Raw genomic sequence first — 72,089 nt, 5'->3', positions numbered from 1 at the left:
TGATAAGTGTAAGTCGGCTGGGTGGTGTGGTGGTCAGGTTATGTCTTGGTACCGTGTTCTCACTCCCCCTCCCCGCCCCGGTGGCCAGTTGGTACGTTTTCCAGATGCAGAAAATCATCAGGGCCCTTGTGGTATGATTATGCGGCAGTAAAAGATCCCTTGAGTTGTTCAGCTTTGAACACTTTCGGCAAAATTGGAAAAAAATCCTATTGTGGTTTATAATCATTGAGGTGCCGCTATCTCGTGGAAACTGGGTATCAAAACCATCTGTGCATTGACATCCGCGTCTTAATGGTGGCACCAGCCGCCTTTGGTACCTGATATAATTTCTGTTTCTCATGTGAGCTATGCTGGCCTAAAACTTAAAATAGCAGTTCCTCATTTTGACCTCACTTCAGATGCAGATATGACTTGAGTTTAGCACGGCAGCATAAGGATTTTAATCTAAAATGTATGTTAAGTTTTGCAAGTTAAGTGAAAAACACTAAATAATGGTTAAGGATTCACAAGTTTGGATTACAATTTTAGGAAAAATATAACGTTGAATCAGTGCCGGATCTACATTTTTCTCAGAGCTAGTGCAAAAACTTGAAACTATTGCTTTTACTTAAAAAGTAAAAAATAGGATGCATTTGCCGCTCAGGGCAAGGGACCAGGCTTGATTCTCCTTAATCTGGCACTGCATTGAATGAAAACTTTTAGAAAATGGGAATAGACGATAAGTTTAAATAATCGAATAACATTACTTTTTCGCATTCCCCCCCAAAAAAAAATTTGGGCACCCTAGGTTCACATGTATGAATTGCTATTGGCAACCTGATCTAGTTTAGTATCTTAATGTGGGGCTTTAACCCCCCCCCCCTTCTTGCAGTTGCTTTAGTTATTCTTGATCTTGGGCTTTAACAATTCCTCAATCAAAAAACTAAATTTTAAGTTCTATTTACTTGTTTGTTTTGAAGTGTAAAGTTGAAATAGCTAAAAAAAATGCATCGAAAAAAAGCGCTTGTAATAAACTATTTAGAAAAGTTTCTACATAAAATTTTAGAGGGAAAAAACATATATAACTCATCAAACAAGAAAATAGAAGCAATTCTAAGCTGCAAAGCATTGGTTAGGTAAACTGAAAAGCTACTACAGAGGATTTTATTTTAAATATGACACCAAACCTCCCTGTTGTAACCACCCAGTCATGCAGAAGAACCAAATTCTTCGATTTTTTTTGGCTTGAAATTATGAATATGATTTTGTATTTGAATGCTCCGAAAATTTTCCTAGCAAGGAAATACGTGTAACGAAAAAAACCCAGCAAATATCCGAAACGATTATTCGAATCTATCAAATATGCAATTTAATGTAACATGTATTCGATGACAGCAAAATATGTCGTACTTACTGTGAGATATGTGGTACGATAAGATTTCGTTTATAACACATTTATTCAATAAAAATGCTGCAAGAAGTGCATGTTTCTGTAAAAAAAATAATCTTTAGTGAATGGCTGGCATCGAACACAATATTAATCAAGTATTTGAACTCATAACAACAAATAATTCGTTCCTGGCATAGCTTGTCATTTCGTGTTGACAAGCTCTGTTCAAAAAACTTTTTTTTCAACGGAAATCCATGGAAAACAACCTTGTTTGACTTTTATATCTCTTAAATACACTCATGAGAACAAGTAACCATGAAACAGAATGGTTTTTTTCCCCCAAAATTAACGTAAACAAAAATCTTCTGCTTAATCACAACACGAATTCAGTCTTTCGGCGCGAACCGGAAGTCATGTGACACCGAGATCACGTGATCGAGCAGACGACGCTGAAACAAGTCCATTAAGGGCTGCAGCTTCTATTTTTCCTCATTTTTCAACAAAAAAATAATTTTTTTTTAGATTCCATTTTTATAACATCTGCAGGAAATTAGGTAAGTTTTTTAAAAATGAAAAACAAAAACAAATTCTATTCAAATGATCAAATTGGAGAACATAACAATGGAATGAGATTTCAAAAATGCTATGGGTTTAAAAATTTAAAAAGTGATTTTCTCCATGATTCATACTTAAAGTAATGAAAGTAATTTTATGATTGAAAAATTTGCCAGAACAATAATTTAGGTAACTTTCTAAAACATGAAATAACCCTCTGACTTTTGATAAGACTCACTACTGATGTGATTAAAATAATCAGTACAATAAAAATAGAGTGAAAAACACGAAACTCTAAGGGACAGAAACATATATATAAGGTCATTCTCCAGAAAACATAAATTTTGAAAGCAAATATTTTTCAATTTCAAAACCTTTTGTTTTCTTTTTTTTCATTCTTACATGAAAGTGTTACCTACTAGAAGTAACCATAAACAATGGCCCAGCTAAGTTCAAATTATTTTACTCATAAATAAAAAAAAATTTAAAAATGCCTTGTTCACGGTAATGAAAAAAAAAATTTAATATTTAAAAATTGAGTCCAATTTAATATTAAAGTAGTAATTTTGTTAATTGTACAAACAATCAGCTATTTTAATGATTAGTGGGAAGATAATATTAAGCTCTCTTAATTAAAGTACAGCTTAATTAGTAGTTTCAAAATGTATGTTAAAAAATTGTATTTAGTAAATTTGAGGATATACTGGCAATTTATAATTTTGATAGAATGCCCATTATTAATTTATTTCCCCTCCATCATTTATTTTCACCTCAGAAATAATGACATAGATAAGGTCTTTCACAGAGGTGAGGAATTTTCCATTAATATAGGCCTAATAGATACATTTTTCATGGAAAATTCCTTTTTTTTTTTTTTGCTACAATCTGCACATGTTAAGCACATGAAAACATGTTCAATTGTTTTGTTTTTTTTACATTAATTTACATCCCTAAAATTCAAGTTCACGGAGGTGAGAAGTCAGAATGACCACACTAAGTTTTTACAGCAAAACCTTTCCAACAAAAATCTCACCACTTCAACTATGGCTGAAAATAAACAAGGGCTCCCTTGTATCATGGAAAATAAAATTTGAAAATAGATGGAAAATAAAATTGTCATTACTGCCACGCGTTAATGAGGAATGGCATTTTGTTTTTAGGTAACGGAGGTGAGAATTTATTGTGTGACACGACTCTTTGTCCTTCTAAAACAAACTAAAACACAAAATTAAAAAATTAAATATACTTAAACAATTAGTATTTGAGACACTTCTGAGAGGAATAATAAAAAAATAAGTTTATACTTTTAATTAAACAAGTTATTAAGCAACATAAACAGTCACACAAGGTGTGTGACATGCCACGGAGTTGAGAATTCACATGTTGTGAGCTAAAAATATACTAAAATAAAAAAATTTATTTAAAAAATGTTGGCAGGTTTAAATAAATACATTTTTGATGAAATTAGAAATCATTGTTAAATGAATTGTTCCTTAAAGGTTTTACTGTAAAAGGCGTGTGACAGAAAAGTTACACTTCTGTAGAATGACCCATATATGTTTTTGTGTTAAAAGATATTAACTCCATGTTATAAGGCCTAAACTGTTATGTCTTTTTGCGTCAACCAATTTTTCACTTTAACTACTTTGATAAAAAGCATATTTCACTGCACATTACAAATAACAAAATCTAACATCAAAACTTATACCATACAAGGAAATTATAGACTTACATAAACAGAACTCTTATCTGTAACTTCCTTAATTCTAAATACATCTTCTCCATCTTCATTTGAAATAGGCAAATATGTAAAGCCATCTGGTAAATTCAAGGAATCCATTATGTTGAACAATTATGAAAATAAAATTATAAAAATAGTAGATTCAAACTATAACAAATAACTTATAGCTCCTTTTAGTTTAATTTTCTGAAGGCCAGAATGTGATCCTTTCATCAACTACTTCATTGCAATAATTTTGCTACTTAAGATTTTACTGTACATCTATATTTTCCACTTAAAAAGATTTCCATTTTAAGAGATGTCATGTGATTCGTTGCTTGATGGAGATTCGTTGAAGCTGTAAAAAAAATAATAGTAATAAGTACACATAAGCAAACTAAGATAAGCATAAATGTGTCCAATAAAATTACGCTCAAATTTTTATCTATGCGGTAAAAAATTATATTTTGAAAACTATTTGTAAGTTACATATAATTAGTTTTATGTTTGTGGGTATAAATTTAAATGCGAGTAAAACAAACAATTCAGGGTGGCTTTCAAGTCAAATATTTTCAGATACTGCTTCTAGAAAATCAAGCAGGCAGGAGCTGAAGAAGCTCCATTAATTTATCCATTGTAGAAGCTTGCCCCTGGAAGATTCATTAAAATGAATAAATAATGAGGGCAATAAAAGCTTTAATAAAATTTTAGACTACAATTGAACCTTATTAATGCAAAATTCGCAGGACCATCATAATGATTTCATGTTAATCAGGTTTGTTTTGTTTTGTCTGATAAATTATTAAGTGATTTATACGAATGTAATGACCAGCAAAAGGCTCTGGGTCCAGCTAGGCTGGTGTTAGTCAGTTTATTAGTCCTCAATGAAGATCAATGCCACTCTTAAAGCTATCCACCCCCTTACTCATTGCCATCTCTTCCGGTAAGCTGTTCCAAGTGCCCACAAACCTACTAAGTAGTATTTTTTTTCCTAATTTCCAGGTTCGCCTGAGATTTGAATAGCTTAAAACAATGACCTCTTGCCCTGCTTTCCATGCAAAAATTTAACTCATTAACATCAGGACCTGATTAACACACAGAACTAGGGCTGTGTCTGAAGGCCCATCTTCCTAAGGGGGCCTGAATTTTTCGAAAACTCTTGCAAAGCATTAAAAACTCATGCATTTTGGTAAAAATAATTAAAAAATGCAATTTTAAATAAATGTTAAGCATTATTTAACATTGGGCCTCACTTTCAGCTAGTCAAGCCTTGATTAACATCTTTCATTTTAATAAATTTACACAATTGAATCATGTCCTCTCTAACTCTCCTTGGCTCCAGGATATACATATTAAGCCTTTTAAGACTAGCATCAAAATATATATCTGAAAGTCCCTTCACTACTCTAATACATAGGCGGATTTACAGGGGTGCCAGGGGGTACGCCGCACCCCCAAAATTTTTGGTTGGGTTTTGAAAAAAATTAGTTTAGTATATTTCACTCAGAAACACAGTTGGGGGGGGGGGGGAGTTCATCGCTGCTATACTAGTAAATTTACTTGAATCCAGTGTATCACTACACGTAGTGCAAGAAAAACATAACTGTGCTCATATTAAGAATTAAAGTAGTTTTATCCATTTGGAAAAAAAAACCTAATAAATAATTTCATGCAAATAAAGAAACTTCTCAAACAATTTATTGTTCAGTGCTGTGTTATTGTATAGAATAATTTTATGTTCTGTAATTGGGTATTTATTCGTATATTAATACCAATTCTTCTATTTTGAAACAACAATGGCTAATCAAGTCAAAAAAAAAAAAAAAAAAACATGGCCGAGCACCGAAAACCAACTTTTTTAAGGTAAGTTTTCAAAACTTTTTGAAGGAGGACTCCCGGACATTTTGCTGCAGTGGTGCATCCAGGGGGGAGGGGGCACGAGACTGGTGACACTCCCCATAAAATGCTGAGTAGATGTTTTTAAAAAAATATTCTTTATTATTGAAAAGAAGAAAAGATCTCATTTTGGGAAAACGCAGTTATTTTACGAAAAAAAAAAAAGAATGTTGGGGAAAAAAATCTTAGTTTCTTTCAAAAAGAAATATTGACATTTAAATTTTTTTAACAGCTTCAGATTATTGGCGGCGAATTGTGTGCCTCCTCCCCTCCTCGCACAATCCTCTTTCTTTCATATCTCCCCCCCCCCCCTCTTTTTTTTTTCATTTTTTCTCTTTCGTTTTCATTTTTTCTATTAGTCCTGAAAATTTTTCTTCTCCAAAGCTCTTTCTCCAGCCAAAGTTATTACAGAGTAACTCAAATTTCGTTTCTTGGGCTTCACTTTCACAACATTTCCAAGGAAGATCTTCTATCACCTAAATACATCGAAAATCGTGCAAAATTGCGTTTTTGCAGCTTCAGTTTCGAAAAACTGCAGTGTCCCTAACGTTACCAAATATGGTCTTACACTCATGTGTTTAAGACTTTAATTTTGGAAAATATTCGAACAAGGGCCTCCGACCTACTTTCTCTAATATCACCAAAGAGTGTTAATATTTTGGTTTTGAAAACTACTATATTTCGAAATATTTAAGTAAGAGAATCCTTTTTTTTAATACCATGGAGTATTGCAAAAGATCTTCATTTTTAGGACTTCAATTTCGAAAATTTTCCAGGGGAGAGGTCCAGAACACCCCGTCCGGTAAGAGCATCAAAAATTGTCCTCCGTAGCATTTTTGGAACTTCTATTATGAAAAGTTAAAGAGGTTGCGTGGGGGAGTGGAGGGGGTGCGTATTTCTATCTGCTTTTCAAAAAATCGATTGGAGACAGTCTATGAGTCTTATTCCTAATTCAAACTATAAATATGGACTATAATCACATTTATAAGACTAAAATTTCTAAATATAGCCTTGGAGTCACACGTACCTTTCTTGCCCCTAAAATATCACCAAGAACTGTAAAACTGCCGTTTTCAAAACTACGATTTCAAACTTTTTCTGGGGCGTGAATCCCATTCCAAACCAGTAGCTGGATTCACCCATTGCTTCTAATATCGACTTTCGTTTAAGACTTTTTCTGCAGTTTGAAATGTTAAGAATTGCTCATCCCCTAATCTTACTAAATATGGTTTACATCGCGTTTTTTAGACTTAAAAGTGTGTCCCTCCCTAAAATTATTTTCTGATTTCGCCACTGCCTTGTTATTCCGGGAATATCCCCCCTCCCCAGATCCCTGTTATTGTTGCACCCCCAAATATTTCGGCCTAAATCCGCCTATGCTCTAATAGCCCTTCTTTGAACCCTTTCGAAAAAAAAAATATCTTTGCTGAGATAAGGAGACCAAAACTGAACAGCAGTGGCAGTGATTCAAGGAAGGGAGCAAGGGGGAGGGGGGCAATGCCCCCCTTCATACTTTTCATGGTTAATTAATTAATTTTACTTTCCAGTTTAAAAACCAAAACTAGAAATTATAAGAAAAGCAGAAATGTCAAAAATTTCAGAACCTAGTTGTTTGTTTTACTTTGTATATCTGTTTACGAAACACAATTTAGCACAAGCAGTAACTTTTAGCTTATGTATTTATTGTTTAGATATTAGTAATTGCTTTACTTAAGCAAGCCACACTTGTTCAGTGAAATTATTACCAAGTGCTTGTGAAACCTCAAAATACTTTGGGACAAATAAGTCTAATTCATGTCTAAGTGTATTTTCGGGAAAAGTTATTGTGTACATAATTCACCAAACTCTTATTTCTCTCTCTCTTTTTTTATTTTTGTAATGCTGCAAAAAATCCTATGTTTTTTTTGCTCTCCCCCCCTCCCCACTTATAAGCCCCAATCGCCACCTCTGCTGAACAGCTTACTTCAAACCTCTATATAAAGGCAGAAGAACCATTATAGATTTGTTTAAATTCCCTTAGCACAAAAAACCGTCTCTTACTGTATACTACCATCATCAGACCAGCCCTTGTCTACAGTATACCCGCATGGGGGTATGCTGCCAAATCTAACATTGCAAAAATCCAAACAATACAAAATAAGATTCTTAGGAAAATATTTAAAGCCCCGTGGTACGTTTCCAACGCTACCCTACACAATGACTCTGGAGTCAATCACATTACTGACTTCATCATTGACACCTCTACTCACTTCTTCACAAATCTTGAAAATCACACCAACCCCCTTATTTATGAACAGGTATTATATACCTTTAACTCTGGCGGGAAAAATCTCCCGTCGGACTCTATGTTTATTCATTACACTCTCCACTAGTCTCCTATACCAGGGCTAGCAACCCTAGTATAGCTAGTGACATTGTTCACTTGCTCCCCCTCGTGGGAGTTTGCTGCAAACTGCCAGGTTGGTCTGGCAGGTTGCTTTTCTCCATCTCATGACTTCGTTCATGTAAATTTTTGTATTATACTTCATACTTATTCTCAACTTCATGTTATTATTTATCCTAGTATTTCCTATTTATCCAGATTTTCATTATTCTTCTATTACACTGTCTTATCTCATGTTGTAAATATGTAAATATGTATATAGTGTGGCTCTGAAACGATTCCTTTTTTCTTGTTTTTCCTCCTCCCTCCCTCCCCTCATGACCTAACTAATGTCAACTCCATCACATCTTATCTTTCATACAGAGTAAAAGAGCTTCGCTCTGACTCAAAATGTTTATGATCTGTATCTGTATCTGTATAGATTTGTTTAAAATAGATTTATAGATAGACCCAAGCATTCTGTTGGCTTTGTTACTTGCAATGCTGTACTGTTGACTAAACTTGAAGTTTCTTCTCTAAGGCTTATGACATTTTCTCACTTAGATTTAGAAATTTTTTAACTATAAGTGATTTTGGAAGAACAATCAAATGGCCTACCTCTTATGTTTTCGTAGTCATAAGGATATTGATGTATCTGAAAAGGAGGTGTTGGAAACCGATCAAAAAATCTCTTACTCGGGATCGATATTCCTGAAACTCAATCAAGAACTCATGTGCAATTTAAACGCAGTACTTTAATACACATTAATAAAACATTTGCAGGTAAAAACCATCTATATTTACGACATACATAATGAACTCACTAAAACTGAACTAAAATCTTTGTTCCATCAATTTTTATAAGGAAAAAAACGTCTGTTTCCAAATGCAGAGATAAAAGGTTAAACACGGCCAAGGCCTTACACGATTACTAATATAATATCACTAGTACATAAATTATTTGCAGTCCATTTTCTACATCCTCCCACCTTGAGTTAGGAGACTTCTCAACTCAACACACATGTTACAAATCAAGTCTTTCTGGTTTTTTGATGTCTCTTCCGTACCGAGTTTTCACAGTGCGTGGAATGGACTCAACAGGGCTCACCGTTCGTCCTTGGGATACTTCAGGACAAAATACTGGCCTTTTTTGCACTTTAGCTTGAATATCCTCAGCTATTCCATTCGTGATCTCAAGTGGATATAACCGTTGAATCGGCCTCAATATTTCTCCACGGGCTGTTTTAAGTTTCACGAGTCTCGTAATTCCTTCTTTTCCAGGAATAATTCCTATCACCCTTCCCAGGGGCCAGTTGATGTGTTTTTGATTGTCACTGCCAATGAGAACGACATCTCCAACAGATATTGCTGACCGTTTCTGTTGTTTAGGTCTTTGAATTAAAGATCCTAAATATTCAGATCTGAATCTTTTCCTAAGACCTTTCTGAAGTGCAAGTCGATATTTTATTCTTTTATTAAGGCGTTTGTGATCTGCAGCATCACAATCTGGCATTCCAGTTTCCTTTATATCTTGAAGGAATAGTGATGGAGACAGAGGAACAAACTCTGACTCCTGTTCCGAAACGTATGTCAGTGGTCTTAAATTGATAGTGGACTCAGTCGCAAAGAACCGTGCTCATTTCTTCATACGTCAAGCAAGCACGACCTATCACTCTCTTCAATACATTTTTCATAACTCGAACTAAACGCTCCGACCAACCTCCCCACCAGGAGGCGGTTGGAGGATTGAATTTCCACTGAATTCGATTAACAGATCCGTCCTCGATGATTCTATTCCAGTTCAGGGTTTTGAACAAATTATATGCACCGACAAAATTGGTGCCGTTGTCACAATAGATTACTGTGCATCTCCCTCTTCTAGCCACAAATCGACGCAGAGCCAACAAAAAGGTATCAGTCGAAATATCGGACACAAGTTCAAAATGCACGGCTCTATATACCGCACAGGTAAAAAGACAAACCCAAACCTTTTTTTCATCTTTCAAATATAATGGACCGGCCAGGTCTATCCCAACTACTTCAAACACGGCAGCATCTCGTATACGGTCTTTGGTTATGGGGGCTACGTCTGCATCTAAACTTTTCTCAGAATGCCTCTTGCACGTAGCACATTTTGAAACGATTGATCTCAGTCTTTCTTCCATTTAATATCCAGAAATGTTCTCTCAGAAGATTAAGTAACATTTGCGTTCCCACATGTCCATACCTTTTATGAAAAGAAAATATTAAAAGTTTCACCACCTGATGCTGTGAAGGGAGAATCACAGGTCTTGTAAAGGTATGACTGTCTTCTCGATAGATGATTTTTGTGTTTAATCTAATGATATCATCTTCATCTTTATACACCTTTAGTGTTTTCAGCTTTTCATCCTTCTCGTCTAAGAATGTTTCTCTTTGAATAATCTTTATTACTCTCTTCTCAGCTTCAGAAAATTCCTCTGCATCAAGACTTCCTTGTTTTCTTAGTTCTTTTGTTTTTCTGCAATTTCCCACAAATCTCAATATCCAGCCTATCATACGTATAATTTTTTCGTACTTTGACAAGTACTGATAGTACCAGCCAGCATTTACATTGCTGTTCTGAGCTGTCAAACAGGTAATTGTGGATGACACAACAGTTTTCTTCTTTTCCTTGAGGATTTCATCCTCATTCGCAACAAACTCTGCGGAAGGCCATTTCTCAGCACATAAATACAGCCAATCAGGTCCCTCCCACCATCTTGATTGTATCATTTTCTTAGCAGAGCAGCCTCTGCTCGGAAGATCAGCCGGGTTTAAAGCTCCGGGTACATGTCGCCAATTCTCATTGGAAGTCAGAGTTCTAATTTCGGAGACACGATTCTGAACAAAGGTTCCCCACGCCTCTTCTCTTTTGATCCAAGAAAGTACAGTAGTAGAGTCCGTCCAAAAGTAAACTTCTTCATGGGGAATCTCACACATAATTGTAGAAGCAAGGCGAGAAGCAATTGTGGCTGCTAACAATTCTAGTCTAGCGATAGTGGTTTTTTTCTTTCCAGATGGGGATACTCTTGATTTAGCGCTTAACAACTGTACCTTGACACATTCACTCGTTTCGACGCGAAAAAACGCTACTGCTGCATAGGCATACATGCTTGCATCGCAAAAAAAATGTAGAGAGTACTTTTCGCTGTCATCACCAATTTTCAAATATCGGGGAATTTGAACTTCTTCCAAATAAAAAATATTTCTAATCCACTTCAAAAATTCTGCTTTAGTTCCGGGGTCAACTTCCTCTTCCCAATTCAACTTCATTTCCCAAGTTTTCTGCAATAACAGTTTTGGGAACAATGCTACAGGGCAGGTAGCACCAATGGGATCGAAAATCCGATGAGCAGCAGAAAGTATAACTTTCTTCGTAACTTTTTCTACACAAAGTTCTTTCAAACTATTTGTGTTGATACCTAACGTATCTGCATCTTTATCCCACTGCATTCCCAATACATTTGTACTGGGAGTGATTTCTTTAGTAGAATTTGTGTATTCCCAGCCTCTTAGCTCGAATTTTCTTTCAGCCATCGCCTTAGTTGCAACTTCAATGAAAAGCTTTAATTCTTGTTCACTTGACACACTTGTCACGCAGTTATCCACATAAAAACTTTTCATCAGTAATTCAATCATATTCTCTGGATATTTCTCATCTCCACGGTTCAAAACACTTTGCAAATGATGCATAATCACAATTCCAAATAAAAAAGGACTGCTCGATACACCGAATACTAAGCGACAATGACGAAAGCGTTTTAGTTGGCCGTTTTCTCCAATCCACAAAAACCGCAAAAAATCTTTATCAGAATCGGAAAGACAAATTTGTAAAAAAGCCTTGCGAATGTCCGATATAACTCCGATTTTCTCCAAGCGAAAGCGAAACAAAATGTTTGGAATCAATTCAATTAGATTAATTCCACTCTCTAAACAGTCACTGAGGCTTGGAGCACCTTTTTTGTTTTGCCGAAGCATCAAAAACGGGACGTATTTTGGTTGTGCTATTCTCCTTTAAAACCGGTCGATGAGGCAAATAATGTGCTGAGCGTTGAATTTCATCTTCTGGTACTTCTTCTATAACATTTTCTGCTAACCATTCTTTCAGCATGTTTTCGTATGACTCAAACAGTCCCTCGGATTTAAGACTCCTCACAATTTTCTGCAGTCTTTTCTCAGAGAGCTCAAAATTATCAGGAAGTGGTAGATGACCCTCAATCCAAGGTAAACTAACTAAAAATCTATCATTCTCAATCTTAAGTGTGTCTAAGAAATGTTGCTTAGCTGCCTCCTGTAATTCAATCGCTGTCTTCTTTTCTGCTGGATCAGTGATACCCAGTGAGTCAAGAGTCCACAAATCGGAAATGCAAGAACTAGTTGCCAGCATTGAAGAAATTAAAAAACTTGCACTCTCATTATTTGAACGACCAATGACTGTCCAACCCAATTTTGTTTCGATTGCAGTAAGTCCACTCTTTAGTTGAAGGTGGTTCCCCGTGATCAACTTTCCCGCAATATCTGCGCCAATGAGAATTTCAATCGGACCTTCCCTATCTTCTGCCAGCTGAATGCCATGGTCTCTAAGTTCTTTTAAATGTGGCCCTCGCTTGCTAGCTAATATTGTGTTGCAAATCACTGCTTGTCCAAGCCCTTCAAAATGACAACTGTACTCTTCCGTCCAGCTGGACAAGTATATCGTGAACACATCATGTCCGCAGGTTGATGTATTAGATCCACCGAACAATGCATGTTGTAGATATTCCCTACGTTTGGAACTGTATTTCATTTCTTCTGCGGTTGTATTGAGGATATATGATCTTTGAGATCCAGAGTCGATAACTGCACGAGCTGTACGCCTAATATTTTCTCCTCTTACCAACACGGTCAAGGTCTGCAAAAAAACATTGGAAGATTTGGACAAGTTGGCCAGAGCCTCATCGTGCTGTATCACTGGTTCTTTCATTTCATTATTTTTAAGAGTCGAAGAATTATGCTCCTGTGAAAAAGTTCGGCATAAAAATAAATGGTGTTTTTTTCCACACAGTTGGCACTTCATTTTTGAATGGCACGTTTTCACTCCATGTCCATCTCTCAAACATAGAAAACAACAACGTTTATTTTCAACAGCACCTTGTCTTTCTTGCAAAGTCAAATTAGCAGCCTTCTTGCAGTTCCAAGATTTATGTTCCTCAGAACAAAATATGCATAATTTCTTATTTATATTCGATGTCAAAAGTTCTGTTGCTGATGACATTCTGGGTTGAAATTTCTTTTCATTACTTTCTTTGCGGTTATTAAAATGATTTGTCTTTTCACACGGCTCAAAACCTCTGGTGGCAATCAAAATTCTTTCTTCTCCTTCCACTTCATCTTGCAGAAACTCAAGAAGGCGATCTAGGTCATTTGTGGAAGTTATTTTAGTCATATTTTCTTCCGATGAATCCCCTTTCACTCGTCGATGTGCAGTTCTAAAGCGCTCCCATGCTTTTAAAGTCTCATCCGGAAGAGCTGATTCCACTAGAGGGTAAAGCATTGCAGCATATTTATCTTTCGTAACTCCTAAAGTCTCTAGAGCTCTCAGTTTGGTTTCTAACTGATCGTACAGTTGTCGGAGTGAAATATTTTGCGACTTATTTTTTAATAACACAATAGATAGCAGATCCCGCACATAAACTTCGATGAGAAGCTCCTCTTTTCCGTAACGTAATTGTAGCTGTTTTACCGCCTTTTCATAGTTTTCGCCGCCAGGGGGGAAATTTTTAATCAGTTCATCAGCGGCTGAACCTTTCACCATGGCTTGAGCTAAATATGCATATTTGTCATGATTATCAAGATTAGCGTCCTTGTCAATTTTTTGGAATTGTCCCCAGAAGCACAACCAGTTATTGATATTTCCATCAAAAGTGGGTAAATTAATTTTCGGGTAGTGCAAAAAATTATTATGTACAGTACTTGCAGCTCCGATATCAGTAGACAACTCAGAATGTGCATTTTTTTCATTAATGAGATCACCTAACTCATTTTCCAAAATCCTCCACTTATCAATATAGCCCTCTGATGCATCGATTTCTTCTTCAATAATTTTCTCTGTCTCTTGGGAAGCAAATAAAAGTTCCCTAAATTCATATTCACTCGCCAACATTAGCTTCGCTTTATCTTCTATAACTTTTAATTTCGAAATTTTATCTTCGGAAGATAACTCCGCTTTAGTTTTATAAAAGTCATTGCTGGCAATCATAAACAGTCTCCTATATTGTTTTCGAGAAGCTTTTACTTTCTCCATTACAAAATATTAACAAGCTCAATAATTATATAACTCACTCGTATCGCAATATAGATGGTCCTGTCACGGACGCCAGATGTTGGAAACCGATCAAAAAATCTCTTACTCGGGATCGATATTCCTGAAACTCAATCAAGAACTCATGTGCAATTTAAACGCAGTACTTTAATACACATTAATAAAACATTTGCAGGTAAAAACCATCTATATTTACGACATACATAATGAACTCGCTAAAACTGAACTAAAATCTTTGTTCCATCAATTTTTATAAGGAAAAAAACGTCTGTTTCCAAATGCAGAGATAAAAGGTTAAACACGGCCAAGGCCTTACACGATTACTAATATAATATCACTAGTACATAAATTATTTGCAGTCCATTTTCTACAGGAGGTTTTAAATGATCTCATGAAAAACAGATGTTGGATTACAATATAAAAATAATTATTAATATATTATGCTCCCTCCCTTTTGTTTTAAAGTCATTATGGTATCAGCACATATTATTTTAAGTAAGTGAAAACACGAAAAATTAATGAGCCACAGAAACTGTTCTGTTGAATGCTCGTATATATTGAATTATATTTTATGAAAAAGAAAGCAACAGTTTTTGAATTAAAAACCCTTTTCAGAAAATTTTTCTTGCTGTGCCACTGTTAGTTAGCAATTTTTCATGGTGTTTTGAAATAAAATAATTCAATCAGCGCTTTTTTTTTTTTTTTGAGCAATCACAATTGCTTATGGTACTTGACTAGTGGCGCAGCCAGAGGGTAGGTTTTGGGGTTGAATCCCTTCTCAAAACTCTTTGCTATTGGCACATAACTAGGCTTGCCAGAAGTCCCGTTTTCAGACAAAATCCGGTGTCCTGGCCAGTCCGGATCATGTCCTGGAAAAAGATAAATTTAATCACAGATGGCCAAACAAGTCTAAGTACTGGGAAGGATTATCTGGGATGATTACTTAGTCTTGTGTAACAAAAATTAATATCGGATTACTTTGTGAGGATTTTTACAAGAATAAAAAAAAAAAAAAAAAAGACTTTGTAAGAAGAGTTCTTGCCAATAAAAAGTTAATGTTAAATAGTGTCCAATTTTTTATTCCTCATTCAAACCGTTTCTACTTACTGAAATAACTTGTAAATATTAACATGCTATGCAAAAAGTAAAATTTTTAAATTTATCAGCTTGTAACCCTTGTTTTAGGTTCCCATTTACTTGTAGCATTGAGAACGAACAGCCCTAATAAAGTTTTCTAAAAACAGCCAGGGGTGTGTAACCTTGCCTTTTGAATACTCACGACCAGGGCTGTGGAGTCGGAGTCGGAGGCGGACTGATTTTGGCGTAAAGGAGTTGGAGTCGGAGTCGGTAGAAAATATGCCGACTCCGACTCCGGTCTACTTTTTTTTCTTTAATTTTCGCTGACTCTCCTGGCATTTTTTGAAAAACTGACTACCAGTTGATTCGATTACATGTATAAAAGCCTACTAATAAGAAAACAACTGTCATTAATAACCAGCTGGCTTGATTGTTCATCGAATTTTCTGTAATAGCCACCTACGCTGTTCCCTAGTTTGCTTGTTTTTCAACATTCTTGAAATAATAGCAACTGTGAGCACGGTTTTCTTACCTAACATTTTATATTTTTTTAATCACTTTAAAACAACAATAATAAAATTTTTTAAAATCACTTTAAAACAACAATAATAACATTTTTTTTTACTTCGACCACAGTTATAAAATTGTAAAAGGAATGTACCCCTTGAGCAAGTTGGAGCCCGTAGTTCGAGAGGTATCTTACGGTGTTCTGTAATTCAACTTAGTGTTGGCGTGCAAAGGCGCAAATCTAAAAGACATGATAAAATATATCTGTCTTTTCAATTTAAGGACAACATCTACAAGCTTGATTCTCAACAAAAGTATGAAATAGAACAAATATCTTGGTTACAACACTCAAATAATTGCAGTTAATCTTAAAATCTTCATTTCAAGATTAATTCTAAAGCAGCCAGTAAAATTAAAATTAAAAATTGAGGGAATAATTATAGGAAAAAGAAAAGCTATTTGTACAAAGCTGTATATTACCGCATTTTCTGTAAAATTTTCTCCAAGCGTACATGTACCCCATATTTTCCCTCAATACAAGTATAGTGCCTTATTTTCGTTGAAATTTTATAGATGAAATATAATTTCAAATTTATTGGGGATTTTTTTTTTCAGAATTAAAGTATGTGTACTGTTTTTATAAACTCTGAAATATACTTGAGGTGTCACCCACCAAATGGATCTCGGCCGGAGCGGACCGCCCTCGCTCTAGAAAGGTTTTTTGACTTAGCAAAAAAAGCGTTTTTGAAAATCACACGATTTGATCAACATCTATTCGTTAAACAATAATGGGGAGCAAGTTAAACCTTTTCAATTTTTTTTAACAATAGGATGATTATGTGATTTCAATTTTAAAATCGTAATTATTGGAACAATTTGATTTTCAAATTCAATTTCTGACGTTGTATGCTTCTTAATTTTACAAAAAAAAAAATACAGCGCTTAAATTTCATAAGAAACAAATTAATATTTCAATCTCTGTATAGAGGTTTTCCTCCCTTCTCATGAGGGGGATAGGGGTTGAATTGAAAAATAAATAAATAAAAAAGCCGGAGTCGGAGTCGGAGTTGGAGTCGGAGTCGGGTGTTTCGAAACCCCGGAGTCGGAGTCGGGGTTGGAGTCGGCTATTTTCCTTCCGACTCCGCAGCCCTGCTCACGACGCTGGGGGAGGGGGGGAATTCCGGTGTCCCGGTTGAACATTTCAGAAATCTGGCAAGCCTACACATAATGCCAATTTATATCATGGTAGCAGATATTCATATAAGGGTGGTTATGACTAAAAACCCCACCCAGATAGTAATTTCTGGCTGCACTACTGCACATGACTGTAGTTAATGCCCTATCCTTTTTGAGGTCCTCTGGCCTAAGGGTATGGGTGCTCCTCCGGACAGTGGAGTCCACATCCCTCCAAATCCATTTTTTTTATCCCCACTTTAGTCCTTCATGGACCGAAACAGCTTGTTTTTAAAATAAGTGTGTTTTCTGCAGGAACAAAATGTGGTTGCTTCGAGAGGGAGGCTACTTGGACATAACAGGGTCACTTAACGGGGATGGGAGGGGGGCAAGTTAGCACTTAACTAATGGAGAGGAATTTTTTCCATCAAAATTTATTTAAACTTATGTTTGTGTATAAGTAAATTATTTTTTTTTCAGCTTAAGATGATGTCGCTACTTACGACGATGTTTGTATATCCAGAATCAGTGAACAGTATTGCATGATACAAAGTCTATTTTTATTTTGAAAACAACAAAATGAAAGTAACTCGGAAGGTCTGAAACAAATCACTCTCGTGAAAAATAAAAGTGCTGAACTTCACCTGAACCCGAAGCAAAGTTTTACAAACAAGTAAATTGAGTATTTTTAGGAAGCAAAAATTACTTTTTAATGTGAATTTACACTTTAAGTAATTGAAATTATGCAGAATATAAAACAAAAGCATACTAACAATTGACTGACACATGCAGCTTTGTTTATGTTGCAAACGGTCAAATTAGCCACAGAGCAGCCTATACGAAGGCGTGGTAGCGCTTCATACCGCGTGGGATCAGTGGTGACGCTGATTTCACCAAGCTTAAAGTAGATTTTCGGATCATTTTGTTCATGTTTTTTGTTTAAAATTATAGTGAATTTGATTGCTAAATAAAAAATTATTACGTTATTTCAGTTATTAAACTTATGATAGTAGTAAGATCTTTGGCTGAGCCTCACAATTTCTCTGCAAAAATACACAAACTACTCAACTCGTTAAAAACATTATTTTCTTTTTCATTTCGTGCGTGTTCCGTTTTCCGCACATTTCACTAGTGTTGTAGTTTCACGTGTTATTATCAAATTTAATTGTAAATAGCGACAATAAGCTTTAAATATGAGAGTTGAACGCTGTTACTTTTGTTCATCACCGGTTTATCCTGGTCATGGTATTCAGTTCATTAGAAATGATTGTAAGGTAATAATTACATTTGTATTTGTTTGCATTCTATGAGACAAATATTCTGTCGGGTACAAGTAATGAATATCAGTCTTGCTGTATGATTTTGATTGAGCTTCGTCACTAAAATGTTCAATCAGCTTTTGCAAATTCATACATTCTTAACTTTGTCTAAACGTGGAAAGTACACTCATTCAAATCAGCACTACTATTGTTGGTAATCTAGAGATGAAGCTTTACTTCTGTCACTGAACGAATCACCACTCATTCTATAAGTTTGTCTTTTTGACTACTGTTGCCCAAAGTTGTTTTGCGGCCATTGTTGTTTACTGTTTTTTAGAGACGTACCGAGTAGGACTTTGGCCGAGTAGCCGAGTACCAAGTACTCGGCTTTTCACTACTCGGCAGAGTACCGAGTTACCGAGTACTCGGCCTTTCACTACTCGGCCGAGTTAGAGTACTAATTATGTTTTAAGAAGAACCACCGACACACGTGATGAATTTTGAACTTATTGGAATAGTAGTATAAACCTCCTTGTCCATATCATAGTTTTTGAAACTAAATTCCTGTTGAAATTTAATTACGCATTATTTAAGAATTTTGTTTATATGTGAAAAATTTTACAAAAAAATTATTTTTAAAATTAAAAATAAATAAATAAAAGGTATGATTAATCAAGTTGGAATTCTAGTCCACTAAACATAAATAATTTTTAAAAGCAAATAAAACAAATGTGCAGGAACACTGCAGACACCTGTTTCTGCGTTACAAGGAACGTCTTTTTCAGTGCATAAAATGTGAGCTAAAGAACGTAAAGACATTCGAGGGTCAATCCATTTCAAATCACCCAGTCGGTGTTGCTCAACATTTTTAATTTTCCCGATTCTTTTATCATGGATTACCTATGGGTAGACATTAACAAAACTGCAATTGAAAAAAATTTACTAGCCATATTTTTTATTTGGCAGCCATTTTTAAAATGGCAATTTGGCAAATTTGACAAAAAACAGAGTTTGCGGAAAATTGTATTGCCAATTCATTTTTAAAGATATCAAAATAATTTAAAAACCAGTGTGTTAAGCATAAAATGACCTTTAAATAGATCATATTTTTATTTTCCTATCATGCAGGAAAGTCAGTTAAACTCTTTCTCTAAAAAATCGGAAAAAAGTTAACAATCACTAATTTTTGAGACCGTAAATTTTTAGGAAGGAAAATAGACTCAGCAATATTATTTTATTTCTGTGTTTGAGTACTCATAGTACTACCAACAGCATAAGTTTTAGTCTTTAGAATGAACTAGTTTTTTTTCTACGGCTTTTCAAAAATGGCCAAAAACACGTTAATGCCAATTTTCGTAGGTCAATATCTGAAAAGGGACTGAATGAAAAAAAGTGAAAATTTTATAAAATGTTCTTAATACTAATGAGAATGTCTCACAAAAAAATTATGACTGATATTCAACTACGTTTTGAGTTATAATGCTGTGAATTTCAATAAAAACGCTACCGTTTTAAATACACTCGTGCAATGCTAAAGTAACAACTATAGGCTTAAAATTATTTAAACTGGCAAAGTTAGTTGATGCTTAAGTCAATAAATTATTATTTAGAGTTTTAAAAATAATTTACTTAGTTTATATTTAAATGCAGCTCAAGTTATAATATATAATACTGCCAAAAACATTTGTTAAAATATAAACAACAACAACTCGCCCATAAAGCATCTTAAGCTAATATTCACCACAGCAGCTGGGAAGAAAAATTTTAATTCTGTGTAGTGTTGTGTGGTTTTCTTCTCTTTCTTTTTTTTTTTTTAAATCTATCTTTAAATGCAGGTAATGATCTAAACAAGAGCCTTGTAATAGATGATCTGATTTTAGTAGAATTCACCATCAACACTGATTTCTTTCATATTATCTAACGTATCCAATTAAATATTCTTGAGCAATTCTAGCATTTTAAAAAGTTTATATTTCTTTTAATAAAAATCGTTCTATCATGAAAACATAATAATGACATGGGATGAAATTATTTATATACTCTAGTTTAAATTAAATTTTCTTGCTTTTACTGGTATATCAAAGAACAGATGAAAAAAAAAGAAAGAAATAATGGCTATTTTTGCCATGGAAGAATTCGAAAGATACTGTTGTCAAAAGCATGGATTTTTCACTTTCTTCTCTCTTTTTTGGTTATTTACTTGTTCAGTAAATCTGACTCAAGCATTCATTTGCCAATCTTTGTTTTTCTTGTTTATTTTTTATGGTTTTTGGGGTTTAAATCTATTGGTGTAAGAGAGGCGAAAAAAAAAAAGTAGTCAGCAACTGCTTGTACAGTCAAGATCTTTTCTGGTGCGCACAAGTCTAGACTCCAAGGTGACATGCTTTGGTATGGATGAGGTTCAGTTGGTGATAGTTATTATATAGTTAGATATCATATTTGTTTAACTCTTTAATCAAAATTACAGCTGTCAAGTAGTTACAAGTTTTACATAAAGATATATAGAAAAACATTAGTGTGTGTTATAGTTTGTGACAGTGTAGTATATAAAACAAATGAGCAAGTTCAAGCATTTTACCGGTAGTACTACTACTACAGTCCTGTATTTTTAAAAAAGAAGAAATGAACAATGTGTTGATACTTTATTGACTTAAGCATCAACTAACTTAAGCATCAACTAACTTTGCCAGTTTAAATAATTTTAAGCCTATAGTTGTTACTTTAGCATTGCACGAGTGTATTTAAAAAGGTAGCGTTTTTATTGAAATTCACAACTCTATAACTCAAAACGTAGTTGAATATCAGTCATAATTTTTTTGTGAGATATTCTTATTAGTATTAAGAACATTTTATAAAATTTTCACTTTTTTTCATTCAGTCCCTTTTCAGATATTGACCTACGAAAATTGGCATTAACGTGTTTTTGGACATTTTTGAAAAGCCGTAGAAAAAAAACTAGTTCATTCTAAAGACTAAACTTTATGCTGTTGGTAGTACTATGAGTACTCAAACACAGAAATAAAATAATATTGCTGAGTCTCTTTTCCTTCCTAAAAATTTACGCTCTCAAAAATTAGCGATTGTTAACTTTTTTTTGAATTTTTAGAGGAAGAGTTTAACTGACTTTCCTGCATGATAGGAAAATAAAAATATGGTCTATTTAAAGGACATTTTATGCTTAACACACTGGTTTTTAAATTATTTTGATATCTTTAAAAATGAATTGGCAATACAATTTTCCGCAAACTCTGTTTTTTGTCAAATTTGCCAAATTGCCATTTTAAAAATGGCTGCCAAATAAAAAATATAGCTAGTAAATTTTTTTCAATTGCAGTTTTGTTAATGTCTACCTATAGGTAATCCATGATAAAAGAATCAGGAAAATCAAAAATGTTGAGCAACAAATTTTACTCTTTTTGGGTGATTTCAAATGGATTGACCCTCGACAAAAAAATCCGACTTTTGTCGGATGCCTTTAAATCGACGAGCTCACATTTTGTGTAGTGGAAAAGGAATTCCTTGTAATGCCAAAACACGTGTCTGCAGAGTTCCTGCACTGTGCTTTTAAGGTTGTTTTATTTCCTTTTATTTTTTGAGCAAAGGTATTTTTATATTTCTTATAAATAGTTTTTTTGCAGCAAAAACCCATTTCTAATATAAAAATTCCATATTTTCTATACTTCTCCTTTTTGCACAATTTTTACTTGATTTGTAAATGATTACAGAATATTATATATGCTTGCACTTTTTTATGAATTTTAGCATCTGTCTTGGACAATATTCAATTTTTTGCAACTACTCGGTATTGGCCGAGTATCTGATCAAAATTTGGCCGAGTACCGAGTACTCGGCAAATTGGCCGAGTACCGAGTAGTTACCGAGTACTCGGTACGTCTCTACTGTTTTTATTTGATACTATCAGTGGAATGCTTTCTAGAAACATCAATGTTTCTAAGGATGATGTTAAAGTTATTTGAGATTATTCACAATGGACAGGAAGTCAAAAAACTTCAAGGGGGATAAGATCAGATTTGTAACTAGGCAATTAAAAAGGGGCACATTTAGCAGTAAGTTACCACCCCAAAGTCAGGGCTAAGACAGAACTACATGCAATATACCAGACAGCCCAGTTATCACACCCAGAGACTGCAGTTTCTCTCTTATTAGAATTTATCAGTCTGGATTGGTGAATAACCGAGCTGGAGGCATATCTTCACCTCACAGCAATACTAAGACATACAATGCCAGGAATAACGAAGAAATCCTACTGCTGCTCTGAGGCGACAATTTGTCTTTTAATTGAAGCTGAGAGTGCCGACAAACTGGTAGATCAAGTGAAATTATCTCGCCAGCTAGTGTCCACAACATTGTACGGTTTGACTCGTGAATTGAAGGCAAAGCATGCAAATATTATTCTCGGGGATCTACCATTTGGGAAGAAATAACAGTGGTTAATCAGGGAATAATCTTTCAAAAATTAATTTCTTACAATAAATTAAAACACTGAGGTGGTGAGTTGGCCATTAGGATTAAAAGAGTTAAGTTACTACTGTTAGCCAGCAATAACCATTTCATTTGTAGCAACTTTTATATGTCACCACTTTTTGTCAAAGTAAAAGAGCTGATGTTTATTTTTTAACCTTTTCTATGTCTGCTTAAGTTAATGACAAGAATCAGAAACTTGATCTGTTGTTAATAGCAAAAAAGCAAGTTTTTTCCAACAAGCTATAAAATTTTCAATTCTGTAGGTTATTGCATTTTCTTGAATTCAGCTTTTTTTTTTATTTAGTCATACTGCAGCCGGTGGTGACTGCTAAATTTTTCCCTTTTCTTGACTGCAAAATAAGTCCTCCTCGCAGACTTATTTCTTAGTTGGAGGGCAAAAAAGTAATTTTTTTTAAGAAAAAATAATCTTAAATTTTAGCAAGCAAAGATTTGCACTGTAGTTCTCGGATAATGCACTGGTAGCATGTATTTATACTTTTTTATTATTGTTTATTTATTTAAAATCTTATTTTTGAGCATTTCTTAGTGGTAATTTTGATTTTATGATTTATGTTGGTTTATCTTGCAGACTAATTTTGGGATTTTCAATATGCATTACAGCAGATTGCTGAAATTTTTCTGCCAGACTTTTCTGTTATAATACGTCATTTGGTTTGGTAATTTGTTTACCTTTTACCTTGCCGAAAAAAAGAAAAGAAAGTTTATATTTCCTGCCACATATGCTTCCCTTGATCTGATAATGCATTTTAATTCATGATTCTTATTCAAAGAACTTATTAATGGCTTAAAACAGTGAAATATTGTCTTAATTTAATCGGCCTTGCATTTTATGAATTTCATTACAGAGACTTTGCTAATTCTAAAAGTTTTTTGTAACACCATTTCACTGTACCTGTATTTTGCATATTTAATGTTTTAATAGAGCTTTTACTGTTTTCTTATTTTGTTACAGTTTCTTTTAATCAAGGCAGTGGTTGCGGCACCGACCGCCGGAAATGCAATGAAGTACCGACCTCCTTCTGCGCATGCGCAGAGTAGAAATTACTGCCTTGGGGTCGGGATTGTTTTATGAACCCGACCAAGGGGGCGTTATGATGGGCGGGATCTAATTTCAACAGCCGACCAATGATATTCTCTGCGGTCGGACGAATTATGTATGGCCGACCACACAAATTAAGATACTTTCCCGATGACCATGCTGAGCGGTCGGACGAAATATGTATGGCCGACCACACAAATTATGATTCTTTCCCAATGAGTCTAAGCGGTGGGACGAATTATGTATGGCAGACCACCACAAATTAAGATACTTTCCCAATGACCATGCTGAGCGGTCGGACGAAATATGTATGGCCGACCACACAAATTAAGATTCTTTCCCAATGACATTCTAAGCGGTCGGACGAGTAATATATGGCCGACTACGCAAATTAAGATATATACGCCGAGCGAAATGATAGTTCTAGAATTAATATAGATATTAAAACGGCATACACGATCTGTAATTATGCTTTAATCATAATTCAATTATTTGATGCGATACATCGACCATCTCCGACCCATGCCCTCGAGTGCCGCTGCTTTGGGTCGGACATGATTCAAATAGACCTTATAAAATTCTATGGAGGTCGGATGTATAATATGAGACTTAATATGAATTTCCAGTGAAATACTATATTTAGCGATAATTTAATAAGAATTAAGGTTGACTTACGGCGACTAACCGATGTGTGTCACCGCCGGTCGTATAATACGGCAGGAATTCTTTTCCGAACTCTGACTCATGCCCTCGAGCGCGAAATTCTAGGGAGGAAATCCGTAGAGCTATTCATTTTGAACTCTTTTAAACAGTTTTCGAATATTCAATGTACGCTTTGAAACTCGCACCGCGTTCCATGATGCTAGCCATTTTTACACGAACCAAGAGCACGCACGCACATGGTCGGAAGTAGTTGGAACTACTGACGTCGCTAGCTGGAACCGCCGCGCCACGCGAGGCGAAGGAGGCGTGTCAATCCGTTGAAAGGGTCAGATTTGCGCATGCGCAAGTTTCTAGGTCGGATGCCGAATCCAGCTCCGACGGTCGGTGCTGCAACCACTGCGTTTAATCAAACATTATTTCACATTACATACAGTAAAAACTGTGAAGTTGACCACCTGTCTAAGTCGACCTCATTTTTCAGACACGGAATTAGCCCTTATCATGTAAATCAACCTTTGTAAGTTGACCACTAAAGTAGTGCACCACAAGTGGTCAACTTACACAGGTTTCACTGTACTTACTTTTTTTTTTTTTTTTTTTAATTTGGCAGACTATTTTACATTTTAATGGATTAATTTAACTTTGAAGTATTATGTTTTCACTTGAATGAAACTTAGTCTTGTTTAATGACTTATTTTGTTGAAATAATAAAACTTATTTTATCATAAAATGATAAAATAAGAAAGATGTTACCAAACAAGTAGTTTCTATGCTATTTTGACCAAGCATGGCAGCAAGAAATAAAATGAAAACCCTAGATTAGAAATGTGCGAACATGCATCCCTGTAACAGAAAAAAATCCAATGTTTGCGTATTTTGAAAGTTATGTATATAGCTGATATAATTGTTGACGAAGTGATTTTAATTTAGTTTTTTATTGCTTAATTTAGATTTTCAGATTTTGCCGATCTAAGTGTCGGAAAATGTTTAACCGCAAGAAAAATCCTAGAAAACTAAAATGGACGAAAGCTTTCAGAAAAGCTGCTGGCAAAGAACTTACTATTGATCCAGCTTTTGAATTTGAAAAGAAGCGTAATGTTCCAGTTCAGTATAACAGACAGTTATGGCAACAGACAGGTAATTAGTCTCGTTTTCTAAAAAGTGAGACTGCATATCTATTCCCAGGTACTTAATTAGACCTGGGTATTTAATTAACCTCTTTTCCTCTAGTCTAACATGTGATTAAAAGAAAAGAAAGAGGGCAGAAATTTGCAGTGGAATCCTGTACTAAAAGGACTATTGCCAGCTTTGCTGGTTTCATTTTTTGACAAACCCAGATTTCAATGTTCCAAAGAAAAGGCTTAGTTTCTTGCATTCCAATAGGGTTTGCTGTGGTTACATTTCAAAGCTAGTTGGGTGGCATAGTTTTTGGTAGATTTAGCTAATTGTAGCTTAAAAGATGGTTTTTTAAAACGCTGCTTGCAGATTTTGGCATCAATTCAACTTAATGAGTGCTTCAAATGTTTCAAAACTTATAGTTTGGTGAAACATTCAACTATCTTGATTAAAAAAGAAAATAATAATAATTTTATAGCATTTTGACTGCTTTTTCCTAGCGTGTGTTTATTTTGTGTGTAGGTTTTCCAAGAATTTCTGAGATCTGTTTTTCTCAGAAATTTGTTTTATGCCTCATTTCTTTTTTATCTACCATGACTGGGTTACGGGCCGTTTCACGGTAATTCGGAAAAAATGTAGAGTCCATAACATGACACTTTTTTGCCACAACTATTTAAATTACTGTTTGATTTGCAAATTATTTTAATTTGCGTTGGTCTGTTCGTAAGACAAACTCAAAATAATATAATGTGCTAATCAAACAATAAATTAAAAAGTTATGGCAAAAAGTCGTTATGGACTCTACATAAATGTCCAAAATACTTCGGAATGACCCTTACGGTTAAGGATTGGACAAGATAATGAGTGGCTCTGTGCTCCACTTTGGCTCTTCTATCAATCCGCTGTCATTTGGCAGATTAGATCAAATTTACCCGTAGATTAATGTTTATTAGTGGTTATGGACCACAGGTTGAGAATCACTATACTAGAGCAAGAAAAGAGAAAATGAAAAGAGTGTTGCTCAAATTTAAAAGTTGCTATATTAATAAGTATCAATATCTCTTGGGGGTGGTGGACCAAAGATTGCCCAGCTTCTGGTCTAGATCAAAAAACAACTGTCTTCAGGGCAACATCCAACCGGTGGAACCCCAAATAGTGGTAAATACCAGGGAACCTGATGTTTGATAAGGATATTACTAATATGTCAAGGTCAAAAGTGGTATTTCTTTGATTTACCTTTAAATGTTTAAAATATGCCTAATATTCTTATTAGTATGTTCATTAACTACATTAAAAAAAAGTTAATTCCACTTAACACAAAAAAAAAAAAAATCATTACTGTTTAATGTTTCCTGTTCACTATTTGGTTGAACTAAAAAAAAAAAACAATGGTGCAGATTTGTGCTATTTTCCAGCACGTCAAACTTTTCTCCCTCTCTCCTGTTCATGTTAAATCTTGAACTGCTGTAATGTTTTTAAACTTTATTTTTGATTTAATGACTTTTTTTTTCAAACTCATTTTTCAGTTAAGTCCATTAAAAGAATTTCTGAAATCAAGAAACGAAGAGAAGCTTGTTTCATCAACCAGAGGTAAATTTCTTTTTTGAAATGATAAATTTAAGAAGTTTTTGCTTTTTTTAATACTAAGTTGTTTGAAAAGTTGTATGTATTTTCTTTTGCCTTTTAAACAGTCCTATTTATTACATACTGTAGTTGAAGCAAACCTAGCCTAGCAACGTTGTAAAGGCTACGCAGATCCTAATCACAGCATTACGACGCTGCCAGGTTGGGTTTGTCGAACTATAGTTGCATTGCATGTTGTGAACCCCCAAGACCTGAACGAAAGGAAGCTTTGTGAAAATTTTCCCATCAGAAAAGTCATTAAAATCCCCATTATAGTAAGATCCCCCCTCCCCTCTCACTCCTCTTTAAAAACCCCAATCACTATCACAATTATTACAGTATTCCTTGACATAGAAATAAATGAAGCTACATAAAGCAGGTCCAGAACTCTCCCCAGAATAAATAAGGTGAATTATAGCTAAAATATGCTGTCAAGAGACCCTGCGAATCTTCATTAGAAGAACAGCAACAGGTACGAAGCAATGGGAACTCTCCAAGAAGCATAATTACTATCCTGACATTAGTCTCAAAAAAATTAAAACCTTTTTAGCATGAGAACAATAATCCCTAGAAACCCCAATAAGATTGAAGACAATGATTCACAAATAAAGTCCCATAAAAAATCTCCATTAAAGTAAAACATAATATACATAAACATAAAGTCCATTAAAGTAATTCATTAGAAAAAGAAAAGCGTCCCTAAAATCTCCATTAGAAGAAGGAAATCATAAACTCTTTTAATCTAAAAATCTTTGATAGAATAAGGGTAACTGTTTTCAAATAGCATCTATTGCTTTAAAAAAAAAATTTGGATAAAGAAATTAGTTTCAAGGAAAACCATTCAGAATAGGAACAAATTTTAAAGTAGCATCGACAGCCATCTTAAAAACTCCTTTCGAGTTCAAACAACAGCACCAAAAATTTGCCTTTTGAATTATTACAGTTTCCCCATAAGTCCCCATTGGAATAAGGGCACTATTCCCTCAAAATCCACAACAGCATAGACAATTCTTAAATTGTTAAAACAGGAAATCTATAAGTCCCGATTACATTATAATACAACAGTAACCAAAACTTAAGAATTCAAAATAAAAATTTCTCGATAGTCTCTAGGGTCTAGCTATCCTTTGAAAAAACGAATACAGTCGAGTCCCAAAAATCGGAGGTAATTGGGGCTCATTCTACCTCAAATCAATGAAAACTCGGATTATACGGAAAATGAATAGCGATTCAAACAACACTTTTTTGGACGACTTAAGGACGTAAAGTGAAGTTAATTTTAAGTAATTTTGTGTTTCAATTTATCTCCAAAGTATCTTAATTCATCTCACAAAATCAAAGAATATTTTGTTGCACTTGGCGAGTGTTATTCACTCCAACATCACAATACTTTTTTATTACTTTAATGTATGTGATTTTACAGTTGCAAAAAATTTCAGCTTTCATATTTTAACACCAGTCATAGTTTTAGCTGGTTAAAATATACCTTCAAGTGTCAATAAAACACCTCGAATTAACTGGAACCTCAGACTTTCGAGACTGTACTGTAGATAAATGTAAAGTCTTAGAGCCTGATTATCACATGTGAAGACTGCTGTTCTGTTCGCTTTATGAATTCATCAGTCTGAAATAGTAGTAGTCAAGTTGGAGGCTAGTGTTCTCTAATTGAAGCTGAGATTACCTACAAACAACAAACTGGTAGCTAAAAGGCTAGTTTCCAGTCTTAAACCAGGGCAGTAGCTTACAGCTTAAATAAATGTTAAGTTACAAAAAATGATCAAAAAGGGAAAACTTTAATTCTCCCACTATCAGGAAAGCTTAAAAACAGCTGAAGAATCAGATTTATTCACACCTAAGCAAAAATGGTATGGTTCGAGAACACCAAGGGCGCCCATATGCAAAATTTGGTGGGGGGGGGGGGGCTGAAATATTTTCCCCATGAAAACCGATTTCAGTACAGATTAAAGTTATTAAAATTTTATATTTCCAATAACTTATTCATCAATGGTTGGCGAAGAAATGTTTTTACATTTTTGCAAATAAAAAAAGTACTAAAAGCAGGAAAATTCTAATTTTTAAGGGAGGGTGAGGCCCCCCCCCCCCCCTCCTTCCATAAAGGTGCCCTTGGAGAACGCTGACTAATCTCAAAGGTTCAACATCACACGTGTTTAAAGCATATGTTTGATATGTTTTTCATGAAAGTTGCTTAGTGTAACTTAATTCTGCAACTTATTTAGAAATTTGACATTCTTATCCTAATGAGTGATTTTACATTTGGAATTCAACATTTTCACTAGCTGCTGAGTGTTGAATATGCATTGCAAGCTTTTAATAATAGTTTTAGCTCATTGATATGACTACTGCACACCTGCCAACTCTACTGTTTTTTTCTACAAGTTTTCTGGTTTGTGACTATTTCTCTCGATTTCCACATTAAAAAGTCTTCAAATTTTTATAAATATCAGAAATCCCTTTATTTAAGGACTTATGAGAAAAAGGGAAAACAAAATATCCCTGTGCAGTTATTTTTGCAAAATAATCCCGTACTTTATTTAAAATACTTATTTTTTCCTAAATAAGATTTAATTATATGTTAAGTATTAATTAAACAAAAAATCTTATTTTTTCCTAAACAACAAATAATATGATATACCATTGCATCGCAATCATCTACTGGATTGTTTTCTTGGAATGTTGGCAGGTATGCTGCTGAGATTAAATATGCTGTTCTTTGAAAAAGTTCTAGGTTTTGCAGCGATCTGTTTTTCTTTCAATCTTTTGTATAGTTTCTCAAACAATTAACAGCGCAATGCACATTGAGTAAAATGAAACCCCTATTGTTATCCAGTATCCTCCTTGCCCACCAAAAAATAAATTCATAGAATTTTTGTATTAAAACAATTTATTAATGAAACTAATTTATTTACATATTACATGAGTACTACATTAGCATTTTGGCTGTGATTTTTTGATTGCAAGAAATAAGCTTGCATGTCTTTAGAGTGTTAATTTGTAATCGAGCAGTATTTGTATATCATCAAGTTTTCGTGTTGCTTGCATTATTATTAGCTACCTATTAATTGATATGACGACACATAGCTGGTATAGGCACAAGAGCATTTTGCACTATCCTGATGGAATTGTAACTACACAACTTTGGTAGTGTTACATTTTCTTGTAATAGAAATAAAACGTTTTTACTCTAATTTTAGTCTTTTATATTTTTTCCTTTAGGTTAAAGAAAGGTAAAGTGTTAGCTAAAGAACAAGACCTAAAAGAAGTACAACAAGATTTAAGTCTGATCAGATCTGTCGCAGGTATGATTTTTTCCGTTTTAAGTTTATTTTTATAAATTTGAATAAAAAACATTTGTTGTTGAGCCGTCTTGAAAATACAACATTGGCATGAATTTTTTTAAAATGTGGTTAGCTATTAGACAAACAAGTATTTACATTGCATTTGTTGTATTTCTTTTGTTATGACTAAGAGTGTGTTATGCATTGAAACATTTACTTCACATTTGACGAAATTCAAGTTGTTGCCAATGACTTCATGCTTTTTTTTTTTTTTTTGGAGTTGCTGGAAATCTGTTTCTTAATGCTAGGAAATGCAGCTATTGAGAAAAGCAACTAAACCAAATGTTAGAAATATGTTTTAATGTCTAAACATGTTTAATTTCTCTGTTTCTAATGTTTGTTCCTGCAATTTCGTTATTTTTCTCCCCAAGCATTACAACTTATATGTGTTCTCTTGTTAGTGATTAATTTGCTCAGTTTAAAGTTGTAGATTTTAAGTGTTGTTGCACATTTTCTTATGAGAAAAGCAGGCACGCAAAGTATTTAATATAGATTCTATTTTGCCTCTTTCAGGCATCACATCACTCCTACTTTTCTTAAAAATCTGAAAATATTCCGATTTTTCTCAATTTTTGTTCTCCATTTTCTTATACTCTCTGTTTTTCTCTCTCGAATTGTACTTCAGCTTGAATTCCCACTAAAAGGTATTTTTGGAAACTTTCCAATGTCAAACACATGCTTCTCCTTGTTGCCTGCCTTGTTAGAGATTTCAATCTTCTTTTGTATTCTGCAAATATTTCAGTTATTTGTAATATTGGAGGGGTTTTAACATATGCTACCTTATACCTGCTTATTGTATTCACTATTTTTATTCATTTATTTCTTAAATTTATTTTAGTTGTCAATTGCTTCCATGCAAAACCAATCTGAAAGATGTAATCTACCATCCAGTCTCAGATTTTAATGAAATTTGGCGTGGTTACTCTTTTATGTATTTGAGAAAGCACGCAAAACATCTATAGCAAAATGGTTTAGGCATTACAGCCTGCTAAAATGTTTGAGATTTTGTGAGTTTTTTTTTTACCCTTAAATGAGGCAACTGCAAGTTGTTTTTCTGATCCTGAAATGGTACAATTTTTTTAAAAACCAAAATTAGAGATCAACTGTAAATGGGATACCAATTAAAAGGGAAAAGGATAACCAATCTTTTATTTATTTATTTATTTTTATTTTTTGTATTTCACTTACAAACATATCTAAATTTTAAAAAACTTTTCATTCTCAATACATTTTGATTCATATATTTTTAATTAAAAAAAATATTTTTCTCTAAAAAAATGACATAATGTCAATCACAGTGTTGCTTATCTTCTGTGATTGTCTAAATTTTGATTATATTCATTCCACATTCTTTAATCATTTTCATACTTGCTTTGAAAGAAGAGACATAACCCATTCCAATTTGTTCCCCTTTCCTGGAGAGATTGGATTTTTGTCTTTAATTTAGTGTTTGTATTCTTATTAGTACTTAAGTGTGTAAACTTTTTTCTAATATTTTTTATAACCGAAATTTTAGGAGCATTGGCATACTATGCTTGAATAAGAATGTGTCATATATTTATTTCTACCCAAATATTTGAAGTGTAATTTGTATGGAAAAAGTTTCATTTTACCTTTAGAGTGATAAATAAGACAATTTTTTTTTTTTTCTGAATTTTTGGATATCATGCCTTCCTGTGGCTATTTTGATGCAGTTTTGGGTATCATCCATTTTCTGCATGTCATAATGAAAAATTTTGGTTTTCCTCATTTTTGCTCTCTGGCAACTCATTCCAGTATACAGTTTATTCATTTTAATATTATATTGTAATTTTCTTTAGCACCAAATCAATTGAAGCTGAAATTGAAAGAGAAAAACTTAGAAGCTATGGAAGAAGATCAACCCGAGGAAAAGATGATGGAGGAAAATTGATTCTTTTCACAAGTTTCAGTTTGGACCATTCATTTACATTTCAAGATCAAGTTGTCCAAAATACATCAGCCCAAATTATGTTGCAAAGTGGATAGCAACAATGTTTATAAACTTTTTTTTTTCAAAGCAAAATCATGTTATTTTGACTACTTTCAATAGTGTTTTCTCTAAAATTATCCTTCACTTTCCTTATCCCACCCTAGAAAAAAAAAACCTTTTAAAATGCTTACCAAGTTTTATATTAAAGCAATATATTTAATATTATACTGTAAAAAAAAAATTTGGATGTTCTAAATCCAATGTTTCTGTTGTGCATGTGAAATTCTGGAATATTTCACTATAGAAATAAATTTTGCTTTTTGTATTTGTTTCCTGCACTCTTTCATATTTTGAAAATAAATGTTGACAATATGAATTCCCATGCATTCTGGAGCAACTCTTAAGAATTCGTATTGCCACATCAGCTAACCTGCCATACTAAGCACAAAAGTCGTATCTGCACTTCTCATCAAAATTGAGTCACCAGGTGATTCTTCATCACATATTTCACCTAAATACGTTTTATGGTCATTTGTCAATGGTATTTTTTTTTTTTTAATTTAAAAAAGTTGCATCTGCATCAAATACATAGAGGCGTAAAACTTTGAATAGAAAGTTGAAAACTGCTACTTTTTTTGCCTTGTTTGGGCCCGGATATCTGCCAAAGCTGTGAGTAACCCTCGGAGAAAGTATATGATTAACTACTCTCCACAGTATAGTACTAAGAAAAATATAAAATAGCTTTCGTTTCTCTTGGCTCTAGTAGTTAAACGGTCTCAAAGTCTATGATTTTTTTTAAATGGCCAAGTTTAGAGGTCAATAACTTTGGGACACAGCTGTAGTTCTAGTCCGAGTGGTGTAGTTTAAGGTCCCATGGCAATTAATCAACTTTTTTTAATTACGCAGTGTCAAAGTGTTGGGTCAATTACTCTAAAATGCCCGAGTCAATAACTTTGAACAAGAGCTGTAATTATGCTCTACATAGAGTACAGTAAACTCCCGATTATCCGCGGCATTGGGTGGCACAAGTGCCGCGGATAATAAAAATCGCGGATAACCGCAAAAAGACTAAAATGGGGGACAAATCAGGTAAAAATTGTCCTATCTCAAATTCTTAACTGTATTGATGCATAACACTTTCTGCAAACAGTGAAAATATATATAGAGTACAGTACAAATGTTTTGTATTTTTGCACAACCGAACTTAACATCAATAACAAACAAGTGTATGTACGATGAAGAACGCACAAAAATAATAATAATAATAAAATAAAATTAAATCAATCAATCAAGCAAGCAAAAACAACTGAGTGTAAATTTACAATTTTTCAAAAAAAAAAAAAACAGCCACTGGTATTCGCTTTTTACTGCGAAAATACATGTTTGTGATTGTTGATTGATTCGCGGATAATCCGCCCCGCGGATAAACCGCTCGCGGATAATCAGGAGTCTACTGTAGTTTTAAAACTCATGTCAGAAAACCATGAAATCTAATCATCTTACTTAATTAAACGATCTCAAAAATGACGATTTCAGTATAAAAGAGCGTTTTTTCAGGAGTTTATATGCATGCTACTCAAAATCTTATGAGCTCAAATTCACATATGTACTAGAACGAATACAGAGCTGAATATACTTTAAGCTCCCAAAATTATACACTTTCAGTGTAATAACATTTTCTGCAACCTTTACCATAATATGGCAGTTCATCTCTCAAAGCTGATCCTTCATTTTGGAGCACTATTTTTCGGAGATCCTAGATCCTTAGGATTCGGATCTCGGAAGCTGAAAACTTATCAAGTTAGTTTCAGAGACATCTCTATGCCTCAATGAAATTTCATCCCATTCGGTGATGTTCGAGCAGAGACAATTTGAAAAATCAGATCAATTGACGTGGAATCCCTCGGATATAACATTGACAATACACATGCATCTTATTTTATTTTTGACTTTATAATGATCATAAATCAATGCTATAGTTTAGGAAAAGGATTGCAATTGGGTAAGAGATAGAGTTCATAATTACAGTAGAATTTGTATATATACTACTCAGTAATAAACTTTTATAAATAAGCAAATTTATTAATTAAGGCTCAAAAGTAAAAGAAAAAAAACACATTTGTTAAACAATAACAAAAGATGCGAGTAAACTGTGCATAATGTTTATATCAGAGTGATTCCACGTCAATTGACCTGATTTTTCAAAATGTGTCCGCTCGATCATCCCCGAATGGGATGAAATTTTATAGGGGTGTAGAGACGTCTTTGAAACTAACCTAAGCAACTTTTCAGCTTCCAAGATCAAAGTCTTGAGAATCTAGGATCTCCCAAATATAGTGCTACAAAATGGCGGATCAGCTTACAGAAAATTTTATTACACTGGAAGCATGAAATTTTGGGAGCTTAAAATACATTTGGCTGTTGATTCATTCTAGTATGTGAGTTTGAGCTCATAAGGTTTTGAGTAGCACGCATATAAACTCATGAAAAACGCTCTTTTACACTGAAATCATCATTTTCAAGACTGTTTAATTAAGTCAGATGATTAGATGTCATGGTTTTCTGACATGAGTCTAAAACTACACCACATAGAGCATAATTCTTTTTCAAAGTTATTTACTCAGGCGTTTTAGAGTAATTGACCTAAAACATTAATTCATTTTGTTTCAAATTATCAACTTTGAGACAACGTACTTAAAAAAGTTGATTAGTTGCCATGGGTTTCTAACCAGGACCTTAAACTACACCATTTGGACTATAACTACAGCTGTGGTCCAAAGTTGTTGACCCAGCGAGATCAAACTTATTGACCTCTAAACTTGGTCATTTTTAAAAAAATCAACGACTTTGAGACCGTTTAACTACTAAAGCCAAGAGAAACGAAAGCTATTACTATACTCTGGTGTGTAGTTAATCATGTACTTTTTCCCGAGGATCACTCACAGCTTTAGCAGATATCCGGGCCCAAATAAGGCAAAAAAAGTAGCAGTTTCAAATTGACCTTTGCCCTCAAAGCCATGAGTGAGCCACCAAAATATTTGTGCTAGCATGCAGTGGCGCAGCCAGAGAATTTTTCTGGGAGGGGTTTTCAAAATCGAAAACTGTTGCTTTCTTTACCATTCATTTACAATGCGTAATTATTCACTATAAAAGAGTTTCTATGGATAAGTAATTATTCATTCTAAGTACTTGCTTAAAAACAATTAATAGTTCGTATTGATATCACTATAAAACGAAGAAAGTGGGGAAAAGCACAGAATATTTATCATTAGTTTTACTTTTATCTATATTCTTTTTTTTTCTTCGCGAGATCATTTAAAATCTCCTCCTCAAATACATTCATGTCTTTATGAATGTCGAATGCTAGCTAATAACAGTTTCGATCTTTCGATGAGAATTGGTAAAGAGCCTCAGAAAATCTGGTGCGGTAGGCTCTCTCTCTCTCTCTGTAGGCATCCTCTCCCCAGATTTTCCTAAAAAGGATTAATGCAATGATGGAAGTGCTGAGGGACCATGATACGCGGTAGAGCTTTATTAACATCATTTTAGCTATCTTATACCAGTGGGGACGTGGAGTGCTCATCATGAAATATAACTTTTATATTTAAGAATTGAAAAGTAATTTCCGACTGCTTCCCTATCATTAAAAGTAGTAAGATATTTTGTTGAAATCTATTCCGCTTGGAAAAGCTCAAATACTCTGCTTTTTCCCCTTGATTTTTGCTTGTGTTCTAGGAGGGGTTTTAACCCCAAAACCCCTCCCGTGGCTGCGCCACCGCTAGCATGTACTTAGTATTCACATTTAAAAGAATTGGCTTGGTTCAGTCATTGCTTTTGAAGCAAAACATTCATATATTTAGCTCTTTTATCTCATGAAATTAAACTTTGAAAATGATTCGAAGGCCAACAAGTCAAATTTGAGAGGAAAGAAGCTTCACTTTTTCTTATCATAATACTAGTAAAATACCCTGAAAGTTTCAGGAAAATTGAGGGTGTCAACTATCAGGTCCCCATTCACTTTGTCCAAACACTAGAAAGACTGCGTTTTCCATATACCTAGAAAGACTAGCAGCGGACATTTTGACTGCCATGCTTAAAAGATAGGAAATTATTTCTTTTTGAAATTTTTAATCATAGAAAAGTTTTGTTTTGATATGTCCATAAATTAACCAACAATTTAATCATAATAAAAACTGTAAATCAGTCTCAGAAACCTTTTTTTTTTTCTTAAATTTGGATTACACATTTATGCATTACCTAATTGCTATAGAGAAAGATTAAATTTGGACAAAATAGTGGACATTTCTTAAACATGTAATAACCAACGAGTATTTTCGACCAGGCATGTAATTGGTTTCATACAGCATAGGTATCGCAATATACCTAAATTACTCCCTTTTACAATATTTACAAATGCTCATTCTTATCATTTGCCCATACTTGAGCCACAAGCTGTCTTTTTTCAATCAGAACAAATGTTCGTAGTTTTATTTCCGCATTATTTCATTTGACATTGTTTTCGTTTTCTCATGAGGTCTAGGTTACGAAAAATATTCACCATCATTTGATGAAAGTAAATTATTTTCATCGTTAGGAATGTACTTTCCTTCAGAACCAGATAACCTTTTAGATACAACAGTGGTAGGAGTTCATTTTCTGTTAAGTGTTTTTACCAACAGCTCTTCGCAACATCGTGAAGATAATGTGACAGAGCACTTCAAGGACATCAAAGGAAATAAACACCTTTGCTTCAAGCAAAGCACATGTTTTTGTTTGCTAACAAATTCGAGCACAAGTTTTCAGAATCCACCTGTTTTTAATCAACCCCCTTTTAGAATTAATAGAATTTCACATGTCCAGTCACATACCTTTCAAGTTCACTTTTCTCAACTTAGCCCCCCCTGTTCTGATAACAGGGACAAAAGAAGAACAGAACCAACATGTGTTTTGCACTTCGTAACGGTTCTCAAAGGACTGAAAGAATGTTACTCACCCTAACAACAAACAAAAATCCAAAGTGCACATATATTATGAGAAAAAAAAACAAAACTGGACGCAAAAAAATAAGTTCGTTGAGCAGTCAAAATGACCATAGTCAGTCTCTCTCTCTCTCTTTCTTTCTAGGTATAATCATTTATATCCCCTATAATAATAAGCCTAAAGAAAGAAAATTTACTTTTATAAGGTCTTAATAGTTAGGAAAAGTCAATAAAGGAAAATGAGTTTGAAAAATAAGCGCAGCAAATATGCATTTGAAAACCGTTTGCGGTCAAAATGACCGCTTCAGTCTTTCTAGTGTTAAAAAAAATGACTCTTGAAAAGAGTCCGAAAAGAAACGAGACGGGACTGCATTTCTCACTCGCTTCAAAGTTTTGCCACACACCCTAAAATTTCAAATATTATACAGCTACTAGCAGAAGCAACAAACATTTTCTACCCTATAAATATTTTCTAGTGAATATTTTAGTTGTTAATTAAATAACAAATGTATTGTAAGTTTGGGGATGCGACCTTTGACAGAAAGACGAATGGAGCGCTGTAGATGAAGATCACCGCTGAAAACGAAAAAACACCAACCATTCATTTTCTCAATACAGTAACCATGGGTGCAAGTTTGGTGATGTGTTCAAGACAAAAAATATTTTCAGCCCCCCCCCCCCCCCCCCCGCCCGCATGCGGGCTTAAGGAAAAATTTGTATGTATAAATGTTGCAGATTTTAACTATGCCAGTTTTGGAATCTGTTTGATTTAAATTTTAAGCCTTAAAATTGTAATATTTAAGTGTTTTGACATCATAATTGCAAAAAATCTAAAATCCGGCAAAAGGGGGGGGGGCTGGGGTTCTCCCCCAGAAATTTTTTCAAATTGAAGTCCAAAAAACGCTGTGGTAGGCCATTTTGGTAAAGTTCAGGGAAAGGAGGGGTTCACGGACTCTTACATCAATTATTTTAAACTGATAGTTCCAAAATCACAATATTGGACTGCCTTCAAAAAATATTAAAGAAAGAGGGGGGGGGGACCCTATGGGCTTTCCCGAAATCGAAGATTTAAAAACGAAATTGTAATTTAAATTTCATAACGTTTATACGCTTTTTGAATGCACAATTGAAGGGATGGAGTTCAGGAACCCTCCTTCGGCAATATTTCGAAATTGAAGTTTCAAAAATGCAATTTTAGACGATGTTGGATAATGTAAGGGGTAAAAGCGTTTGCTGCACCCCAACATTAGTTTTTTGCCAATCCTAAACATTTTTGTTGTAGCAATAAAATCGCTTAGGACATAGGATTTTCACTTTTGCAACATAAATCAGTTCTGATTCGAAAGTCTACCCAAGGTAGCGCCAACAAACTAAAAAAGAAGGAAAAGTGGGGGAAGGGTAAGGCCGACTAATGATAATGAACTGTCACCATTCCCCCATAGTCTTCATTTGAAAAAGAATTCTTTTATAAGATAGCAGGTGATGAAATTAGCAATAAAAAATCGCTTCAGTGAAATAGATATATTTTTTAAACAAGGTACCCTTTCCAACATTCATTAATTTAAAAAAAAAAAAATAGGGGAACTGAATCCTAACTCCAGGCAGGGTTCCCGAATCACATCCCTCTTAAGGCACTCAAATATAGCCTAAAGTAACGCTTTAAATATTTCAGCATCAAAGAATTTTCGAAAGAGAACTCCCGAACCCCTTCCTCTGAGTTCACCACAAATGTCGTAAATTTCAATTTTTAAGGCTTCAGTTTCTAAATTGTTTTGTAGGAATAGTACCCCTCTTACCTATAAACATGACTTATGACCGCCTAAAAATTTTAATACTTTAATTTTAGAAACTTTTTGAAAAAATCTTCCTACACCATTGTCCCTTAAGTCATCCAAAGATAGCCCAAAACAAAGCTCTTAAAATTTCAGAAACTAAAATATTTCGGGCTGGGGGTGCGGAATACCCCCCCCCCCTCTCATTGTGTTTACTAAACGCAGTATAAATTTTTGTTTAAGATTTATTTTTCTATTAAGAGAGCAACTCCCTTCCACTCATCGCCAAAGACAACCCAAAGTTTTAAGACTTCAATTTCAAAAATGTTTCAAGAAAGACCCCTGAATTCCCTAACTCTCTTAACTCACTCTAAAATAGCCAAAATAGCATTTCAATACTTCGGGGAGAGAGACCCCTCCCCTCCCCCCGAACTCTTTCTTCTAAGTTCACTAAATTTTACTTAAATTTGCGGTTTCCCCTTTTCATCACCGAAGATTAGAGCTGATTTCTTCGAAAAATCAGGGAGAATAGCGAGCAACTCCTCGATCTGCAATGCAGTGAGTTGGAAATAACAAAGCTATACCTAAAAAAAGTCAAACGGCGCGGAAAGTCACTGAATTTCTTTCCGTCCCGACCTCCGTCTCGGAAATTTTGTCAAGACGGAAATCCGTCCTGAGACGGAAGGTCTTGCACCCATGACAGTAACACACAATACCGACTTTTTGTATCCTTTAAAATTTGGCTTTGTGATGCAAAACAAATGCAGAATAAAATCAAAATGACATGACACTTCAGCAAAAACATTCAAAAACTCTCAATGATTAAAAAGAATGTTGTTGCCATCTTCTGTTTGTCTACAAGTAAAATGTTTGTAATTAATTTAAGCAAGGCTTTTATAACGATTTTCAAAAATATTCTGGATAGGGACACCCTGATTATCTAGCGGTATGAAATGTACTTTACTGCCCCTACTCACATACCTACCAAATACACATAAAAATTGGTCGAGCCGTTTCAGAGGAGTTCAAACAATAACACTGAGACAGGAGATTTTTATTAAATCGGATATGCAGTTTAAATTTTTACACCTTTAAAAACTACTAAATTTAAATACAGAGTTTTTATGTTTATGCATTTAAAATATTATGAAAATTAAAAAACAAAATTTTGTATTAAATGTTGGAATTTTTAACATATTTTTTAAAACTATTGCAACGAGTAAGCTGTTAAAGGCCAAAAAATCAAATAATTAAGTTGTTACCTGAATAGCAGTTACACAGGCAGCATTTCAAATAATGTTAAAGCACAAATTTGCTAGCAAAGTTGAAAAAACAAGCAAATATATATATTTTTAAAAAATACTTTATTGCTTAAAATTTAAAGCTTGAATTTTTATTTTCCTCCAAACTATTGTCATTGGAAATAGAATTGTTTTGATCACGTGGAATTTGTCTCTTTCTGGAAGACAAATGTCCAAATGTTACACAATCATGATCTTTATTCTTCAATTGGTTCTCTAGTACATAGCTTTTTTTCTCGTGATAAATATAAATTTCTTTTCCCAATTGCAATTGGTTGAACAGTAATTTTGGATTTATGACGCTTTCTTGGAATATTTTTATTTGGTGTTTTACAGCCATTATATTTTCCAAAATTGCTTAAACTTGCCAAAAATTCAGCATCAGTTAAAGCACTAAATTTTTTTGAAAATGCACGCACTACTGGAACATAATTTTTTGGATCTTTTTTTAGCCCATCCATTATTCGTGAAAGAAATGATTTCAGTTTTTCAACTTCTTCTGAAGAAAAAGGTTCAACATGTTGAGCAACTGTAATGGCATCTTTTTCTGGGAAGTGTGTTAGATTTGTATCAACTTTTGACAGGTTTGCTTCTGGTTGTTTTGATTGTTCTAACACTTTAAGTGAACTTTTTTGTAGCGAAGAATACTTATCATTTTGTGGTGATACTCCCTTTGCAATATAAAAAGTCCTTTCTTTATCTTCTGTTGATGCAATATCATGTGCCATTATAATATCATTATCCAATTTCAATAATACTGCTGAAGAATGTCTACACAATTCTTTACTATTGTCGGAGCAAGAGCACATCCCCTGCTCAAGACTTACATAAAAAAGTTCATCATTTTCATCTGTCACAGAAAATATTCCAAAGCCCTTTACCTGAATGAGGAAACTTTCCGGTATTTGATGCGGTATCATTTTTTCTAGAACAGTATTTGTAAGCTTTCCATCCCAAATGTCAATCAATCTTTGTGTGTAATACATTTCATGCTGAGAGACAAGATATTCTACAAGCTGAATGATGCCGAATGATTTTACTTTATCCATCATGCAATCTTTCATAAGACGAAAGACTAGTTCAGCATAGGCATTGGTGCCATTAGTTGGCGAACCTTCCCGATAATAGTTGATCCACATTTTTTCCTGTTCCATGAAATTTGTAATCGATAAAATAAAATTATCGAGTTTTAGCTGTGTAGCTCTTTCAACTAATGCATTCAAACTCTGTTTAGCCGTGTCTCCATCTTGCGAGTATAAGAGTTTTCTAAACTTAAAGAATAGCTCTTGCCTGTTTTCTTGCTCTATATTATGACTTGAATCAGAGAGCCACTTCCAAACAGTTTTCAACACATGAAAATGGCATAGTAACAGTTTGGAATAAGGGAAGACACATTTTAACCCAGAAAATACAGCTAGATCATTGTCTATCATAAATAGCTGAGGATACTGCTCTGAAAAGAATGCATATTTCGGCAGGCTGTCCTTGAAACACTGCAGAGCTTCAATAAAAACACTTTCATTTTCTGTATCTGTTATTATAATGCCAATCGGAATCCCACCAGCTGCACAAGATGTCACAAAAAAGTAAATTTGATGTTCATCTTGATTAACATTCCTGGATGCATCTAGCATAACTAACTCACTTGTTTGTGACAATTTTTCATGAGCTCGCAGCATCATTGGCGTACACAAGATAATAAAATAATGTTCATTATCGGAACTGAAATTGAATTTGGCAACAGCACTTGTCTTTTCTGCATAATTATTTACTAATTTTTCCAAGGCTTCAAATGCATTTTTTTCACCTGCAGGATTTTTATCTTCTTTTTTACACTCATTTTTAAATAGTTTATGAACTATTGAATAAGATGGTAAGTACCTGCCATCAGCAGCGATTTTCTCATAGTCTTCGCCATATTTTCTAAGCAAATCTGCCTTGTGGCTCTGAAGGGCTGATCCAGGGCTATGCCCTGATTTGAACAATTCTATAAACTTTGACTTAATTTCAGAAGAAAGGCCTCGATATTTTAATGTATCACAAGTAGATGTAGAATGATTATGATTTCCTTTCAATGCCACAATTGTTGGATATTCTTTTGTCAGAAGGTCATTGCTTTGAGCTTGAGAACGTTCAACAATTCTGAAAAATTTTTAAGAAAAACAATTTGAAACAAATAATACCCAATCCAGTTAAAATGTACAAATACATAAACTCATTAATGCAAACTTGCTATACCTACTATATAAATGTTTTATATAAATATGAAATTCATATAATTTTCAGAAACAACTCTCAGTTCTATATTTGTGGCTTATTAAAAATTAGGAAAACTATTATAAACTGAATCCATTCTACGTAAAATTTATCTTAGATGATCTGTGTAACCTCCCCTTCCCCCTGCAATATTCGGCACTCTATTTATGTTAATCTTGTTAGGTTAAATATAATTTAATATACATTAGTGGAAATTTTCAGAATTAAAGTGTTTATTAGGGTGGAACGAAAATGACCTTAAATTTTTTTTTCAATTTTTTTGGTTTGCCGTAGGGGGGAAAAGTTGTCATTTAAGTTTAAAAAGAAGCAGAAAAAATTTCATTGCTTTACTACAACATCTTTAGGTGCCGCAACGAGCTTAAAGTTTGATAATAACCGAAATTTCCATTTAACAATGAAATTCCTTTTTATACTTCCCTACTGTATATAACGGCTCAAAATATGACAGTAAATACATTTTTTAAGCATAACATTAGGGAAAAATACTAATTACAAAATACAGTTTTTAAAAAAAATCATAATCTTTACTAATAATGAAGCTAAAAGTCTGTCTGGAGATCTAGATCTCTGTCTGGATCTCTGGGACGCACATATCACCTAGACCGTTCGGCCGACTTTCATGAAATTTGGCACAAAGTTAATTTGTAGCAGGGAGGTGTGCACCTCGAAGCGATTTTTCGAAAATTCGATTTTGTTCTTTTTCTATTCCGATTTTAATCACATTTACCCGAGCAAAATTATAAGATGGGCGAGTAAATTACCAAGTTGTCATAACGTGAAACCGTACATGGGCAAGTCATTTGGCTTGAAATTCTTCTTACATTATTTGTAAATATACAAGCAAACCAAATGACCTTTTAATTTTTTTTACAACGGGCAAAGCTGTGCAGGTATCACTAGTATACTATAAAAGACATTAACAATTCCATTTTTACCATTATTCTTAATGATTGTAAATAAATGGTTAAACCTGTATGATGCTTGGGTCTACTTCTTTGACACATTAAAGTGTTTTTTTTTTTTTTTTGTACCAAATAACTCTTTCTTTAAAATAACTCTTGAGTCAATTTTTCATCTCCTGCGACTGAACCATACTTTTTAAGAGCCGCTTAGGGGTTACAAGTTTCACTTTGAGGGATTCACTAGACAAAAGTTTTACCAAGAGGGGTTCGGTTTTTTCATTTTCACCCCATGAGATCAAATCGATGTAATCTTTGGCAGAAAAGTATATTTATTGAACTTTAAACTTCTTAACACCGCCTCTACTTTGTGTTCTTGCATTCAACACACGTCGTAATCCAAGTTCTCTTACATTTCTACGCTCGTTGCATAACATAGCCAAATAGAGATCTTCTGTTGCATCAAAATACCCATTTCTTTATATAACCCGGTCTATAATGTTCTTAAAATCATGAGAGAGATATCGTGAATGTAAGATACGTTCAAATAAATGTTTAGAGCCGTAAGTACCAGAAGGTTTTAACTTGATGTTAAACCATACAGGAGCATACGCATTGCCCACTTGATCCGTACAAGAAATGGATCCTTTCTTGAAAATGTATGAATGAATAATGATTACTATTAATATATTTCAGTATTATTATTTGTTTCAAACAATTTTAGCGAAATGCCACACCCATATAAAGGAAACTATACTTTACTACACTTTAACAATGTACTGAGTCAGTCTTGAGATTTTCAGTCGGATTTTTAGTTGCAACGTACAATCGAAATATATGGTTTGCAAATGTAAGTCATCTGGAGTGGGGAAGTTTTCCCAGGTTTCTTGAAAATAAATCTAGTGAGCAAATCCCACTTGATATAGTGACACACATATCCAATACATATTTGTGATCGGTACTTAAGTCCTGTATGTTTTCAAAGCGAAGGTTATTTTCAATAGGTAAGGAAGTAACCACAGGAAGATTAGAACAGGTTTCCAGCTGTTGAACTATTTTGTCTTTAAATTCGTTTGATTATTTTGTTTTACCATCTAAGAATCCATTAGGCTTCTATTCCTGTTATCTCAAAGAAGCTCTTGACCAAATGTAATCTATTCTGGAATTTAAAAGTCATATATATTTCACTTACAGAAAGATCTTTTCTAGCCGCACTTTTAACTTAAAACTTCATTGAAATCGCTAAAGATTCCAAATATAGCACATTCTGATGTTTGTCTCTTCTGCACTTGTTTAGACTGAGTCATTGCAACTCACAACAATGAAGTATCTTACCAACTAACGAAATTTTACATTACTCACTAACTCAACTCGACAAAAAAATATACACCTGATCTGAGCTTGGCCCCACTCACACAAATCACTGCTGACCAGCCTCGCCCCATTTAAATAACCGCTGCTGCAATGACTCAAGCTCCCAAATGCCAGTGCATTCGGCAAAAAGTGCGTTTTTGCGAAACTTATTTTGCTTTTGCGGCACCTCAAGACATAATCCGAACAACAAAAAAAAAAGTTATTGTGCGACCTGTTGAGCATAAAAATTGCTTTTTGTCAACATTTGAAGCATAAAGATAAATTTCAAATTTTTTTGAAAAAAAATAAAATGTAGCAGAAATTCCAATTTTCAAAACTTTATGCTCTTTGCGGCACCTCAAGACGTGCTTCAATATTTTTCATATTTTTTTTACATCTTGTTTGCACGAAAAGGCAACTATTCCGCACTACGGCAAAATGAAAATTAAAAACTTTTTTTTTCGTTCCACCCTAGTGTTCATATTTTTTATAAACAATGAAGTCCTCTTTGAGTGTCACCTGGCATGCCACCCCCCCCCCTCCCGCTACTGCTTACAAGAAACCTGTTTTTAATTCAAGAATATGTGAGCTTTTGAATAGAATGCATGACTTTGCATCCATTTACTGACATCTTTTTTCATTAAAATACAGGCTCATTGTAATCTCAAAATTTGTCTTCCATACTTTTCACTAACTTGCGTTTTAGCACTGATTTATAACATAATGAATTTTTTTTTTTGGTGCTGAAATCTGTTAATTCGTATCTGGTATGATGCACAGTTTTTATACCTTGTATATATTTTTTAAAACTTAAACAAGCAAGTTAAGTTTTAAAAAATCTTGCATCGCCATGTAAGGTTGCTGATGCATCACGATGTAGAAATTCCTACATCGCCCAGCCCTAGTAACCAGAAAAAGAGACAACACAAAGGGTGACCCTGGTTTTTACGTCAAGATAAACACCTAAAGTTGAATAAAAAAATTTCGAAAAGGGCCTGTCTGTAACTTTTTTCAAAATGGATTATTATTTCCTTTTACAAAAAAAGAAGTATTGCATTCGCAAAAAAAAAAATTCACTCAAAAATCAACCTTAATTTCCATTTTACTCACCCCCGAATGAATATTGAGTTTTTTCTCGACTCGACCACAGGTGGATAAGTGCCTAAGAACGTATAGACACGCGAAATATCCATATTGACAATTCCCAAGTTAATTACAATGAATTTTCTCGTGACATCTGTATGTACGTATGTATGTGGCATAACTCAAGAAAAGCATGTCCTAGAAAGTTGAAATTTGGTATGTAGACTCCTAGAGGGGTCTAGTTGTGCACCTCCCCTTTTTTGGGGGAAATCATTGTTAATTTCGATGTAAACTCAAGTGGTGTTATAATTTGTTGGACACTTGGCGATATATTGCCAGTTTTTTGGTCGCCAAGTTTCGTTGCCAATTTGGTGACAAATTTGGAGTTTTTTTAAAAATCTGTTTCAATTTGGCCATTGTTGGTGATATTTAGAGAGTCAACTATTGAATCATTGGTAGTGTAGTTGGTTTCATCCCAAAAAAATCATACCCTATTATTTTAGAGCTTTGAAAATCGACGTTCTGCTCATAAAAGAACATATCCATATATGTGTCCTAAGCAAACAAGAACCAATCTACTCCATCCAATGGGAAGCTGCATTTTTGTTCATGTGACTCCCATAATGCAACAGCCGGAAACAAATGGATTCAATGTTAACTATTGCATTTTTAACAGTAACCAAAAAGTAAATTGCAGTGTGTAAAAAGTTTTCTATACACCTTACTCAATTGAACGCAGGGTTCACATTTTTTTTTTTTTTTTTAAATCAAAAAAGTCTAATTTTTTTTTATTTAAATTGGATTTTTTTGATTGTAATCAAATTTTTTAATTTTTTTAAAAATGTTCAAAAATTTGTAGATATTAATTACTTTACATTAATTAACAAAATATATTTCATACAATAGATAAATCCATTCAACTTACTTTTAAAATTAGGAATAAGTTATCTAACCATTCAATAATATTTTAAGATTTATAAATATGTTATAATGCTTAGATAAGATGCAATTTTGTTTTATGCTTTGCTTAAAGATAAGGTTTCCGTAATCATGTTCCTTTTTAGTGTAAAATAATATGTTGAACAATTCCTTTTCTGAACTATATTAGTCATGGTGTATAACAAAAACACCAAATTTTTATTTTGTTCTAAACTGTAATTTTGGAGTAAAAGCAATATAGAGTGAAAATCTTACACACACAGAAATAAGGATCTATGTAGTTTAGCCTGTTAAAGTTAAGATAGTATAATGCAGTGAAGTTAAATTTAGAGCACTACATTCTAAAAATGCAAAATTAATTTATAAAAGTAAAATCAACTGATTTTAATTAATGATTTTGTTTAAAAAAAATCAGTTAATTCAAATCAATTGATCTACATCAATGATTTTTAAAAAAATCACTTGATTTAAATCATGATTTTAATCACGATTTAAATCAAGCTGATTTAAATCAACAAACCTTGATTGAAAGCTGCAAGGTTTTATGTATCTAAAACGTTGATTACAAATCAAAGTCTAAAGGAGAATCGTGGGGGTGATCAAGCTAGCAGAAAATGTGTAGGGAAAAAAATTCTGTTCGAGAGTTTTTGAAAAAGCTAAAAGGACGAAAAGTCATTATGATCGCAAAAAGTCGAAGAGATTTTATTTGCATCCTGATTTTAATATTGGAAAACTTTTCAAGTTAAACAACAATCTTTTGATGTAACATTGCACGTAAAAAAGTATGTTTCATTGAGTTTAACTTTAAGTATTGCAACAGATTAGATTTGAAATTGAAACTACCAGGCTGTGTACTTTTTTTTTCTTTTTTGAGTTCTACAAAATAAATTGAGAAAACAAATTGTCCAGGCAAAAAAAAATAATAATAATAATAAACAGATCCTAACCTAGTTCACGCAAAAAAAAAAAAAATACATATCCACCCAGTTCAAGCAAAAAAGAACATATCCAATACTTCACATTAAAATCATTTAAATAATTAGCATATTTCTCTCAAAACATGATGTAAAATATTGGCATTTGGTACAAACTGAACAATATCAACAATATTTTGTTGGTGTAAAGTCCAACAGTAAATAAATAACAGTTTTTCGTGTTTTCTCAAAAGTTTTTTGAAGTTAACCTGTTTGCTTTTGAATAGCACCTTCTCAAATACCCAAATCTTTAGACGGAATTCAAGAAGGAATCATTTCAGAGAACTATAATGATCATTTTTGCCCTTAAATTTGCTTGAAGGATAGTATTTTGTCTTGCTATACCTCACTCAAAAGCCCAGCGGCTTATGGTAGCCCTTTGCACTTCCAAGCTGCAGGTCTGGGTTGGGCATGGTGGACTCAGACATTCATCCCTTCAGTGGATCGATTGAAAAGCACCAAGCAATTAATTTGATCACGGTTAATGTTATCAGATCACAAAGTTTGGGAACACATGTATATTAACACGTGTTAAAAAAGTCTGATATTGTAATCAGTCTTTGTTTATTGTTACCACTTTTACATAAACTTTCAATCTTTTCCCCTTTTTCTTCCTCATTCCGCTGAAATATGACAAACCCTAAGAAGACAAACTTTCTGTGTGACATTTTGTGGTTTCAAATAGCAATGCAATCTTTTTCTCGAACAGTAACAACAGGAAGTTTGTTCTCAGAGACCACAGACTCTCCCAAAGATGCCTTTTGTTTGCACATGCAAAAATTTAGTCGCTAGATATGTTTTGGTTTAGCTCCTCCCACTAAGGGAGAATTAATGTAGCTTCTGGTGAATCAAGTTCTCATCTTATCAGTAAAGGATAAGAATTTTTCTTCCTGTCCAGTTACACTAAAAACTTCACTTTAAATGGTCAAAAATATTAGCAATGCAGAAAAAATGCAATGATTAAACTGTCAAGGAAAAATTGACATTTTAAAGTACTTGGGCAATTCAACCATGATGAATCAAAGAAATGCAGCAGCACAGCTGAATGTTTCACTCATTATTTTGTAAATTACTAAAAAATCGTGATGAGACTGAAAACATAGTGAAGCTAAATAAAAGTTTAACACTAGAAAGACGGAAGCGGTCATTTTGACCGCTAACGATTTTCAAATGCTCATATTTGCTGCGTTTAATTTTCAAACTCTTTTTCCTTCATTAACTTTTCCTAACTATTTATTAAGATCTTACAACAGTAAAAATTTTTTCTTTAGGATTATTATTACAGTTGCTATAAATGTTTATACCTAGAAAGACTGACTACGGTCATCTTGACCGCTAAGTGAACCTTTCTTTACGCATCCGTTTTATTCTTTTTTCCCTTATCAGTTGTGTGTACTACGGACTATTGTTAGTTGTCAGGGTGAGTAATGTTCTTTTGAGCTTTAGTACCTGCTGGTCAGGTTTAATTCTTTGAACTGTTAGGAAAATGCGAAACACCTGCTGGTTGCATGGTTTCAGTTTTCTGCTTTCTGCACAGGAGGGAAAGTCGAGAAAGGTAAATTTGAAAAGCATGTGACTGGACATGTGAAATTACTTTGGGTCTAAAAAGAAGTAAATATAAACAGGTAAATTCCAAAAATGTTTGCTGGAATTCTTTTGTGCACCAAAGCATGTGCTTTGCTTGAAGCATTGACGTTTATTTTCTTCGATGATAATGAAGTGCTCAGTCACATAATTATCTTCATGATGTCGAGAAGAACCGTTGAGAAGCAAAACTTTTAGGAACATTAGTTCCAGAAACTTGCAGATTTATCTAAAACAGATTATGGTTCGAATGAACAGTCTGACTTATCTGAAGAGAAATATATTCCAAGCGATGATAATAGTTTGCTTTCATGAGATTATTGCTAATATTTTTCGGAGCCTAGATTTTCAGAAAAGGATTGTTCTTCTGAGTTAGAATCAGAAGAAACCTCGCTAAAAAAACAAAAAAAACTGATGCTCAAAATATAAAAAACAGTAAAGAAAAAAGGAAAAGGGTCCAACAAAAAAGGGGAAAATTTTCAAAAACAGAACTTTTATTTCTCCAATTTCCTCCAAGTCACCTCCACTGATCAATTTTGCTGCATATAAATAAGTATCTACCTCGGAGAAAGATTAAAATAGTGTGAAATTAAACTATGCGAAAATAAATCTACGAGCATTTGTTCTGATTGCCAAAAAAAAAAAAACTGTTAATAGCTAATATACAGGTGACATGATAACATAAGTATTTCGAAGTACTGTAAAAGATAGTAATGTACGGTATCTTGCGATATTTAGATATTTTTTAAAACAAAACATGCATGGTTGATTATAGTACTTGTTAGTTATTACATGCTAAGAAAATTTCCTCTTTTTTGCACAAATTTGCTCTTTCTCAATGCCAATTGTGTAAAGCATGTGTATTTCACTTGATCGAACATAAAATTAAAAAAAAAGCTATCTAAGATTTATTTTCAGACTATATTACGATTAAATTGTTAAATTAAACTCTGACATGTTGAAACAAATCTTTTCTATGGTTAAAAGTCCCGAAAGGGGGAAATTTCCAATCGTTTAAGTATGGCGGTCAAAGTGACCGCTGCTAGTCTTTCTAGGTATACGCGAAACGCCGTCTTTCTAGTGTTAAACAACAAGTGAAACCATGCTGGAAAAGATGGTCAAATTGAATTTGCTTTGAAACTGATTGGCGAATGTTAGGGGAAAAGATATGCGAGTAAATGGTTCGTTAATCAGGCGAAAAACAGATCTTGCTTGAAAAATGGGCAAAAGAGACTTTGTAGCCAAATGGTTTAACCAATGGAAGAAACTGCTTTTCCTTTCAGCTAATTAAGTAATTTATAATTAAAACTGCATTTAGTTGACTCATTGTCATTTTAATTTGCAGTTGTAAAAATGAATGCTTCTTAATTGAAAAAAAATCATGTTGTGTCCTGGGTTCTTTTTGGTTATTGTTATCAATCCGTTACTTGTTATCAATTGTATTTGTCCCAAAGTGATCATATTAAGCAGAACCTACTGTATATGCTATTAAATAATCAATGGTAAACGTTTGTGCAAAATGTTAAGAAACTAGGTCACATATGCAAAATTAACTTATTATGAAAATATTAGCTGCATAATTTTTATTTCATTCAATCCCTCTCCCCCCCCCCTTCATCCCCTTTCAAAAATAAAATTGCCTTTTAAAAGATGGATTTGAAAATAATGAACATCTAGCACTAATTTTAATTTTGACTAAGAAATCATATCAAATGGCAAAATAGAGCTTCAGAGATTAGTTACTTATATTAGAGTAAAGTAACTTCAGAAGCAAGTAGTTATTAAAGAATGTTAATTATCAAATGAATTACAACTCAATTTAAGTCACTAAGAAATTAGATCTTCTCAATTAAATACCTGATAGAAATTAAACACTTTTCTTAGTTAAAAAAAAAACTTACTTCTTTACAGAAATTGTCATTTTGACCTTGCAACCTGTATGTTTGGAAGTACGCAAGCCTGTTACTCTTCTATCTGTATTGTGCACACAGCGCAAGATTACTTTGAACACATTAAATCTCCCACATCTTGGGAAAGTCTGTGACTTTCGCCAAGTACTTTTTGTTTGTTCACTGTATAAGTCTAACCAGGCCTGTAAACATAAAAATAAATTATTTCTGTTCAAAACTAAATCAAAGTTTTTTTTTAGCATCACAGCACATTGGTAAGAATACCTCTATTTCAAATAATCATAAAAATGCAATTGACATACCAACAGATAGCACAAAAAATTGTTAGTCCAATGTATTTTGTTTTCAAAGTTATAATGAAAATTGTTTTGAAACGGTGAACTTATTTTAAATTTTGTCTATTTTACCAACGGCATTGACCTCTACATGCAATCTAGGATTTTTCATATTACGTATCTGCGTTAGAAATCATTAGAAGTTAGCTGGTCTGAGACCAGTGAAAATTGCTTTGAAACACCATGAAATAGAATTCAGCAGTCCTGGGACCAGTGCTCAATCAGCATCAATTAAGAAATTTTAAGATTATTTTCATTTGAAATATTTTATTTTTACGTTTGCAGTAACTTTATTAAAATTAATTTAGGTAAATTTTTTTCATAAGAATTTCAAATAAAAGCCAATTAGCTGCATTCTGAATATTTTAGGAAAAATAAATAAGATGGAAATAAAATTATTATAAATGTATATAAGAATATATTTTAACGAAAAGACTTTTGTGTTAAGTGGATCAGCCATTCTGTTTGTAGAGCAGTATGTCTTCAGGCTTACCGGTCCGTAGGACCAGCTATTTTTTCTAAGGATTTCTAAGGCTGTATATTGTTTCAAGCATTTGACAATCATAGGCAGAAAAGTAAATATTGTATTTTAATGTTTTAAAAAATGTTTAGAATATATTTAAAAGCAGAAGAAATTAAGTTTTCTTTAGCTGAGAATTGTATTTTATATATACACATAATTTTTTTTTTCTCAAAAAAAAAAAAAAATCTCAAAGGTATGAAAAATATTTGATTAGAAAAATATTCTATCACTTTGCCTTGTACAAAAAAAGGGGGAGGGGGGGGGGTAATTTTCTACTTAACTTGAACATACAAATTTAAAAATCGAAAATAACATTTTAATTCAAGTTTGCTAATAAAACATAGTTTGCTTTTTTATGTACTGTAATTTTTAATTAAATTTCTTATTTGAACATTTTGAAAAAAATGCAATTTATCTTTTAACTTTTTTCCTTTGTCCTACATTCTGCTAATAATAAATAGACTTTCTAATGAAAAGATCAATATTTTAAACATTTTAACTTGAACTATTCATGTTCTAACTCTGCACCTGAGAGCCAGAAAAATGTAAGTCAGGTTGTGATAATTTTACAGGAGACAGAAAAAACTTTTTTCTGGGCACATGCAAAGGATGGGATGCACACTCTCTTAACCCTGGTAAAAAATTAAAAGGATTTTTTTTTAAGAATCGCGTTTCCATGGCTTGATGCGGAATAGGCTTCTACATACAATGCACTAATAAAGGGAAAATCGCAATTTTCGGACATATGTCCCTCTGAGGTACAGAACTCAGGAATACAAATTACAATTTGAAAAAACATTAAGCTGGATAATTCAAAAAAAAAAAAAACATAGTAAATTATTTTCAAAACAGATCTAAAACATCAAAATTTGTACTTTAACAAGAAATTAAACTTACATAAGCTGATTGCTCATCAGTAACTTCTTTAATTCTAAATATACACTCTTCATCGTTATTTGAAATATGCAAATATGTAAAATTGTCTGGTAAATTTAAGCAATCCATAGATTTAGTGACAAAAATGAAATAACAAATAATTTAAATTTCCAGCTCAAGCAGTTTAACTCTTATTACAATTTAGCTTTCTGACAACCAGAATGTAGTCTCTGTACAGTTTTGTACAGTATGTTTTCTTGTTAAGATTTTACTACACATCAATGTAACTGAGCTTTCCATTTTGAAGATAATATTCTTCATTTCATTGAGATCCGTTGAAACTGCAATACAAAAAAAAACAACATTAGCAAACAATAATACATATCGTCGTGTCAGAACAACAGTAGGATATCTCACTGTTATTCTGGGCTTAGATGTCGTACTGTTGCTTTGGGGCACTGATATATTAATACTTGTAAAAAATAAAATCGACTACTTTAGCTCAGATTTAGTTTTTGTGATCTCTAACAATAATTTAATTTTTTTGAATTCCTCATTATATTCCCCCCCCCCCCAATCATTTATACGTAATATACCAGACAGCCCGGTTATTACATCCAGAGACTACCGTATTTTCCTGCGTATAATCTGAAAATTATGTGTTAAAAAAGGCAAAGTTTACGAGGTGCGGATTATCTGTGATTTTTTTTTTCTAAACACCAACACATTGAACCTTAATATTTACTGTAGGATTCGCCGATAGAGACCAGAGACCTTACGCCGACTGAATTTTGTTTATTTTACAAAGCTTGCATGTTTTTTCTCGGTGCCTGCCTGCATATTGGTTATTTTACATTGCTTGAATGTTCCTCTTATCCGATTCAGGCCATGTAAAATAAACAAGAATACAGTGAATTAGGAAGCCATTTGCACAAGATCACAGCGTTTGTTCCTTTGTCTTGACTCTGTTTTTCAAGTAATTAGCGTACTATAATCATGATTTCAAGAAGAAATCATTATATTTTAGATTATATTTCAGATTAATTTTGATTATGCTTTCAAAGTAATTACCTTTTCACGTTTTTAGTTTAGTTGCTCAAATGGTATATTAAATTCAAACCTTATTTCTTTTACATCGCATTATCCGTGTATTCTAAGCCGTCGTGGATTATACGAAGCTTTTTTTTTTCTCAGGCCAATTATATGACCTGCGGATTATAGGCTGTCCGTGGATAATACACAGGAAAATACGATAGTTTCATTCTTATTAGAACTGGCCAATAACATTGTTAATATCCAAGCTTTGCCTTCATATTTTCGAGTCGAACCGCACCGTGCTGAGGTCACTTACTGGTGAGACAAAATTTCCTGTATCTACCAGATCGTTGGCGCTCACAGCTTTAATTAGATGACATCTACCTCCTGCTTAGCTATTTATTATTCCAGACCCGAGTTCTAATAAGAACAAAACTGCAGTCTCTGGATGTGATAACCGGGCTACCTGGTATACTGCATGTGGTTCTGCCTCAGCCCTAGCTTGGGATTGTAACTTATTGTTAATACATCATTTAGTTTTGTAGACTTAAATGTGTGTAGCCAGGGTTAGTACAATGGTGATTTGTGGGGTTTAAAAATAAATAAATGTGTGTAAAGCTTAAGTACAAGCTTTCAGATGGAATGGCTTCACAGGCATATTAGTTGAATGAATTTCAGCCCTGATAATTTTGGGAGCACAGAGTTAGACATTTTAAGGAAAATTTAAGCAGGTCCAGCTTCATGAACAGGCAACCCTCAGATAGTGTTTAGATTTTTGTACCTGAAAATGACATTTTCTTCTCTCTTATTCTCTGGGGAGTTTTAGTTATGGCATTTTCAAGGTGAAAAAATCAAAACATAGGCATAAATTTTCTAGTTCAATTACACCATGTCGCTTGTCTTAGGGACATTTTCACAGCTCCATTTTATGGTGAGATGGTGGTTAGGGCTAACTTTGGCCCAGTCAGCCAAAAGCATATTCTGGCCCACCTTTGTAAACAAAATAGCTGATTTAAACAATGCCGGATTCTCAATTTTCCCCACACGGAGGAAAGGCATGGAGCTGTTATCTGTTTCTTCAAGTTTGTACATCAAATTTTAATCGATGAAATGATGAAAAAAAGAAAAGAAAGAGGCTGAATTTATGAAACATAAGACAAGAACAATAGCGAGAATACTTTTAATGGTTATTTATGGCTTTGAGAGAAAGATTTACTTCTATGGTGACAACAAAGGACAGAGGGGGGGGGGACGAAGCTGTAAGTTATCTGGAGGGAGTGAATTTAATAGAATGGTGATGGTTTGAGGACTCTCTAAAAAGATTTTCATCGCCAAATTCTAAAAAAAAATGCAATTTCACCCAACCTTTGGTTACATTAAGGAATGAAGGAAGAGATTCAGTGGCTCTCTCTTAATTTTTCAATATTAAAGCTCGAAAAACACAATTGAAGGCTCCGAGGAACTCTGCTGCGACAAAAAGTAAAGTCAAGCCTCTGGAAGTTTTCTTCTAAAAATGTGTCAAATTTGTGGTAAGGATATTGAAAATGGGGCTTAAGATGATTGATCTTCAATGAATTTTTTAAAATTAAAGTTTTAAAAAATTAATTTAGGCTACCTAAGAGATGCTGAGAAGAAAACAAAAGATTTGATGGTATCCTTCGAAATTTTTTGAAACTAGAATCTTAAAGATGCAATTTCATGCCATCTTTCATAGTAATGTTGATGGAAAGAGGTTTGGGGACACTTTTCTAAACATATTCATAGTTGAAGGCATAAAAAAACATCTCAGGCTGTCCTTAATGATGTTTAGGAGAAATATATCAGGATTTATAGGCTGTCTCCAGAAATTTTTTGACATTACAATTTTGAAAATGCAAATTTGGGCAAAAAAGGGTGGTGTATGCTAAGTAGATACGCATTTATGTATGTGTGCACTCTCTCTCTGAAGCATTTCAAAATTTAAACCATAAAACGTATTTTTAGAGTTTGTTTCAGCATGTATTTTAGCCGTTTTTGGACACCTCAGATTCGTTTCAACCTTGAGTCCCTAAACATACGATGGGGGAAAGATGAAATATTTGAGAGCTCTCCTTCCTGTAAACACATTTTAAATCTATCAATGACGACGTTAGACAAGGTAAGGAGGGGGAGGTATGCTACCAAAAATTGGTTGAAATTGAAATGCAAAATTGCCATTTCAGGCTATGTATTACCAAGATAAAGGAGAGAAAGTGGATAGCTGCTGTTTTCCAGAAAATTCTCAAAATTAAAAGCTTCTACACAATTTTAGTATTCTTAGGGGTTGCCAAGAAAAGGTCTAGTCCCTCTTTTGGACCACGCTTGGGTGTCCCATTTAAATTGCTGGCCAAAGCATGGGCCACTGACCCCCCCCCCCCCCCACCTGCATCCAGCAGTGATTGAATACGATACATAATTATGACATAAAGATAGATCTACGACTGAAATATTCATCGTAAGATCAACTTCAATACAGTAAGCCTATAAAGGATCTTGCGGCATAAACCTAATCGAACCATTTGGGGGTTGGCCCCTGTCGGGAATCTGCAACCAACAGCTCGGGACAGTCTGCCCCTGCCTGTGGCTGTAAATGTAAAATCAACTTTTGAAGCCTATCGAACTTTCCCCTCATATTTGATGTTCCGTTTTTTAAACTAGAATTTCAGAAGAATTTTAGAAACTCCACCTGAATTCCTATTTCTGTACAAATATTATATTTACAATTTAACTCATATTGCTAATTTTTTTTGTCCTCATTGTGCCGAATTCTCCGGATTTCTGATCTAATGATCCCTTTCTAAACTAAAAGCTCTATCCCCTCCCCTCTCTCTCTATATATATACATATATATTTAAGTGTATGTCTGTGTGTTAGAAAAAAATTGTGGGGCTGACAAAATCCAAAAATTGTACTACAAATATACATTAATACAATTTTTAATCGGGGGCCCAAAATCAGATTTTGCGGAGGGGCCGAAAATTTGAAGTTACGCTACTGTTTTTTCCCTTTTGAATTAATTAGCAAGTAGTGTTTCTCAATTAAAATTATGATTGTTAGTAAAATTTACTTTTTTGGTATGTTGCAGCACTTGAAATAGAATTGTTTTCTAGTAAGCAGTTGGGATTTTTTTTTCTTTTTCCTTACATTTTTTCTAGGGGGAGGGGGGGGCGATGACATAACTGACTAGGTGGCTCCTGGCCCCAGGGACGGATCCAGATAAATATTTGTAGGGGGGTCAAGTTTCAATGGCCGGCGTTATATCTCCTACGTAAAAAAGCTTCTCTTAAGCAGGGGTCCTCCTCCCTACAATTTTTCAATGGTTAAGCTCATTAGAGAGGATTGTGCTTTTGAAAGTGAACAAAAAACTGAAAAAAACAGTAGCCCATTCAAACGAAACCAGTCAATCCTTTGAACTATGACGCACTGAGAATAAATACCTTACAGAACAAAGCAAAAAACAGGGTAACATTAATTACACGTACTATTTTTTCGAATCTAAAAATCTGAAGATTGGTAATAAAATTATAATTAAATTCTTGTCACAGGGGTTCAGCTGACCCTGTGACCCCCCAATGAATCCGCCCCTGCTGACATATAAGTAAACACATTACGCAGGGAGGGACAAATGCTCCTTCCTCACTTTCATACACGTTAACTGACAAGTTTGACTTCAAATGGAAATTTCAAATAACATCAGTTTGTTGTGGGTATAGAAGAAATTTTTTTTAAAAAAAGGAAAGCTCTCCATGAAACCAAAAGTAGACATCACACTTAAATATCTATAAAAACACTCAATACATATATGACTTAAAACAAGAAATAACAACGTCAAAAAGCACAATCTGTAGCCATATTTAGTAATCTGCTATTTGTGTTTTCTGACGTTGTTCTTTCTCCGTTTACTTTTTAGCACAAAGGGTTTTTTTTTTTTTTTTTTTAATCTTACATGTATGACTTTTCAATTTCGAAATAAGTGGGCTCATCATTTAAGTTCCGGGAAGGGTTGAAGGAAGAGTCAACCGGCTATGTACTCGTACTTACATGCACAAGGCGATCAAGTTTACGACAATATACCACACGTCTCATCTGGAGTAAACACAATTATTTACCAAACACGTTCGGGTATTTATAGTTTGAAAACCCGGTAAAAACAACTCGAGAAAGTCCAAAACCCTCACAAAAATGGAAAATACTGTAGAAGTTACTGATTTGTTTGAACTTTAAAGAAAGCCTTATAACAAAACAAGAAGTTAAACATGTATTAGTTTCATAATTTTCTTTTAAGAGATTATGCACACTGAATAATAACATACAAAATTCATAATAAACTTCCTTACACAATAATGTACAAGCAATAAAATGATACTTTACCGTTTCGTAATGAAAACTGAAAACACTTTTTGAATACAGGCAAAAATTCAATGAAATTGACGTTGAGCGTTGTGTCCTTTGATTAGCATTTGCATAAAGTAAATATTAGCGAATCCCAAATGCTCAATCCCAAGCGGTATAAAACTTAGACCGCTATCTTATAGCTCGTATGATTATATTTTCTAGGCTGTGTACATTGTGCATTTATTTTACCTTATATTTTTAAAATTCTCCTTAAAAAAGTTTTTTTTTCTTCTTTAACGAACACTTTTGGCCTGTCGTTGTAAGCGACACCTGTAGATCATTTTAGCAATTTTTAGTGTTTTGGAAAGTTTTAATTTCTTTTTGTGGCAACTTCGCCTTTGTTGCTTTCTGTATGTATAGTTCAGTGTTGTAAATTGTAATGAAAATCTAAATATCAACCATGAAAGTAAGTGAAAATGTTTTGGTTTTTTTCATTAAGAATTCTTTAATTCAATTCCATTATTGTTTAACTATTGTTTAACTTACAGCTTCAGTAGATATGATTGCATAGTTCGCAGATGAATTCAGATTTCTATATCTGCCGCATGTATGCCCAAACTTCGCGTCACATTATTCTCTATCTTGTTACCAAATTTTTATGTATAGATTTGCTAAAAATAACAAATTGTAACGTGTTATTTCGTAGTTGTGTGTAATACTTAAAATTTTTGACAGCTGAACATATCATACCCTGCTACTGGCTGCCAAAAACTCATCGAGATCGACGATGAAAAAAAAATTCGTATGTTCTATGAGAAGCGTATGGGGCATGAAGTCGAAGCTGATGGCTTAGGTGATGAATGGAAAGTAAGTGTTTTTTTTTTTTTTTGCATTTATGTTACATTAAATTTTAAATGCTATTTTTATTTTGTGTCCCCATCACATATATTAATACAATTTTTTCTAGAATGTTTAGCCATACCCAGTCCTTGTATTATCATAAGAAGTTTTCCATTAGCAGTGAATTGTTTTATAGCAAACCTTTTTTATTTCCCCATGTTAATTGAGATGCATTTTTTCTATGCAATTGCACTGTAAATGTGAATGTCTCGATTGTTTTGTTGTGCCTGAATGACTTTAAATGCTGTTATGTAGTATAAAGGGATTGATTAAAAAAGCAGCTTTTTCTGGTATTGGAAAAGTAGGTACACTGCTTGGTATGTGTGTGCTTTAAACTTTTCTAGTTTATTAAGTTTAATGCATTGGCAAGTACAAAAGTTAAAATTATATTTTGTAGGTTATAGTTGAATGTTTTGACCTATTTCTCAAAGCGTAATCATTTTAATAACTCTCAAGTGAAATACAGCTATCTCACTGTTTAACAACAGCTTTTCACGGTCCCAGATGGTCCACTATAGTGTTAAAAGCATTCTATTTAAGGACGCTTTCTACTTAAGAACTATTTTTTGTGGTCTCTTGAAAGTCGCTAAACAGAGAGCCAACTGTACTTGTGAATGGCAATGATGTCCCCTGACTGATTCAGATAATGAGATGGATTCCTTAATTAGTTTTCGTAATATACATTGTTGACTTCGATGCAAGACAAAAAGAATAGTGCACATTTAAAATGCAAGATAGAAATTGAATAGGGAAGTTGCAACCTATTAAATGTTCATATTTTGGCTATTGGATATTGTTAATTGACCTTCAAAACTAAAAAATTCACCATTGCCAAATTTTAAAACACCGTGGTTGATTTTTAATGAATTTTTAAAAATCCACGCGCAAAAGTGCGCTCTTCTGAAACGTCACGAGTCTACGTCACAGGGCGCGAATGGGCAGCCTTCCGCCGAAGATCCCTTGTTTTCGCTAGGGACATTTTGAGCACGCTGGTATTTTTATTTTTTAGAAATTCAATAATCCTTTTGAACAAACTATAGAGGTTGGATTCGTTAAAGCACAATCTAAATAATCTTTCTCAATTAATACCAATGATGATATTAGAATATTTACGAGAGGATGAGAGGTTTAATGTTCCAGAAACGCGAGGAGTTAAATGCAAGGAGATAAGCCTTTTACGTTTCGTCTTCGAAGACAAATGCACATTCTTTGGTTTCTCCCATAACATGGGAACCGGTTCGCTAGCATTTCTCTCCAATCGGAAGAGTGCATGACATCACTTCCTATGCCATTTGACGTCACAAGAGCTTGAACTTTAAAAATTAATTTTAAAAAAACTACTTATCGTATCGCAAAAATTTTTTCACCTATGATGTTCATACATGTTACTCTATCATTTAAAAATAAAATTGAAAAATCGAAAACTTCTCTATTCTTTATTCTCATGTCTCATGATACTATTAGTCAATGTTGTAGTAGCTTATTAAATAAATTTCTAAAATAACTTAAAAGATTCTAAATATAATCACTCTCTAACACAAGAGTAGATCCATAAGTGTTGAAAGAATCTGGGCGAAAAATTGCTTTCCCTTACTACATATCTGATTCACACTTGATTGTGAAGGGTGAAGCTGCATTCACATTGAACCAGGCAAATGTTTTCCTCTTTCATGTAAAGAAGTAATTATGTGACCCACGTTCTTCTGACTGAGGTACAGACGTGTCATGTTATAAGTCTACACTGTTAAAAGTACGGTACATCGCCAGCTTTTTCCTGCACCATAATTTACAATTATTATGTATTGAGTACAATGATTAGTTTAAGTAGATAGTTTGTAAAAAATTAAACTCATGAACAAATATTAAACTGTTACAGTATGTACCAAGTGTTTCCTTAATCATCAACAAAACTTTTTAAGCGTATATGTGTAGATAAATATAAAGAATTAACTCTTTGAAAGAACTTCTCATTTTTAAAACTTAGCCAGTTTGACATTGCCCCTTACATTTGATTAAATCAAAGTTCATATTCAATAAACCTTTTCTGTTTTCAATACTTGTCTGTTACTTTTTGGTTCCAATGTCTGTTTTTGCAGGCTTAAACCTTCTTAAAGAAAGTTTTATAAAATTGTGGTAAAAATCTAATATTGCCATTATTTCTAGGGATATGTTGTTCGTATTAGTGGAGGAAATGACAAGCAAGGTTTTCCAATGAAGCAGGGTGTGCTAACATCTGGTCGAGTTAGGCTTCTCCTATCTAAAGGACATTCATGTTATCGACCTCGAAGAACTGGTGAAAGGAAGCGAAAATCTGTTAGAGGATGCATTGTTGACTCCAACTTGAGTGTCTTATGTTTAGTAATTGTTAAAAAAGGTAAGCAAGTCGGTTTTTTCCCCTGTGTAAAAAGATATTCGAATTGGAAGGCATCAACTCCATTCCTTGACAAGGAAAAATTCCCTATAGGTATTTTATTTCTATGCTAGGAGTTTCCGACTCTTAAACAATTTTAAAGCTTTTATAATGAATTTTTGTTAATAGAAAACATAAATCAGAATATAAAGTATAATTTTATGAAACAAAAAGAATGTTTTATCAAATACAGAAGGCACTGCATTATGTGATCACGTTTCAGACCTGCCAACTCTCCCGTTTTTCACGGGAGACTCCCGTTTTTTACTCCATTCTCCCGGTTGTACGTTTGAGTATCCATTTCTCCCGTTTTTTAAATTCTTTTCGGGTTTTTTCTTTTTTTAAATTAAACTTAATTTTCTTTCTTAAAATAGTTACTCACAGTCCTAATAGATGGCGTTGCTACCGGTTAGTTAATCACGTGACAGCTAATGATCACTTGCTCCAATCAACTGCTTAGAATGGTAACGGATGCGGTAACCGGTTCATCATAGAACGCTGCGGTTAGTAACCGGTTACTTACCGGTCGACCGGTGAGGCTCGTTGAACGCAAGGTGAGCGGCAAACATCCGATGGGTGCGTTAGGAGTTTCAACCGAAATGCTTCCGGAGATGGTGTTTTGGTTTAACTCTATGTTCGCACTTCCACTTCTATCTCATGCATGCGCCGTTGCCGTTTTCGCGGTATCGTTCAATTTTCAGACGCATGCAACTGCGCCGCGTGTTTTCATCTTGCTACTTGATCTACAGCGTGCGTTGTAGTTTAACATTCATCTTTAGCGATGTCTGAAAAAAAGAAATATCTACAAACTTATAATAGCGATAATACGAGTGAATTCTCTTTCATAAAAAAAATCAAATAAATACTTGTTATAAGTGTTTTTTACTTATTATAGCATCGTTTAAAATCTCCCTCTTTCTCCCTTAAAGCTTTGACTGGATCTCCCGTTTTTTCTTTTCATAAGGTTGGCAAGTCTGACGTTTAATCCACTTAATAATTTCATTTGCTTAACGTAATCAGAATAACGAAGTCCCAGAACGAAATCAGATATTGTAAACAGTGTCGAACCATGCTTATTCAAAGCATGACATAGTGTTTAAAGCTGTTTTATTAATAGAGGTTTATATATATTTTATACTGATTTTCATACAAAATACCGAGCTGCTCCGCAAAATTTCAAAATGCTCCTCAAATAGTTTCGTTAAGATTGGCAACCTGAATGATGAACTGTCAAGAAAGAAATTGACATTTTAAAACGCCATAACAATTGAACCCTGGTAAAAGTTGCAGAACAACTAAATATTTTTTAGCCATGTTACTAAAAAATTAACGAGAGTGGAAACAAAATGAAAATTTAAACAACCACCAAAACCGTGCTAGGAAAAATGGTGCAGATGAATCTGTTTTACGAATGTCAGTCAAAGGGATGTACGAGTGAACGGTTTGTTGATGCTGTAAAAAGCAAAAGAGCCTGTGAAAAACAAACAGCTGTTTTATCCTGCTTATTTAGAATTTAAAACTGCATTGAGCTGAGTCAATGTAATTTTAATTTGTAGTTGTAAAGATGAATGCTTCTTAATTGAAGAAATCATCATTTTGATTTGTATGTCCGAAATTCTTATCGTTTATTGTTATCAAACTGTATTTGTCCCAAAGTGGTCGCTTTAAGCGGCATCTTCTGTACTTTTAATAACATTTGAAAATGAACCCAAATTTTTTCCAGCAGAAGATATCAACGCTTCCTCAGGATTTACATGAACTTTCTTAAAAATTAGTTTTTTAGCTATAATTTGCTGTTTGAAGTTTGGTCCACAATTTGCTTTGTATTGTATCCCAGACTTATGGTATGCTTCTGACCCCATTAGCAGACTGTTGGTGTCGTTTCAATGAAAAAAGCCTAAAATTCAACCGTACCAAGTTTTCGAACAGGTCCTAAAGTGGCAAATTTTTCCAAGACTTTGAGTGTTGAAATTAAATATAAAATTGCAGCATTTAGTAATCAATTATGTCTTTCCTAGGTGAACAAGATATTCCTGGGCTTACTGACACCACCATTCCTCGTCGTTTAGGACCAAAACGTGCAAGCAAAATTCGCAAACTTTTCAATCTTGCTAAGGATGATGATGTTCGTCAATTTGTAGTTAAAAGACCACTTGCTCAGAAAGAAGGTAAAAAAATTAAACTGCTCATATGTTAAACCATATAGATGAAGTTTTTCACAAAATCCTAAGATTCATTTTCTTGCTTTCATCCTGTCCTGTTAACCTTGTGTGGTTTTTTTTTTTTTTTTTTTTTTTTCATTGACCTTAAAACAATTTTCTGAATGTTCCAACAAAGCATGTGATGCTTGAAACTTAAATTAAAAAATAAAAAACATCAAACCTTTCTATGCTAACACTCCACATCTGTGTGGTCTGTACAATTATGTCTGATTCTCTGAGCTTGTGGGATTTTTAAAGTGTGACTGGGTCATTTTTATCCTATGCTTACATTTCAGAATTTGTAATTATTTTTTTAAACTTGATAGTTTCTTTTCAAAATACAAATTGTGTTAAGTCACATATTAAAGGTACATGAAAAAGTAATTGGTTATGCACTTAGCTGAAAACTGGGACATTTGGTTAGTAGCCAATTGCCGGTAGACTCAGTTTTATTAGTTGGCCACTTTTTAAAACTGCAACTGTTTAAAATTTTTATTAATAATGGAAAAAAGTATCATCAGAATATCACTCACAAGCAAGAAGGGTAACACAACCAAAAAGTATGAAAATTTTACAGAAGGGACAAAAAAAAAAAATTTAGTGCAAAACAAGGAAAAAGTTTTGTTTCCGAACATTAGTAAATCATTTTACAAACCATAGGGACCTTGATGTTTTTCCTGTTGTAAGAAACATCTTAAACTGTTATACATTTTTAAATGAACCGCAAAATATGTGTTTTGAGTTGTCACTTTTTTTGTGAATGAGCGATATATTAAACATAGTTTTCCTGTAACCTGTCAACTATTCATGAGCAATTCCTAGAAGATGTATGCAAAATGCTTTTAGTTTTTAAATATAACTGGTAAAAGACATTAAAAACTTGCATGACATGTTTCTGTTTAGTTCAAATCTTAAGAAAAGTGAATTTGTGCTAAACATTCACACTTCATAAACTTGATAACAATGATTCTATGATATCGAGAATAAAAATTTGAAGTACAGCTATGAGTTCAATGATGAGGTTATAATATGAAACAAAAAAGTATTACAAAGTAATTATTCCACTAAAACCAAATAAAATAGCCCATTTTGCTCAGTCACAATATAGATGAAGTCAAAAGTAATTAACTAGTTTCATGCCCTATTCATAATATTTGACATTTTATATGGAGCAAAAAAGCGTCCACATGATCGCTGAGCAGCCATTGCAAGGCAGGTGGCACATGCAGGGTTCCAATTGCAAATGATGGTACATAGCTGCAGCTGAATTTCTCCCTCCTTGCGGTAAGTAAAAGAAATACATCGGGGTAGCTCAGAACAGGGGGAGGGGAATGTGGTTTGATTGGGAATGCTAGCAGAGTGGCGATCAATGACACATTTTTTAATTGCCACTTTTGCAACTTTAATTGCCACGTGGCGAGTGGCAACTGCTAATTTTCAGCTTTGCTTTGCTGCAGAATTATATACAGAAATACTGTTGTAATAAGTTGTTGTAAGGAAATTGTCAAGTCTGTTACCATATATAATTGATAAAAATTCTCACCAATGAGCCATTTCTCCATCATTTAAAGCAACCAGGCATAGAAATGTTCTAATAAGTGTTGTTCAAACCCATGTGTCCAAATATCCAAAACTTTTTTGAGAAATGAAATTTTGTGAGAAAATATCAAAAGTGAAACAAAATGTGTCAAAAAAAAAAATTTTTTTTTGTTACTATTGATATATTTAAACAAAGTGAACATTCAAGTAGAAACTATATGTAACTAATTACAGCTGATTTTAATCTAGTTACACAAATTAAATTCTTCATTAAAAATTTCAAATTGGGTTTTTTTCTTTTTTTTTTTTTTCATAAACCAAATTTTTTGACATTTATGCATGTGTGTAAAAGAAACTTAAACTACAATAATTAACTTAGATGCAATAAATTACAATTTTTTGTTGTTACAAAAGGTTATATTAAAAATTTGAACTTAAAGAAGGAATAGCACATGTGTTAAAATGTGTTTAATCATCAATTTCTTGTTCTTTAATCTATGATTTAAAAAATAATTTTCGTTAAAACACCATGTGAAACTTATATGCACAAACCGTCATATATATTTTTTTTTAAACCACCTAATATAGCACCTAAATAATGCACATTCCTCTGAGTTATAAATGAAACTGAAATTTTTTGTCTTGGTAGTATTGCGAATTTCCTTTCATAACTCTACAACTGTTGCATTAGAAAGTTTTTATGTAATATATATTAGCAATTTTTAACAAATATTTTTTAAATTAATATTTTCGATAAAAATATTATCAAATACTCATTATTTAAATCTCATACCTATATTTATGCATTATGAATATTGCAATAATTATGAATTGGATTACACCCCTTTAGCTTTAGCATACTTTTGGACAGTTTGAATGGTAAGAACCACTTGCCCTGTCCTAAACCAGTTTTGGATAGTCCTAATTAGTTGAAGAAGAAAAATTAGTCAAACCTTGATGTCTCAAGGGAAAAAAATAATAATCCCCAGCATTTTCTGTAAAAACCCCTATGTATTTTCCAGGGCTCGAAAATTACACTGCTCGACATGCCCGGGGCATGTTAAAAGCTCCGATCGGGCATTAATCTTTTGCCCTTACATGCCCGGTGGGCATGTAATTTTTTGGTTAAATATTTTTTCCTTAAACTTTATTTCATATTTTATTGAAAAATTACTGTATCCTTACTTAGAGCTCAAAATTTGTTTCAAGCCCTACTGCTAAGATGGTTTGCGTGAAAACGATCCTTCCCATTATATAATTTGAATTTTGTTAACTTTAATGACAACTTATTATGATTCAAACGATTTTTTTATGATATATATAAAAATAACTCGTCTGATTAATGCTGTAAAAAATTTTCTAGCCCTGGTATTTTCTAGAGTTATCTCAAAATTTATTTTTCGAAACCTTGATATGTTGAAATTTTTGCACAGAAGCAAGTTTCAATTCTCGTTTTTCTTTGCCATTTTTATAGTAATACCAGTTCCAGGGCCAATTAATTGCTTAACATTTTTCATCCCTTTTTCTTGGAAATTTTGTGAATTTGGGATTGTTGCAAGATAATAGGGAGTGTTGCTGTGCTTTCCCCCAGAGTTTAGAATCTTTGCATTTCTCTCGAACATGTTATCCACTTTGAGGGAAAGGGCTCCATTTTTCGTCTGTCCGGAAAATGCGTTCCTCATTTTCATCATTCTGCTTTTTCCGCTCCTACCATATTGCTGCTGAGAACTTTTTGAATGTGGGGTTACTGGTTGAAGATAAAACCAAGTTGAAAAAAACAGTTCATTTCAAAATCTCATCCTGTGCACTTTTGACGATTTTAAATTTCAAATGTAGTAAAATATTGAAGACTACTTTATTGATCGTAATTCGAAGTTTTCTCATAATACGTATATAAATGCATATAGCTTACGTGTGTGTAATTTTTTTACAACCTTGATAACTCAATATCTTGTAATTTTTTTCCCATCCCGTGAAGTTAGAGATATCGAGGTTGTACTAACTTTGAATATTGATGCATTGCATTTAATCATTGCGCTAGCGAGAAACATGGGCCTTGCATTTCCGCCATTTAACTGCGTCTTTCAAGAATCCAGCTACTATCCAGTAGTATTCAAGACCTTTAAAGTATGATTACCTAAATCAAACTAAAATTACACTTTTTACCCTCCCCCCCCCACACACACGCACACATTCATATACATAACTACGCACACACTTATACCAGCACACATACACCCCACACAAACACACACGCCTACATATAATTTGAATTCAAGATGTAAAAATTCAAATTTTTTTTTTACTTGATTGTATTTCATTTTGTTATGCAAAACTACTGTTGAACCTCAAGTAGTTTAAATCCCTTTTTACTGACTTCCAGCTTAATCAAGACATTTCCTTGAATTTTATGTTGCCTGTTTTTCTATTTCTGTGTACAGGGTAAGAAATATTAAACTTTTTCGTAAGATAATGAAAATACCGTACATCCTATTCTGTTTTCTGTCCGACCGTTTGTAAAACCTGTTAATTTCTGAAAAATATACCTTGTTTATTCGAGATTTGTGACGTGTTGGTCAGCAGAAAATAATTCACATGAAAGTCTTTTAGCTAGAGTAGTTTCCTCTACAATCAACAAATATTGAGAAAATCAGACGTGACTGTACTTAGTCCATATAATAAGAGTTATTTATTGACCAGTTAAAGAAAAAAGTTAAATATATTTATTTAAAATCTTGGAAGTATTTTTTTAATGCCGTTAAATGTCCATTGTCTGTAGTAAAGAGCAAATAAAAAAAAGTTTAAATTGTGAAAGTGTTTAAATTAATTTTTTAACAACTTCTCAGAAAATTTTTAAAAAACCCAAAAGTGGGCTAAATAATGGGTTTTTTTAAAAAAGAAAACATTGGGTACAATCCGGCCAGCCCTGATTGTACCGATAACTAATGTAATAGTTATAGTTGGATGTTACGTTAAAGCTTTTTCAATTAAAAAAAAAAAAAAGAAAAGTGCAAGAGTTTAAGTCCTATTGAATTGAATTGGACAATGCACTTGCTTCCAATCCAATACATACATATGCCAAGTATAGCTCACTTGGTAAAGTAATGAACATTGTCCATTAACACTATAGAATACAAATGCATTCATTTCCAGTCTCCCTATATAATGAACACCCCATAATCTGAACACTTTTGGTCGGTCCCATAAGCATTCAAAATACAGAGTCCACTACACCTATTTTTGGTGGAACATTAGAAGTCTTCTCGATCTAGCTCACACCCGTATGTCTTTCTTTTAATTTCTTTTTACCTTGTAGAAATTGAAAAGGGAATCTAATATAAAAATTAATAAAAAAAACACACAGGATTTCAACATACTGAGATCCTGAGTTTTCTTCCGTGTTCAGGAAGTTTCTACTTGTAAAAATGCTTTATTTTTGTTTAAAAAATTTTTTTTTTTGGAAAAATTCCTATGATTTTCCATATTTTCTGCTGAATCACTTCTATGCCTCAGCAACAGTGATTTCAAAAAGTTACTTTTTTCCTAAGTATATCTTAGTGATATTAACTTATCTTTGCTAAATTGGCATATGTCACATACTGCGCTAAGCACAAAAGTCATATCTGCACTTTTTTTTCCAAATTGAGTAACAGGCAACTGGTGGTTTTTTGTCACCTAATTACCTAATCACATTCACCTTGCCTAAATATAATGTTTCATAGTGATTGGGCAATGGGAAATAGTTTTTAAAAGATTCTGAAAAAATTGCGTTTGCATGATAGTTATAGTTAAATGTTACGTTAAAGCTTTTTCAATTAAAAAAAAAAAAGAAAGGTGCAAGAGTTTAAGTCCTATTGAGTTGAATTGGACAATGCACTTGCTTCCAATCCAATACATACATATGCCAAGTATAATAATATTCAAAATGAGAAATTACGCATGGGGGCGTAATTTCTCATTTTGAACTTGACTGCAGATATGATTTTTGTGCTCAGCACTTTGCAGCATGGTTTGATTTTTCTCTATTTCCTTTTTGGCTAATTATGTTTTTTCTGTTTTCATTCTCTTCCTCCTTTTAGTAATATGCGTTTCAAACGTCATTATTTACTGTTACTAATCTGATTTTTAGGTAAAAGGCCTCAGACAAAAGCACCAAAAATTCAACGTTTAGTTACCCCAGTGATGCTTCAAAGAAAGCGTCATCGCCTTGCATTGAAACGCAAGAGGGCACAAAAACGAAAAGATGAGGCTGCTGAGTACGCTAGGTTGCTGGCACAAAGAGCTAAAGAAGCAAAAGAAAAACGTGCAGAAGAAGTTCGTCGTAGACGTTCTGCATCACAGAGAGAATCCCAATCTTCAGGAGGAGGGAAAATGAGTGTTAGCAAATAAATGTATAAGAAATAATAAAATAGAACTTTCATTGATTTTGTTATGTCATTTAATTCTGCTTCTTCATTTAGTTTTTAGTCGCTTAATCAAGTTAGTTACACAACCTGGAAATCGGGAAAATTTTGATTTCTGGAAAGAAAAAAAAACGGAAATATCGCCGTATTTTGAAAATTTCTCTAAATATTGGGGAAATTTATAATTTTCAATCACCAAACCTCAGAAGTTTTACTCCCTGAAATATCTTTTCATTCCACATGAAACTTGCTAAGCATTCTAAAATTATTTTTAAGAACTGCTACAAACCAACTGAACCTGACGAGGAATAATAAAAAGTTTCAAAATCAGGTTCATTTATTTAATTATCTTATAATTTATTCACTATTTTTGACTTTGTATTTGAAGTTTCATTTTTTACTTTTTTTTTTTTTTTTTTCAATTTTTAATTATGATTAGCTTTATAAAAGGCTTGTAAATAAATTTTGTATATTTTCATGGAACTCTGAATTCGGAAATGTTTAATCGACATTCTGTGATTATAACAAATGAATTTTCAAATGTCAGGAGTTCAAACAAGCTAAATTTAATTTTTAAAAAGGCTTAGTCTTAGTGTTTTCTTATAGAAAATTCTGTTTTTCCTCCTTTTTTCAAACTAAAATATACTGTTAAGTGTTTTTTTACTATCTTTAAAATAATGTAATACTCGCAGTTACTGTAAAATCGGGGAAATTTTTAGAGCTATGTCGGGGGATTTTTTTTTCTGACGCTTCATTTATGTTCCACAATTACTAGGGAGGCACCGGATATCCGGCTGATTTTTTAACTATCCGGAACCGGATATCCGGGCAGTTATCCGGTACGGAATGAGGGTTTAATTTTGAATTTACTTTTGCAAAATTTCCATTTAAAGCTTTTACTGTTTCATAAACTTTTCGATGATGCTTTCTCTTTTAATTGCTGCTTCAAAGACAACCATTCATCTTCAAACCTAGCTTCTGGCGTCCCCCCCCCCCCCCCCTCTCCTTCGCGAATCTGCTGACGGTATGTTACCAATAATTTCTCCCTCACTCTCTGCTTTAACACGCTGAAGTGAAATTTGGAAATTTTTTGAGATTTAGTAAAATTTCAAGTTGATTATTTAAGAATTGGTTTATTAATTTATTTTTAAAAGCGTGAACGTGTTTAACACGACTCTTAATAGTTTGTTTAAAATGTTAATTTGCATCGTTTACAAATGTGAATATTTATTTTCTGAAATTAAAGTGAAATTTTCAGTTGATTATTTAAGTATAATTTTATTTATGTTTAAAAAAAAATTGTTAACATGTTGAAAACGACTTTTAATAATTAATTGAAAATAATTTGCATTTTTTAATAATGTGAATCGTTATTTTCTGGAATTAAAGGGAAATTTTAAGTTGATTATTTCAGCGTAAGTTTATTAATTTGTTTTTAAAAAGTGAACGCGTTGAGAATGACTCTCTTAATACTGAATTTAAAATGTTAATTTGCATCTTTTAAGATAGTGAATCTTTGTTTTCTGGAATTAAAGTAATATTTTCAGTTGATTATTTTAGCATAAGTTTATTAATTTATTAACTGGGTTGCCCACCTAGGGAGGGGGTGTTTAGGGGTATTTTCTTTTTTGGGGGGGGGGGCTTTCTATTTGGGGGGTATTTATGATTTTTAGGGGGTGGGCCCTTGCTCTTAGGACGGGAGGCACCCCGGTACTTAAGATGCTAATTTGCATCTTTAGAGAAAATGTACCTTTATTTCTGGAATTAAAGTAAAATTTTAAGTTTATTTATTTTTTGAGTCAAACTGGCCCTGTTTTAATATTTTCTTTTTTAACTTGTATGTTAGAAAAATTTTACACGTGTATTATCTAATAAAAATTATTTTAAAGCAAATTTTTGTTTTTTGTTATTTCTAAATTGAAAACAAGAAAATGTATTATTTTATGATA

At 33.3% G+C, this 72,089-nt stretch overlaps 3 protein-coding genes across 3 annotated transcripts; 2 read left to right on the top strand and 1 right to left on the bottom strand.

Annotated features, from left to right (window-relative positions):
• Positions 1 to 18,077: 18,077 nt before the first annotated feature.
• On the top strand, positions 18,078 to 32,787 carry LOC129220254 (probable ribosome biogenesis protein RLP24). The gene is made up of 5 exons (XM_054854630.1): positions 18,078 to 18,255; positions 25,399 to 25,585; positions 27,091 to 27,154; positions 30,422 to 30,504; positions 32,364 to 32,787. The coding sequence occupies exons 1-5, from the start codon at positions 18,175 to 18,177 to the stop codon at positions 32,453 to 32,455; spliced, it is 507 nt and encodes a 168-aa protein (XP_054710605.1). The 5' UTR covers positions 18,078 to 18,174; the 3' UTR covers positions 32,456 to 32,787.
• Positions 32,788 to 40,623: 7,836 nt separating this feature from the next.
• On the bottom strand, positions 40,624 to 58,798 carry LOC129220602 (uncharacterized). Its single transcript, XM_054855031.1, has 4 exons — positions 58,724 to 58,798; positions 53,321 to 53,640; positions 51,557 to 51,747; positions 40,624 to 42,688 (listed from the first exon to the last, which is right to left on the bottom strand). Exons 2-4 carry the CDS (start codon positions 53,426 to 53,428, stop codon positions 40,744 to 40,746), a joined length of 2,244 nt encoding a protein of 747 aa, XP_054711006.1. The 5' UTR covers positions 53,429 to 53,640; positions 58,724 to 58,798; the 3' UTR covers positions 40,624 to 40,743.
• A 237-nt stretch (positions 58,799 to 59,035) lies between these two features.
• LOC129221534 (40S ribosomal protein S6-like) lies at positions 59,036 to 70,162 on the top strand. The gene is made up of 5 exons (XM_054856026.1): positions 59,036 to 59,153; positions 59,423 to 59,554; positions 61,751 to 61,961; positions 64,016 to 64,165; positions 69,867 to 70,162. Exons 1-5 carry the CDS (start codon positions 59,148 to 59,150, stop codon positions 70,124 to 70,126), a joined length of 759 nt encoding a protein of 252 aa, XP_054712001.1. The 5' UTR covers positions 59,036 to 59,147; the 3' UTR covers positions 70,127 to 70,162.
• Positions 70,163 to 72,089: the final 1,927 nt, after the last annotated feature.

The sequence above is a fragment of the Uloborus diversus genome, chromosome 4, assembly GCF_026930045.1.
Source record: "Uloborus diversus isolate 005 chromosome 4, Udiv.v.3.1, whole genome shotgun sequence".
NCBI lineage: Eukaryota > Metazoa > Arthropoda > Arachnida > Araneae > Uloboridae > Uloborus > Uloborus diversus.
The sequence above is the reverse complement of the archived record's forward strand: the minus strand, read 5'-3'. Positions and strand labels throughout refer to the sequence as shown.

What these genes read in the sequence shown, in the direction of transcription:
- LOC129221534 (XM_054856026.1), top strand. An exon ending in GCTTAGGTGATGAATGGAAA is followed by an intron (nt 59,555 to 61,750) that starts GTAAGTGTTTTT and finishes CATTATTTCTAG; the next exon opens with GGATATGTTGTTCGTATTAG. An exon ending in ACCACTTGCTCAGAAAGAAG is followed by an intron (nt 64,166 to 69,866) that starts GTAAAAAAATTA and finishes TCTGATTTTTAG; the next exon opens with GTAAAAGGCCTCAGACAAAA.
- LOC129220602 (XM_054855031.1), bottom strand. Translation starts at nt 53,428, where the DNA reads ATGGATTGCTTAAATTTACCAGACAATTTTACATATTTGCATATTTCA. An exon ending in CTGATGAGCAATCAGCTTAT is followed by an intron (nt 51,748 to 53,320) that starts GTAAGTTTAATT and finishes TTATGTTTACAG; the next exon opens with GCCTGGTTAGACTTATACAG. An exon ending in ATGACAATTTCTGTAAAGAA is followed by an intron (nt 42,689 to 51,556) that starts GTAAGTTTTTTT and finishes AAAATTTTTCAG; the next exon opens with AATTGTTGAACGTTCTCAAG.
- LOC129220254 (XM_054854630.1), top strand. Translation starts at nt 18,175, where the DNA reads ATGAGAGTTGAACGCTGTTACTTTTGTTCATCACCGGTTTATCCTGGT. An exon ending in TCATTAGAAATGATTGTAAG is followed by an intron (nt 18,256 to 25,398) that starts GTAATAATTACA and finishes TGCTTAATTTAG; the next exon opens with ATTTTCAGATTTTGCCGATC. An exon ending in ACAGTTATGGCAACAGACAG is followed by an intron (nt 25,586 to 27,090) that starts GTAATTAGTCTC and finishes CTCATTTTTCAG; the next exon opens with TTAAGTCCATTAAAAGAATT.